At 37.8% G+C, this 72,089-nt stretch overlaps 1 protein-coding gene across 1 annotated transcript; it reads right to left on the bottom strand.

The window, feature by feature from the left end:
- Positions 1-16,891: 16,891 nt before the first annotated feature.
- On the bottom strand, positions 16,892-44,510 carry LOC128859846 (radial spoke head protein 3 homolog). The gene is made up of 5 exons (XM_054096961.1): positions 43,549-44,510; positions 42,621-43,075; positions 25,827-25,911; positions 19,479-19,891; positions 16,892-19,416 (listed from the first exon to the last, which is right to left on the bottom strand). Exons 1-5 carry the CDS (start codon positions 44,203-44,205, stop codon positions 18,909-18,911), a joined length of 2,118 nt encoding a protein of 705 aa, XP_053952936.1. The 5' UTR covers positions 44,206-44,510; the 3' UTR covers positions 16,892-18,908.
- Between the last annotated feature and the right edge of the window lie 27,579 nt (positions 44,511-72,089).

The raw sequence follows: 72,089 nt of genomic DNA, 5'->3' as shown, positions 1-72,089 counted from the left end.
CCTAGTTAATTTGGCATTGTATGCATAATTAATGCCAATGTTTGTGGTGAATTGCATTTCATAGCTTCCAATCTTTCCTTCCTCATTCAGTACAGCGCTGGGCACACAGCCCTGCTCCAGGATATGAATGAAACGGGTGTGTTTTAAAGTCAATAACATTTTCGATCATTTCTAATAAAATATAAGAAATTGTAAGAATTTATTTCTAAAACAATATGACTTAAAGCACTTGGGGGATAGCTTTTGGTGTTTGAATTATGTAAGAAATCAACCGCCTAAATGAAGTGATTCGATTCCTTTGCTGAAACGCCAACTATATACTTACGATTGAAGAATTGAAAGCCAACATTTGACGCATTATTGCATAATGCGTTATGAATAGTTATGCCGGAAAAATTAGCACACAATGTCACCAATAGGATGGTTCTGATTCGACGCAGTCAATTGAGCCATAAATATGCCCAAAATGATTTATAAAAAGTAAATGTCATCAAAATTTAAAGCTAATATATTGTAATAAAGTCAAAATATCGACCTTTGCATTATTTTTTTGGGTTTTATTTAGGAGAAAATTCTGTACGTCTAGAAAAACTACCCCATATAGGTATATATATGTACACAGGGACTTTAAAGTTCGAGTTTTCTAACATAGTTTTATTTTGGAAGCTGCCACAGATCGATGACGTCTCTTCAGACAGATATTAAGTATAAAATCTACAAATAACTAAAATTAATTGAAGCTCGCTCGAAAAACAATAATTAAAATCTCCGAAAACTACATTTGATTTTACTGGCTCGGGCAAGACATATATATATACATATATATATATATACATATGTACATCTGTTTTTGGGTGTTTGGCCGAGTTCCTCCTCCTATTCATGGTGTGCGTCTTGATGTTGTTCCACAAATTGAGGGACCTACAGAAATACACTCGGAGGCTTGCTATTGCCTGCCGAGGGGCAACCGCTATTAGATTATTGTTTTAAGACATATTCATGCCGATAATTCAACTGAGGATAACGCTGCTGTCAATTTGACGGCCTTCACAGCAATTGGTATATACGATGCATATTAGCAGCGCCTGGATATTGACGTAAAGTGGCATAGCTGTATTCAGTTGAAACAGTCAATTTACTTCAAAGGGCATTACCGTCATTGTCGATCGATTTAAGAAATTTAATAAAATATTTGAAGCATAAAAATCGGTGAGACATTGTTGAGCTCTAATTATGTCTAAATACCAAGAGGATCGATATCTGTCAGAGTGCATATGGAGAGCATTTGCAAAATATCATTTATTATAAATAAATTAGGCAACTATCATAAATACGTCGACGAACCGACATTGAATTCTCGTTCAAAATATTTATTTAAATTATAGATATTGAAAAACAAATCGAACTTGAAGGACCCTGTACAAGTAGAATGTATGTATGTACTACACTGCAATAAAAATTATACTAATACAACTAATCTAGTGAAAAACTAAAGCAAAACCGAGGCAGCTGACAAGCCGAACTGTGATTGCACAAAATCGATATTCTCACGAATGAGTAAGTAAAGAGTAGGGTGAATATAGTACAAGTTGAAAGCATTCACTGGAGGCCAAACGCGAACTCGTACGTGGCAAAAGGTGTGACGTCAAACTGGTGCAATTGTGTGAGAAAAATGTGGAAATGCGGAACAAGAAATTATAAAAACGACACACGAATAAATTGCACAAGTGGGATTTCACGTACACAGCGATTCTGTCAAATTCACTGGGAGCGGAATAGCGCTAGGAAATCGGCGGCACCTTTATATTCTGTGCATCGTGGTCCAAAACGACTAACAAAATATGATATTTTTAAACGTGATCCACGCGTGATCAAAGAAGACATAGCAGGATTTCTTTCAACTAAACCAAAAAAGACAATAGAAAATCGTTTTTCGCATAATAAGAACACATTAATTTTTATTGTCTTATTTTTATAAGCATTTAGTTTGTAAGTTTTTTTATAAAGATTTTAATTTAACTTCTCTAAACGCCGTTTTAATTTTTGCCGAATAGAGCCGAAAGCTCCCTGTAGGGCTCCTGCGTTACAAAAAATATGAGGATAATTAACAAAATACTTAATATATTATGTTTCAAAAATTGCAAAACAAATGATAACGGAATATATCGTACTCTTTTAATTTAATTTAACTAGTCCGTTTTGAACGAGTCGTCTCATATGCCTTTTAAATTTCTATTCTTATATTATTTCACCTTTCTCAAACATTTAATTTTACTTCTCTTCACTATTACTAACTTACAATAAATTGTAGTCAGTAGGATTAAATAAAAATAACAATTATTTCCTTATTTCCCCAAAGGAACCTCCCAAAAAATGAAAAGGAATCACTTATAACTTTATCAAAGAATACTTTAGATTCATGAGGAAATCTGCAGCCAGAGAAAACCAAAATATTCTTAGGGAGCATTTGTTTGCCGGAGCTTCTATAGAGATAATTCTAATTGCGTTTAATACGGGAGAGCTTGAAACATTATCAACCTGGTATTGATTACTTTGCTTACAAGATGTATTTTATGTATTAGGTATGGGAATAAGTTTCCGTCCTTTCTTAGCTAAAGTTTTGCGATGCTCTCGTAGGAAGTGAAATAACTACATTAATTCATTATATTCAAATATATTAGGTAAAATTAGTAAACTTTCAAATTAATTTGCAATTCATTGGCAACCTTACCGAGAAGAGAGAGAGAGAGAACAATTGCTAATTAGCCAGAGTGGTCTGACAAGAAAAAATCAACTTGCCACACGAAATGTGTCTTCGTTGATGAGTTTACATTTACACTTCGCTCTGCTAGCGTAGGGCAACAACAGCATCTATGGGATAACTATCTTTAGTGTAAAATGTGCATTTACTACCTCTTGTTGGCAGGTTTGCCACTGGGCTCACCACTTAGCTTACCACTAGTTCTCGCTGACTAAAATTTTTAAACTAGATTTATTATATACATATATATTTAATATTGTGTTTCCTAATCTTTTTTGAACTCGTATTAAATATTCTATTTTATGTCTTTTAACATGGCACAATTTGATAATGGCCAAGGTTACAGGGCCATGAGAAAGTGCTAGTCAAAATGGGTATCTTGCAACTGGTCGTACTACAGGGCTCTTATAGCCTTTGTATGTATGTATAACAAATCTTGCAGCGATACCCTCTGATATCCTCCCAAGAAATGTGATAACGTGACAGTTCTCGTCAGTACATTTCGCACGGTAATCTTCTAAAAATTATGTTTTTCTCGAATCGTTCCAATTCCAGATTATTAGCTATCTGTATCTTTCTGATAGAAAATAGTTTACATTTAGTCAATGTATTTTATTTTTGGGAAATTTTCATGTCTACTAAAATAGCCAGTAGTAGAGAGAAAGAAGTCTATTATAAAACTTCAGTTGTTCCCTACAGGGAGAGGTACTCATATAATACATTTTCACACAACTCAATAGCCTGTTGTGCATTGTGTTACAATTGGTATATACATATGTATGTATGTTTACAAGTACTCGTACGTATACATATACATGCATGCAGATTTTGCGGTCGAGGCAATCAAAGCTGGTGGTTAAATGTACATAATTATTTTCTTATTCTTCTAACACTGAACTGAGAGTAAATGAAAGTAATCTCGTACTTGAATAAAATGGCGTATTTCACATTTTTTATGCTAGAAAACCACAGATTTTCAATCCACTGGCAAACAAGAGAATATCCTTCTGATTTAGACAAAAATAAATCCTTGTATATTTAAGCGTGTGCATTGTGCCTTTCAATTATATTAAAGTGTATTGGTAAACGAAATCTATTTTATTTATCTACAGTATATTTAATTTAATTCAATATGTGATATGTGATATGAAAGACTATTTTGTTTTGATAATAATAGAGATTTTATAGTTAATGTTAAATTTTCAGGTCATCAAGTTGGAGAGGAAACTGTTTGCGATGATGCTGGTGCTTCTGTTATTGAAGGGCTCTTCAGCCATACGTACGAGTATATTGCCAACTGCTCTGCTGGAACCTTTTTTCCATCCAACTTTACATGTTGCGTGTATGCTCAGTAGTGGAATTCACTAACATATTTTAACGATATCCGCATTGCTATCGATTTTGCTATTTGGCAACCCATTACATAACGAAAATCGATGAGACAAACTCAGCTGTTGTGGTTAACAAGTCGATTATCGCAAGCTAATCGAAAACATAAATAAGAATTGCTGGGTTAATATAAACCGGTGAAATTACATTATTACAATATTATTAGGTATTTGGCTTATTATTTATCGGTTAGAAAGGTCCTCAATCTGTAGATCGACGTTTACTCCGAGATGTGTAAAATACTATCAATTTGACTGCAGGAGAGTTCCAAAAACTATTCCGGTTAACTCCAGACTGGCCTCAGGACCTCATGTATCAGCTTTACAGTCAACTTAGAAATTCCAGTGATTTTGTCTAAAAAAACAGGTAGCATATTGGCTGAAAACCCCGGGCTTAACAAAGAAACCACGTTTTTTTTCAAAATTAGGTTTATTCGTCAACGTAATTTCCATCAAGAACAACGCAATTATCAATCCAGCGTCGCTCTAAAATTTCAATTCCACTTTTGTAGAACGACTTACCTTTTTCCTCAAAATAGATCACTTCATTCGACAGAAAACTCTTACTGGTGACCATTTTTTGTAGATCTGTGTGTAGTCGTTGAGAGCAAAATCTGGCGAATACGACGGATCTGGGAGCAATTCGATGTTCAACTAACTTGTGGCAGGGTGCGTTGTCTTGATAGAACAAAAAGCCATATAAAGTCAACACGTTCTTCTATTATCTTTACGGTGTCAGCTAACTCACTAAATTTCACTTTTCGATCATTCAAAACGATTTTGTGGATGTTTTTGATGTTTTCTGGTGTTAGCGCCTCATTTGGATGTCCACTGGGACACAGGTGCAAATAACACTTGCATATATTAAAGTGATTGATGCTGCAGAGACAAGGAGACAAATGGAAACATTTCATTAATCTTAGCGGTCTATACATATAAATACGAGCCTACTACGTTGACCCCCCGCTGAACGAATTACAAAGAGATGTGGTGCAACGATGACGCAGGAAGCCGTTAATAGATGTTTCCCCCCTAACAATTATCTGATACAATAAACACTTTCTTCATGCAACTTTTTTGAATTTTTTCAATTAAATTTCAATCAAATTACTCATCTCATGTTTTCAGCTCTAAGCATCACACTCTTGTTCATGGTGGCAGCGGCAAGCTCCACAGCAGTCTTACTTTCAAGTCCAAAGTGATGAAGTTTTTTCCACTCTTTAGAAACTGTTCTTCCCAAAACGCACACATAAATACCTATTCCGGCCATTCCGCTCGACGGAGGATGGATAACCACATTGGCAACTGAGGCATTTATTCAGTGGATTAGTGCTTCACAAACACATGCACGTATCTCAGAGTCGGCCTGGTCGTTAACAGTCCTTGTGCCAACCTGCAATTCGTTATGTCGATATGACGTCATAGATTCCAAAAGAAGCTTTAGTTATCAATCAGTCGTAAAGTGATCGTTAGAGTGATTTGTTGATCTAAATATCAAATCGTGCAAAAAATATTTAGAAGCAAGCTGGCGTCAAAGTCTGCAAGTGCAAGATCACGGAAAATATCTGAACACGTCGAACTTATTTTGTTGAGAATAAATCATGGTAGTGAGTTTAGAGATGAGTGTGCGGTCGGAGTTTCTCATGAAACAGCTCACCAAGTTTTGCAAACATATTGCAAATGTACTTTACGAATCGCTCGAAAGAAGCCTCTGCGCTCTAAACAGCATACTGAGAGGCGGTTGTCGCTAGAGCGTACCTAGTTCAACCAGATAGCTACTGGGATGATGTGATATTCTGCGATGAGCCTAAAATCAGTCTGTATTACAACGATAGACACAATTTAAAAGCACTGGAAAGGCGGCAGCTATTTAAAGCACTGGATAGGCGGAAAACTATACTGACAGTGGAATTTGGCAAACATTCAGTCAGGAAATGGGTGGTTTGCTCTTTATAGATGAAATGGATGCGCGACAAGATTTGAATATTCTACAAGCCATTTGACAAACAGTGCAATAAGGTTTGGCTTCATTGTAGACAACGAACCTCAGGACAATGATTCAAAATTTAATACTCATATGGTGGAATGTGGTTTTTTTATTGCAACAAAATGTTGGATACACCAGCCCTAACCAATAGAAAATTTGTGGGCATATTTAAAGAAAAAGTTGCAAAAAACACTCAAAAGACATAAACTATAATGTTCAAAAATGTATTCATTTTATTAGAAGCAGACTAAAAGTTGCTATAGATGCTCGTAGTAGTCATACATAGTAAAGTATACAAAGTCGACTTAAAGTTATTAACTGCAAATATAAAAATACTTTCTTGGCAGTCGGGTCTGAATTGCTGAGTTTTTATTTTTGTGTTATTTTTAAACGGAATAACGTTATTTTCTTCTACGGACTTATAAATAATTTACAGGGTCCGGCACTCGAGTGTAACCAATTAAAAATACCATAAATTTAGTTTCGAAAATTACTTATATTCAATAAAAAGTAAAAAATGTGTGATAATAATACAAAATTAAGAATCAATTTACATTTGCTCGATATGACCACCTTTTGCCTTGACTATGGCCTTAAGACAGTCCAGAAACGAATCGCAAGCTGCCCGAATGTGATTTGCAGGTATTTTGACCCACTCGCGGACAATGGCTTTTTTCAGCGGCTCGAGACTGGTGAATCTTTTAGTTCAGATCTTGCTCTCCAAAATGGTCCAAAATTTAGTCATTTTTCATTCACCCGAGCTTTGTGAGACGATGCCGAGCCCTGTTGAAACGTCCATGGTCTGCCACCGAAATTTTTGTCTGTTCGCGGCTTCAAAGCAATCTCTAGAGTACTTTCCCGATAATATTTCGCATTTGCCTTGAGGCCAGGCTCGACGAAAACGATTGGAGAGCGCCCATCTGCGGTTATAGCAGCCCAAACCATTATCTGTGACGGGTGCTGCATCCTGGTGGCCAATCGATGACTCAAATTCTCGTATGACAAGTTGGTCAAATAAACTCTATCGTTTTGGGAATTTACGAATTGCTCAGAAAACACAATGTTCGGGAATTGACCGCTTTCGGCCAAGCGAAGCAACTCTTTCGCTCTCTCAAGTCTGACTTGTTGCTGCTTTGGTGTGAGATCATGCGCCATTTGGCAAAATGCTTCCGCGCACTATTAAACAATACTCTGGACTGTCATTTAGCCAACTAACAGACAGCTGATGCATGTGCAAGATTTCTTTACTGTGTTACATACAACCGTTATTTCGACAAAATTATAATATCCTTGTACACAGGTGCGCGCCTTATATGTAAGTATAATAATAGTTAAATTTCGTGTCCGCCAATGAATAAATAGGCGCGTACACTTATGTTATGGTAAGTGTTTGGCCGAACCTCTCCTCTTATTTGTGATGTGCGTCTTGATGTTGTTCCACAATTGTTTCGCCAATAGCAACAGGAAACATTTCTTCCAGCTAAATGAGCGTGTATCGCATTGAAATAACGGTATAAGAAATGTTCTTAGCGAACGATGCCGAAAATAGAAGTGTATGTACATATGTACATATATAAAAACTATTTCTTGACAACTGAGAGAAGCATTTGTTTTGTTTTCATATTTTGTCTTGCTTGCTTTGGTGAATTCAAAAATATTACCGTTACGAAGTGCTCATAACCATGTTAGTTATTGAAATAATTTCGAAAGGCTCTCCAAATGCAATAAGATTTAGGAGTAATGGTTAAAAAAGTGAAAAAATATGTATGTTTTAGTATGTCAAAATTAACCAATATGAACCATTCTGGTTCAGGTCATGTTTTCGACCGGGCTGAGATCTTCTACATTATTGAAAATGTCTCTACGATAAATGTGTCTGGATAGAGCAGGGCAGTTGTACAGAAGGTGTAAAATCATCTCTTTTTCATCAAGACCACTTCTGCAGAAGCATGTATTCTCACACCCACCCTCTCAACCTGTTTATTAACCAGGAGGTCGATTCCATCGTTGTCTGTAGGTTTAATTTAATTCAAAATATTGATTGTACATTTATCTTACAACACAATAATTTTCTTATTCCTAAGATGACTTTACGAAGCTCTTACTCCTTTTATCTCAAAAAGAATTTCGCGTCCAATGCACTTATTGTACGGGCTCTTCACGAATTTAATGAGATATTGATTACCATTTCGTTTTCCTTTTCAGTTATCAAAAATTAATTCTTTTTTATTGAATGCATAATTTCAGTTGCTAATATATTTATAATTTTTTTGATCGAGTTGTAATTTATTTTTTGTTTCTTTGGAACTGTAAGAATTTCTTTAACAAAATGTTCGCTGGCTTTACGGTGAAATATTGTCAATTCTCTACATACTCAATTGGAATTTCACGGTAAAGCGCCATCAACAGAAATGTAATCAAATGGACACCATCCAATGTTATCCATTACCCTGCCTAATACTCACATCGAAATCAAAAATTCTCGAACTGAACAATAATCACGATCTTTTGTGAAATTCAATATCAAATGAAACATCAAAATAATATCTACGATGCATGCGACCTGTCTGTGTATCTTAAGTATTTAAAATGCATGAAATACCTAACAACAGGGGATAAAAAATGCAATCTACCGAAGGTGGTGTGTAGCAGAACAACATCTACTCAGGTCTATTAGAATTAATATAAAGTTTGACACATGCCAAATTATTGTACTAAAGTCAAAAAAACCTATCGAACTTGATGACCCCGCATGTTATACAATTAAAATTCCACCTCACCTTTTTATCACAGTTGGGACCAGTTTTTTAGTACTAATTTAACTGGATAATTTTTAGACTCAGTTGAGCGTTCTAACTTAGTTTAACTGGAAAGCATAGTTAAATTTACACCGAAAATTTGTGTTGAACAGAGGTAACTTTACACACATATAGCTTCGACACACCCGCTATAAATCCCTCAGGTGTTATTGAGCGCCATCCACTTTCTTATAAAACTCCTTTCATTGATCAATTTTGAAGTACACATTGAAAGTACACATTGTTGGTCTGGCTTTTGCTAGCCTTTTCTCCGTATATAGTAGGAACATGTTTGTACCGTAGAAAACCTGTTATGTGTCCTGAGACTTTCATCCATCCAGATTTGTATAGCGTCGACTCTGGCGGAAGCGAACAGTACATATCATAACGAGGGTAAGTACATATTTAATTTACTGATAAGAAAACAACATCCAAGTCTCATCTTTTGATGGTAATAACTGGGGTTTTGTTAAATGTCATCGTAGATTTTGGCCATATACGAGCTGTGTTAAAAAAATGAGGTGAATTTTCAAATTTCGCGGTTTACGTGATGGTTCCATGTGTAGAAGTCCACGCAAGTGGGGAAAGTTACTGACCGCCATTCACTTGGGAGTGGCCAGGACGATTCTTCTGCATATGGTTAAAGCAGCTCACAACGTCCGGGATTAGCCCACGTATCCTCTGGGTAGCTTCCAAACACCCGTTCGGGAGTGAGCTAACGTGAGAAGGCGAAACATTCCAGGATAGCTTGTTGTGCGCTGGGTTTGGGACACGCCACTTAAAAAGCCCCCCCAATGAAAACAGTAACAATGCATGCACCCAGAATGCCCGGACCCTTAATGGGGAAGGTACCTCTGCCCGGCTGGTTGATGTCCTCGTGAGAGTAAAGGCTGAAATTTCTGCCATCCAAGAGATGCGATGGACGGGACAGGCAAGAAAACGATTGGACCTTCCGACGTCTACCCTAGCTGTCATGTAAAGGAGCGTAAATTCGGTGTCGGATTTGTTGTGGGAGAGAGACTTCGCCGCCAAGTACTGTCATTGACTCCGGTGGACGAGCGTCTCGCAATAATCCGCATCAAAGCGCGATTTTTTAACATCTCGCTAATTTGCGCCCACGCCCCGATGGAAGAGAAGGACGATGCGACCAACGATTCTTTCTATGAGCGCTTGGAACGTTCCTATGAGCGCTGCCCCGCCACGACATAAAAATCGTGCTTGGTGACTTCAACGACAGGGTGGGCAATGAGGGAATTTTTAGTCCCACAGTCGGAAAATTCAGCCTACACAACGAAACATCCAGTAACGGACAGAGGCTGATCGACTGCGCCGGGGCCCGATACATGGTAGTATTCAGCACCAGATTCCAGCATAAAAAGATTCACCAAGCTACCTGGCTGTCCCCTGATCGAAAAACGTGAAACCAGATCGATCATGTTTTGATAGATGGAAGACTCGCTTCTAGTGTATTAGATATACGTACGATCCGAGCACCCAACATCGACTCGGATCGTTACCCACTGATAAGGTTCAATCAGTTTGGTGATGGTGCTTCAGCCTTTCACACAATATGCTCGCTAGAACCTTATAGGCGATATTTAGAAGACTAATCCCGCGGTAATTGACACAGATTTCAGGATCAACTTTCTTATGGACTAGGCAGAGCACACTTCAATTCCAATCGACAGGCATGCTTTCATCCGACTATATTTCGCGTAAAAGCTCATGCATGCACCTTACCAGCTCCTCGCCGCCATGTTTGAATAGCTCAGCCAGCAGTCCGTCGGCGCCCGCGGCTTGTTGTTCTTTAGCCGCGTTATCGCTATTCTCACCTCGTCATGGACGGGTAGCGGAACGACAATTCCGTCGGCAACGATTGGGGTATCGGGATCTTTACATTCTCTGTGCAATGCGCAACTATCACTATTTAATAGGTTCAAGAAGTGTTCCCTCCATAATTTAAGATTGTTCTGGATGTGAATCACCAGATCGCCACCTTTGTTCTTACAGGAAAATGCCCCGGTCTTAAAACCTTCTGTAAGCCGCCGAACTTTCTGGTACAATTTTCGACCGTTGCTCCTATTGGCCAGCATCTAAAACTCCTCGCACTCACGTATTTCGATCTCTCGTTTCTTCTTTCGGATAATACGTCCCTCTTCTTTTCTTAGCTCTCGGTAGCGAGCCCACATGGCTCGCGTTCCGCCCGATTTTCTGCGGCACCATGACATTCCGCGACGTACCAACCGCAGGAGTGAGAGTCGAGTGGCGAATCTTCTGGCTGTCTGTTGTAATTGCAGCTTTTCGTTTAACAGACAGCCAGGTAACTTGGTGTATCGTATTATGCTGGAATCTGGTGCTGCGACTACCATGTTTCAGGCCTCGGCGAAGTCGATCAGCCTCTGTCCGTTTCCGAATGTTTGCCTCCCTTGTCCACCCTGGCGTTGAAGTAACCGTAACTTAATATCTAGTAATGAGCAAATTAGCCTCATTAAAGAAAACGTTAGCTCGCTCTTTGAGCGTTTTCTACCATTTGTACACAAACCAGCCAATGATAAAAACCGGCCATGGTAAGAACCGACCATCCTTCTCCTTCTTTTATTTGTATTGTTTATTGATGATTTGTTTAGTGTGATTAAATATAGTGATGTCCATGTACTTATATGCCGATGACATTCAATTATATGTTAGTTGTCCCATTAGCTGCATTGGTATTTGCATCAGTAATTTGAATTCTGACTTGAGACTCACAAGCAAGTGGGCTTCTGACAACGGATTAATTCTTAATCCTGATAAGTCCCAATGTATCGTTATATACAATAAATATCTCAAGCTCGATAGGTATATAGAAGTCACACTAAATGACGCTGTGATTAAATATGGGGACATTGTTAAAAAATTAGGAGTTACATTTAATAGAACTTTGACATGGAGCAACCACATCTTTATTGCCATAGGCAAATCGACTGCTACCAGCTAAAACATATTTGTTACCAACGTTACTGTATGGTTGTGAGATATATATATAGTGTGTGCCGTAGTAAGCTTAATGTTTTATATAACAACATTACAAGATACGTTTACCGTGAAAAACGTTATGACCACATTTCTGTTTTTGCGAAAAATTGCTTCCGTATCTTTTGACGATTTGCTTAGGTTTAAATGTTTGGATTTACTCCAGAAGATTATAAATACTTAAGAACCCAGATACCTTAAAGAACGACTTATGTTTTCAAAGTCTTGCCGTTCGTTAAACTTGCAGTCGTTAATGCAGTTGTTTGATGTCTGAACTTCAATACTTTGTGTTTGGAATACGTAAGGTATTATACGTATCATAAAATTAAACGTATCAAAGAAAACTCGTGCTTCAAACATAAATTGCTTCGCTACCTTGCCGAAAATTGCTGAATATACTCAAATGATTTCTCATTATTTCAATCTATTCCAATTAATCCCAACTCCTACTACTACTATTTTTACCTGGCTTCCTTTTTTAATACCTTCTCAAACTTCAACTTCTTTACCACTAGCTGTAACTTTAATTTTAATTTTGATTTTACTGTTAATCTTTTAACCTACGATTTAATTATGGAAACTATTCTAAAGTCAATAATTGTAAACATAACCCATGGTTGTGTGTTTGACTTTAATAGTAAATAACTAAATAAGTAAAATATTAATATTAATGTGGGAGCACTAATATACCAAGTGTTTCAAATCTAGATGGCGCCATTGCCAGTATGCTACAATACATTAGCTAAGACAAAGTTTTATAAATTCTTAGGTTTCAACCTACCATTGGAGTTCCCCGTACCACCTCTGGCGGCATCTGTCGGGGGTTCGTTGTAACAGAGCAGAGAATGTTAATGAAATGAGAAAACCAGAGCAGATAATGTTAATGAAATCATAAAAAACAATAACTATTCGCTGCGATCGCGTTCTCCCTGTCCTTCAATGAAAAGACTGGATATTGTACATGTAAGTGAATATACACATATATTCCACAATTACGCAAGAAATCCAGCGTACATTCATATGAACATCATTGTGCCGGATATTATATATTGTACATCAAAAACAATTTTTATAATTTACTTAGACAATTTTTAGGTCTTTAGTAAGAATTACAACATAATTAGTTGGTATTTGAATTGTTATATTAAAAACGAAATATTTGCATTAACCCTAGATCACTAAACTTAGATCATTCTGTCACTAAACATTTGTCTCACCAATTACAAATTAAAAACAACCATATTTTTATATTTCTTTCTTTTATTTCAGACAAATGATTGTAAAGCAAGATAAATGTTATATTATTTATTTGTACTTAACGATATGAATGACAAAAAATATTGTGTAGCTGTATACCTGGACCTTGCAAAAGCCTGTGATAAAGTTTGGCTTAAAGGACTTTTGCATAAGCTCAAACGAATCTTTCCACAAAACTACTAAGATACATACATACATATGAAGGCGAATATTCCGATATCCTACCAATTACAGCTGGAGTACCGCAAGGCAGTGTATTAGATCCTCTTTTATATCCAATATACACCGCAGATGTGCCAACTCCGACAACAGACAATGCGATGATAGCAACGTTCGCGGATGATACTGTATTAATGGCATCAAGCAATGACGAAAGACTGGCGACCTTTACACTTCAAAAATTAATAAACAATACAGTAAACTGGTTTGACGAATGGGGTATAGAAGTTAATAAAGACAAAACTATACAAGTTATATTTACAAACAAAAAGACATCAAAATATAATATTTCTTTAAAAAACAACAAAATAAAAATCTGCCTAGCAGCAAAATATCTTGGAATAACTATTGATGAAAAACTAACATGGAAACAGCATATCATTAACAAAAGGAATTAAATTAAGAATAAGTACCGGCAATTAAATTGGCTAATCGGACGAGCATCAAAAATTTCACTTTATAAACTATCACTTACGAGTATACCATACAATCCTATCTGGAAATACAGAATAAAAATATAGGGAACGGCTAAAAACACAAATCTTCAGCTCATACACGAAATATAAGAAATGCTGGTTGGTTTATTTCCAATTACTTAAAGGTAGACACAATCCAAGAAACAAACACAAAATGTAGCACTAAGCATATACAGCGATTGTCAGTCTACCAAAACGAACAAATACGTAAAATAGTACCGGCAGAATTTATCAAACGAAGATTAAAGCGACCTACACCGACTGATCTAACTATAATATTTACAGTGTAATTAAAAAAACAAAAAAAATAATAATGACAGATTCTTCTTACATTGGTAACAGAACATGATAGACAATAATTGTACAAAAATTACATATGTTAATATATAACAGACTGTAAATAATTATTTTCCCATTAAGATGGGAATATATTGAATTCGCAAAACTACAGGGGTACGTAGTCTATTGGATGAATATTTAGTGGTTCAGAGGTTCATACATATTTGAAATAAAAAGTCCATATTGATTAAAACAGTTTAGTGTAACAATTTGCGGATTTGGTCCCTGTTTTTAAGAACAACAACTCACACAAGTTGCACTTATCTTTCAGAGTAAATTTTTTATTTTTTATTAATTTAATATTTGGTATTATAACTGTTTATTTTAATAAAATTTTGCAGGCGCTTTTTCATGGAATGTATCAATTACGTTCGGTATATTCGGCCATCATTGCCGCTTTTAATGCTGCTGCATTCTTTGGATGTCTTTTATGATGTTTTTCTTCAAAAAGGCGCAGAAATTTTCAATCACATTTATGTCGGGAATCTGAGCTTGTGTATTTATAACACATTATGCTCCTTATGCTTTGATCCGTTATCTTGGTAAACTTTAAAATTTGGTTTATTCTCAGTGATAAACCTTACTTTTTTAGCAATGCCGACTTATTTTTTTTTTAATATATTTAAATATTATTTGGCGTTCATTGTGCCGTCAATAAACTTAAAGTCTCCTCCTCGTTTACTTGAAGTGCACCCCCAAACGATAACTTTAATTTTTCCAAGATTAACCGTGTAAATTAGGGCGGGTCAACTTAAAAACCGCTCATTGCTCTGTGAAAATCGTATTCTAGGGATCAAAATAAGAAACATTGCCGAAGGAACCATACCTCTAAAACGAATTCTGATGCCCCCCAATTTGGGTCGAACGAAAAATCCCACTTTGACCCATTTAGAGTGCTCCAATCGAGTCCAAATGTATGACCGACCCCCACTAACTTTGGACGGCCGATCCGACCCATGCCAGTGGCACACCCTTTGGAACTCCCCTAGGGGGTTCCCCATACAATCATTTCAAAATATCACCATTTTTGGCCTTTACATGAGGAAAGAAACTAAAAAGTTCGACCCAAATTAGGGGACATCAGAATTCGTTTTAGAGGTATGGTTCCTTCGGCAAAGTTTCTTATTTTGATCCCTAGAATATGATTTTCAGAGCAATGGGCGATTTTTTTGCCTCCCCACAAATCCACCCGGCCTAGTGTGAATTATATTTCGATTCTGTTAAGCTGTCAAAGGCTTGCGCCACACTCTAGTCGGTCCATCGTTGTAATACAGGATTATCTTTTTCTCGTCGCAAAATATAACGTCGTTCCAATAATCTCTGGTTCGGAAATGTGATTCAAAGCAAAAGACATGCGTTTTTCTATATTTTCTGCAGACAGCAATGGTTTCTTGCGTACTAATCTCGATGAATATTTGTGGTGCAGTATGGCTTAACGCACTGCATTCTGCTTTCGTTGTTGTTTTTCCAAAGAATTTGAAGTTTTTTTTTATTAATTCACTTTAAATGCAGTGAATAAATATAAATCAGTACAAAAAAAGTCAAAGATAAATAAAGAGAGCTATTTCTTACAAATGAAGTCGAAAAATTGTTAATAATAATTAAACAAATAAAAAATACTAAACTATTCCACCAAATTTATTTCTATGAAGAAAAACCTTTCAAAACAGTATTGACTGCTGATGGTCAATTTTGTAGATAACCTGCCATATGTGAACGATTAGATTAATTTTTCTGGATTTATTGCTTATCCCTCGCGTACAATTGTTGGCGTATGCCGATGATATTGACATCGTCGGCCTTAACAACCGCGCTGTTAGTTCTGCCTTCTACAATCTGGATAAAGAGGCAAAGCGAATGGGTTTGGTGGTGAACGAGCACAAAACGAAGTACCTCCTGTCTTCAAACAAACAGTCAGCGCACTCGCGTATCGGCACCCACGTCACTTTAGACAGTTATAATTTCGAGGTTGTAAAAGACTTCGTTTATTTAGGGACCAGCATTAACACCTATAACAATGTCAGCCTAGAAATCCAACATAGAATCTCTCTTGCCAACAAGTGCTACTTTGGACTAAGTAGGCAACTGAGCAGTCCTCTCTCGACGAACAAAAGTAAAACTCTACAAGGCTCTCATAATGCCCGTCCTAACGTATGGCGCAGAAGCTTGGACGATGACAACATCTGATGAAGCAACGCTTGAAGTGTTTGAGAGAAAGATTCTGCGGAAGATTTTTGGACCTTTGCGCGTTGGCGACGGCGAATATCGCAAACGATGGAACGATGAGCTGTATGCGCTTTGCGACGACATAGACATAGCGCAGCGAATAAATATCCAGCGGCTACGTTGGCTGGGTCATGTCGTCCGAATGGATACAAACGCTCCGACTCTGAAAGTATTCGATGCGGTACTAGCTGGTGGTAGCAGAGGAAGAGGGCGGCCTCCTCTGCGTTGGAAAGATCAGGAGGAGAAGGACTTGGTTAGCACGAGAAAGAAGCGACTGGCGCTCTTTGTTAAACTCCGCCAAAATCGCGAAAGCGGTTATCGCGCCAATTAATAAGAGAAGAAGTCTAGAGTAATCACTCATACATATTTCCCATTGCGCTGGTTGATTTTAATGATTCGATATGCCCATAAACAACAACTACAAAATGTGTATAATAATATTTATTCGTAATATTGGTATGATAATATATTGTAACATAGAAAATTAACCATAATTTTTTTACTATAGAATTTCTCCATTTAGTTTAAAAAACATCAGTAAAATTAATTTTAATTCCAAATCATCAACTTCAATCTCAATTAGACTGAGACCCCCGTAAAAATTCATTCCGATCGACCAACAAAGTAAAAAGTTTTTCTTCAGTTTATAAGCTTTGACCGTGCATATGTATTTATATGTAAGTATATTCACATCCTCTATAATCCTCGCTATAAGCACGACGTACAGAATGCAGTTGTTAACCAGCTCTCAATGAATCAGCTGATTTGGTTACGACATGTGGGTTGTGACGGAGGGACGGTGGTGTTTACCAAAGATCTGAAATTTTGTTGGTGATTTACGAAAAAAATCAACTTAGTCTCCGCGCTTGTTACTTTGTTACCGTCTGAACCATAGATCATAGATAATAAGATGCGAAACTCTCACATTTTGTGGGAGAGCGAACCCAGAACCTCGTTTTAAGGCTTAGCAGCGTTACCACTCATGGGCTGATAAACAGCTGATAAACGAATTGGCGGGCTGCCAGAAGTAAGGCACCAAAAGTAATTCCCCCAAAATAGTTCGTTTTTCATTTGAATTTGAGTTGTGATCAACTAAGTTTGGGATATTTTGCAAACCTACTTTTGTTGACTATTTTTTAAACTATAAAAAATTAAAGGTTATCTTCGTTAATTGTTAATCGTTAGTTTTACTTTCATTTTGCTTTTACTTATTGTTATTGTTGTTTCACAAATTTGTTTTTGTTGTCCAATTTTTATTTTATATTCAAATTTTATGTAATTCTTTATAATTATGTTTTTGTCTTTATTATTTTTATGTTTCCATTATGGATGATTTCATTTAAATCTTAATTTTTGATTTTTTTTTTATTGCTTATTTATGTATTTTATACTAATTTTGTTTATTTTTATTGTATATATATATACATGTGGGTGATACAGGCTTACTTCGAAACCAAAGCACCCAACACTAAATTCGGTGACTCAGAACACAAAAAGAGTTTCGCATCTAGTCATCTATGGTCTGAACCAGGACTGATTGGACGAGTGTGAAATGAGAGCGGAGGATTCTATTGCCGTTACCCCAGCGAAATGAATAAGTTTCCATTCAAAATAAGAACTAATTGAGATCTCGTTTATTTGAAGAAATATATGTATGTATGTATATGCACAAATTCCAAGTGCAAAGAGATCAATAGACAGTGCTACTGACTTTTGGTTCATTCGTTCATATTTATACTAAGTAGGAATTGGTTAATTAGTACTTAAAAAAAACCATGTAATTTTCGATTGAATTCTGAGTGTACCCAGGCCGTGCAACATTTAATTACAATATATACTAATATATAAGCGGGAAGATAACCAGATTTTCGGTGCTTGTAAGCGGGATATACTTATAAGCAGGACGCTTATATCTTGCTTTTTAGTTTATTTAAATAGGTGAAATTTTCTTAAACTTTGTCTAATCCTTATAAGCGGGAAATGCTTATAACCGTGTTTTAAGCGAGAAATAATGTATTTGTGAATATACTCAGCCCAGCCACTGAATGATATCTGGGATTGATACTGTGAGTGCTATTTGTGGATTGAAACAGAGTAAATTTTACTTTGTTGGTCGATCATAATGCATATTTACGGTGGGCTTTTGGACTAAATCATGTCTATTTAATAAATAATATTACAATGCAATATCAATAGCTTAGTTTTCATGTTGATGATTGCCTGAGATATCTGACACGCGTGCATAATTTAATCAATGGAAATTTTTTATTAACAATTTTTTAAGATACCTGAAAACATATCTTACGTATCCACTGGTGGTATTAGCTTGTAAGATTACATGCGTAGGTTTACAGAAAAGTTGTTTCATGAAGATTACTAATTTCGTTTGTACAAAGATCGAGGATTAAGTAATTGAGCCTCATAGAAATAAACTTATTCTGATAATCACACCTTCTTCGACGAGTCATCACATTTAGTGCTCAAATCGCTCGATTCACAAGTGCACTGCTCGTCTTTCATCTCCTCTTCTATCACGTCTTCGCCACGCTCTATTAGTGTTTCCAGTGGCATTTCCTCCTTGTAACCAGCATACGCAGTAGCACGCTGCTTAATAATCTCTTGTATGATGACTGTCAGAATCTCACGCGAGTCTACGATATGTCCAACTTCTTCTGCTACTTCGACAGTCAGCCATGGAGCGACGGTCTTCATGAGATGTTCTTTCTTTGCAGCATCAGTAGCCGGTTCAAGATTGTCCAATACTTCTGGTAGTAAACCAGCAATATGGCCTTGCAATAATTTGGCAGCAGTTACGCTCTTCTGCATTTCTTCATCTAATCCCTTGGTGATAGCATCTTGTTGTAGACGGCGCACCTTTTCAGCCTGTAAGCGTAGCTCCTCAGCTTCAAGGCGGCGTAGTTCTGCTAATTCGGCTTCACGTTGGGCAAGGAATCTGCAACGAAAGCATAAATATTTATAAGGATACTCAAATGTGAAATTATCAGTTAGAAATACTCGGCTTGCTTCTGCCGAAGAGCTGTAATATCCTGTTCGTGCGCCACCTCCAAAATTCCTTGCTCAATGCAAGCATCCACTAGTATGTCGATTATAGGCTGTGCCTCAGCATCGAAGTGGAAGAGTTCGCCATCGTCAATTTCAGTGGCTGCATCAACACCAACTTTAGCCGGAACATAAGGAGGCTCTGGTGGTTTCTCGAGGAATAAATCGGTTTGTGTATCCACCGAGAACTCAGGAGGACGTTGCACCAACTCTTCCAAATATTTTTCAGTTTGAATAACTTCATGCCGACGGCCGTTGACTGGTGGAGGTGTACCAAGAACATTACGTTGATTTCGGCAAACTTTCTGCTTCCGAATGGCGTGGCGTCGACGAATCTCAGCTGCTTTATCGAAGGGATCAGAATTTTCCTTAAAGGGATAGAATAAAGAAACGAAAAGTTAACTATGTAACAGATTTGGAAAAAATATAAGGGGAAGTCGGGAAAGAATATACGTTTATATTTACACCCGTATGGCGATTCAGATACAGTAATACATATCGGAATCCGTTCGCTTGGTCAACGTTGTCATGACTTACATATGTCGTTTAAACACATATTGATCGATTCTCATCTTTTATATTTTTATATCACAAATTTTCCAATTTGGAACTTCATTCCATTTCTCATACTTTTTGACACTTGAAATGTGCTTAAATTAATATAGGTCGAAATAACTCTTAATTGCTAATTTATTTTATACTTTCAATGTGTTTATGTACATTTTTTATCATAATTTTTTTAGTACGGAATGGAATTAAGTATGCATTGTAGTAGGGGTGTGCGAATATTCGAAATTTCGAACTATTCGAAGCGAATCGAATCCTAGGATTCGATTCGATATTCGAGTCGAATATCGAATAGTTCGAAATATTCGAATGGTTTGAACTATTCGAATAGTTCGAACTATTCGAATTATTCGAATGGTTAAAATAGTTCGAACTATTCGAATAATTCGAATAGTTTAAATAATTCAGATAATTCGAATATTTAACTGAGTGCATGCTTTTTTTTATTTTTTTAAACGATTTTTCTGAAGATTTCAGGTCTAATAAAAGCAAAATTAACATGGCTTAAAGTTCATTGTTTAATCTTTGGTTAGGATATCATTATTTTTATAGAATTAGTAGTTTTAAATAACTTGATATAGGTTTTTAAATGATATCGATTCTTCTAATCGTACGTATCGATCGACACATGAAATGATTTCTATCTTAGATGAATGGTTAATCACTAATCTCTTATGCATATTACAATTCTCCACTACAGTATTGTTCTTAAACCTGTTTTCTAATTTTAATGAGTGTACATTCAAGTTTATACTTGGAAGCTACATATATCTGCTTAGGAAAGGAAAAAATAATACTAAAGTTCATGAATAAAATACCATTAATTTCATATCAAAAAAATGCCGAATGCAATTGGCTTTTCCAAACATATAGTATTATTTTACATGACAAGTGCATCTACAGCCACTATCAACGAACTATTTGGTGGTTGATGGCAACTATACTTGGAGTCCTAACTTTGTCCCGGAATCCAAGGACTAGAATTATCAAGTCTGTGAATAGTATTTTAATACTGTTTTTGAAAACGAACATGAAACTGTTGCTGAACCTCCTGTAATCAAACCCACCAAGTTTTGGGACTTCATGAAACAGCGACGAGCTAATAGAGAAGAAACAGTAACCTTGCGCCTTGAGAAAGACATTGATCAAGAACTTATTCAATATTTGTATTCAGCAGATATTGATCCTTGGGATGATCCTATTCATTGGTGGAAAAAAGAATCAGTTAAATATCCTCTCTTATCAATGCTGGCTCGACGTTATTTGCCAATTCCATCTACGTCTGTTGAGAGTGAGAGGCTGTTTTCTACTGCTGGAGACATTGTGACTGAAAAGCGCAATTCATTATCACCTGATAATGTTGCTCGGTTGTTATTTTTAAATAAAAATATAACTCGTTATGTTTGATTGAATATTATATCGAAATTTTAAATAAAATAACGCTATTCTATTTAGACACGCGAGCAAACGTATTCTTAGAAAGAAATTTTTAATTAGAAAAGTGTATTAGCTTATAATTATTTATATTGTTCAAAATGTTATTGATAAATGTTATATTCAACGATAATTAAATGATAGAAAATTTATTTTATTTTTATTATGTAGAATTACTATAATAGAATAACCTGTTTAGGATTTTATTTCTTCGGATAATTCAAATCGTTCGAATTATTCGAATATTTCAAACTATTCGGAAATTCCGAACTATTCGAATATTTCGAATTATTCGAGTATTTCGAACTATTCGAATATTTCGAATTATTCGAATATTTCGAACTATTCGATATTCGACTCGAATATCGAATCGAATCCTAGGATTCGATTCGATTCGAATCGAATGGGATTCGCACACCCCTACATTGTAGTCATATGGAATACTGAAAATTCTGTTTACTTAAATCGAGATATTACTGTAATGCTTTTTATTTCAAAGGCCTTATTTAGTTTTAAACACATATACATACAAGATGGCTGATTTACATATATAATTGATGATACGAGTACATATGTACTTTCTAACAAACAAATTACACTAACAAATTACACTACATTTTATTTATACACCCGCGTACACCCTTTTTGGGTGTTTGGCCGAGCTACTCCTCCTATTTGTGGTGTGCGTCCTGATGTTGTTCCACAAAATGGAGGGACGTACAGTTTCAAGCCGACTCCGAACGGCAGATATTTTTATGAGGAGCTTTTTCATGGCAGAAATACACTCGGAGGTTTGCCATTGCCTGCCGAGGGGCGACCGGAGGGCGAGATTCGAACCTACGTTCTCTTCTGTCTACATGTCTACATTTTATTTACATATTTTTATGTTGAAATTGTTTCTAGTCTGCGGAGTAAATATTAATACGAAAAAGAGTTACTCTAATAGGAGTCGCTCCTTGGAAATTTTCCATGTTAATAAAGTTGTAAGTAACATTTATACTATTTTACGCGGCCTACTATTTTCAGGGGTGTTTACAGCATTAAAGGCTAGAGGAAAGCTAGCTAAATATAACAGTATTTGGGTGTTTGGCCGAACTCTTCTTCCTATTTGTGGCGTGCGTCTTAATGTTGTTACACAAATGTATACCTAATATATACTAGGTTGTTCAATAAGTTTTGCGATTCGATAAGAAAAACACAATTTTATAGTTTGAAATGCACTTTATTATTCAGTACAGTCTCTCTGAGGATCAGTACACTTGTTCCAACGCGACTCTTATTTATGAATTCCATACCTGAAGTGAGAACCTGGAAGAGATGTAAAATACGCTTCACAGCTAATATCACCTCATCATTTGATGGAAACCGCTTTCAACGCATGAACTTTTTTAAGTCTGGGAAGTCGCTAGGGGCTATATCTGGTGAATACGGTGGATACTCCAACAATTCGAACTTTAATTCATTGATTTTAGCCATTGTCAAAATGATCTTGTGATGCGGTGCATTGTACTGATAAAAAATATTTTTTTTCTTTTGCAAACTGGGAATTTTTTCACGAATTTTGTCCTTTAGGTAGTCTAAAAAGTTACAATAATATTCAGAATTTATTGTTTAAGAGTTTGCAAGTAATCCACAAACAAAATCCCTTTCGCATCCCAAAAAACTGTTGTTAACCACTTCTTGGCCAATTTCAGGATACGAACTCATTTCGGAGCGGAAGAACGATTCTTTACCCTCCTGTTTTGATTTAGGATCATGGTGATAGACCCAAGTCTCATCCATAGTAATGAATCCACGCATAAAATCAACTTTATCCTTGCGAAAACGCTCAAAATGTTGCTGAGAAAGTCGCATTCGAATATGTTGTTGTTCCATTGTTAGCAAATGCGGCGCCCGTTGTGCATACAGCTTTCTGAAACCCAATACTTCATTCAAAATATTGCTTATACTGCCCAATGAGATCTCTTTCAGTCACTTGACGATTTTTCAATATGGCATCTAGTATAATATTTTTTTCTAGGATTTCTGGCGTTGTTGCTGTTTTTGGACGTCCTTGTCGTGGATCGTCTTCAATGCTTGTATGATCACGTTTAAATTGTACTAATTGATGGCGAAAAGTTCTTATACACTTTCAACATTCGTATATAAATTTCCGTTGCTTTTAGACCTTCCAAAAAAAATTCAATCCACGCACTATACGTGAATTTTCCCTTTGTAGAAAATACTGTGGCACGTCGGTACTAAATGACTTGCAATAAAAAAATGAATTGGCGATTGAAATGAAACTTCACATATGTACGTTCATATGAGGGATGTACAAACATAACAAAATTGAGTAGCAATGCCCTCTTCTATCGAACCGCAAACCTTATAGAACAACTTGGTACATATATATTATATTTTAATTATACATACATATATAGTTAAATTTTTTAGTTATTTTTTCTACATTTTTAGTTCTAAGTTTGCATTGTATAAAAATAATTGATTATGAACTTTGAAACTTTCAACGTTGATCTATTGTAACAGACTAAGAAGCCTTAATGATACAGCCTCATTTAATAATAAATAAATAACTACAAACAGAACCTCATAGGAATGAAAACTAATAATATATGAAAAGATATTGGTGACAGCTACATTTGATGCAACTAGCTGAACGTCCAACTAGTAGTAGCCAATTTAGTAGTTAAATAAGTGAAGAAGGATGCACCAACAAACAAATTATTTTATATTTTTCAGTCACGGATAAAATGGCAGAAATACACTTGTTAAAATTTAAGTATGCACCATTAAGTTTCTCTGCTTATAAAACATTTTTTTTTTCAGAAAAACGACAACGCATTTCCAGCAATAACATGGAAAAACTTCTACTAATTTATGGGGTTAGGGGTAATCAGAATTTTCAAAAAATGTTGTTTTTTTTTGCATTTTCTTAAAGTATAATATCTTAAAAATATTGTGTGAAAATTCGAAGTGAATCCGACTAATTTTTCTTTTCATACTGATTTTAGATGAAACTCCAAGGACTTGTGATGATCACCGCAAGGGACTTCTGGAGAAACGGGCTCCTCTCAAATAGCGATAACTTTTGCAATTATTAATTTTTATTTTTTAATTTTACTAAAGTCAAATCAAAACATGGTGTATTTACTATTTATTTGTTTTTGTAAAATAAAGCAGTTGACTATTAAAAAAATAATTGGAAATCATCATTTTTTCGGGCCTCTGACTATACAGGGTTTGATTGAAAATTAATGAGCCTTCCCGCGCGGAGCGTCTGCCAAGCGATCAACCGAATCGGCTGGTGGGAGAAAATGGTCGTTGGCCTTCCCCTTCCACTAGAAACCGGTCCCAGTTCGCTGGCAACAGCGGTGCAGTCAACATCGCTCCGCGCGTGAAAGCTGTTTTAAAAGTGTGTTAGGATTTTGCAGTGGCGAAAATGCAGCGATCGTTGGAGCAACGTTACTCGATCAAATTTTGCGTAAAGCTAAACAGTTTGTACCCCCAGGAAGCACTGTAAACGCGGCATTTTACAAAGAAGTGCTCCTTCGGCTGAAAACCCGCGTCGTCCGGGTTCGGCCCGACCTCGTCAACAATTGGACCCTTCATCACGACAATGCGCCGGCGCACACCGCCTTCCTCTGCACCTCTGCATTGGCCAAGATTGGGGTTCCGGTGCTTCCCCACCCTCCCTACAGCCCAGACCTGTCCCCTCCGGACTTCTTCTTGTTCCCGCGCCTGAAAGAAAGCTGAAGGGGAGGCGTTTCGGCTCCACCGAGGCGATCCAAAAAACTGTGACAGCCGAATTGAACGCGATTCCGGCGGATGAGTTTAAAAAATGTTTCCCGTAGTGGAAGGACCGCTACCAGCGGTGAATTCACGCTCAAGGGTCCTATTTTGAAGAATATTAGTTGAATAAGCCAAAAGGTTTAATAAAACTGATTAATAAAATAAAGGTCATTACTTTTCAATCAAACCCTGTATATACCAAAAATTAGCAAATTCGGTTTTAAAAAATATTGCATATAAACCGATCTCTGTTACTACGATTACCGGATTTCGGAATGCAGTTTGAATTTTGACATAACTGAAGTAAAAATCGAAAAATTAAAATATCGGAGAATAATCTCATATAATATTTTTTTACTTTTGTGCCTTTGATTATACAACCATTAAAAAGAGGTTTCCATACAAAATATTTCTTTATCTTACATTGGAGCCTTTAATCTTGGGTAGAATATTGCAGTTAAAGGATTTGAGATGGAATGTATAGCAAATGATATCAGAATTTGTGCTTACCAAAAGCTGTTGAGTACCAAATACGGATCCACGTATCACACGGCGGTCGTACATGACATTGCGGTAGGGTTGAGGCGCAGTATCTCTGTAAAAAAATAGCTTGGTTAAGTGGTTGCAAATTTTATATACAAATAGTTAGCTTCGGAAATTGTTAGTTTAGAAATATGAAAAGGCATAACTAGACTCTAAATCGATGAGTTCCAAAGGCTGTCTATTTACCATGCTGCGCATTCTTAGCAAATAAGGCATTCATTTCAAGACAACTTACGTGCGCATTCAACTTAACTTTAAGTTTACGAATTCCAATATATATCGGCTGCATGAGAACTTTCGATATCGATAACTATGATTTCACAGCTGAGAATGGCAAACTGTGTTGACATTTCTGTTCAATATGATTTAGCAAGTTAAGTCGTTTAACGCCAGAGCAACACTTCCAAAATTGAGGAAAAAATAAATATGTTCGCGCGGTTCGTAGAACACTGGCGGCATCATCGGTCTTTATTTCTTTCGAGATGATGTTATAGTAAATGGAGAATGTTATCGAGCCATGCTGGCCAACTATTTGCTTCCAAAAATTAATCCAGCAAAGCATTCCAACAAAACGGAACAACTTGCCATACAGCGCGCTTAACAATCGATTTATTGCAATATTCAAGCCACCACTGGCACTATAAGGCCAAAATTGGACTGATCGAATGGAATATTTAACTCGTTGCCGCGACGAACACATACAGGATATCATATTCAAAAAATAAATGCTTAAAATAATCTACCAAATTATGATGGTGGTGATGTTGCTGAAGAGCGAGAGTGCGAAGAGCTTGAGATGCTGGCCAACAGGAAGAACGCCCGAAAATTCTACCAGAAAGTTCGGCGGCTTACAGAAGGTTTTAAGACCGGGGCGTTTTCCTGTAAGAACAAAGACGGCGAACTGGTGACTGACGTACAGAGCAATCTTAAATTATGGAGGGAACACTTCTCGAACATATTAAACAGTGACAGCTGCGCATGTCACCGAGAAAGTGAAGATCCCGATACCCCAATCGTTGACGACGGAATTGTCGTTCCGCTACCCGATCATGACGAGGTGAGAATAGCGATAACGCGGCTAAAGAACAACAAAGCCGCGGGCACCGACGGACTGCCGGGTGAGCTATTCAAACATGGCGGCGAGGAGCTGGTAAGGTGCATGCATCAGCTTCTATGCAAAATATGGTCGGATGAAAGAATGCCTGCCGATTGGAATTTAAGTGTGCTCTGCCCAATCCATAAGAAGGACGATCCTGCAATTTGTGCCAACTACCGCTGGATTAGTCTTCTAAATATCGCCTATAAGGTTCTAGCGAGCGTATTGTGTGAAAGGCTGAAGCCCACCGTCAACCAACTGATTGGACCTTATCAGTGTGGCTTCAGACCTGGAAAGTCTACCATCGACCAAATATTCACAATACGCCAAATCTTGGAAAAGACCCATGAAAGGAGAATCGACACACACCATCTTTTCGTCGACTTCAAAGCTGCATTCGACAGTACGGAAAGGAGTTACCTGTATGCCGCGATGTCTGAATTTGGTATCCCCGCAAAACTAATACGGCTAAGTAAGATGACGTTGCTCAACACCAGCAGCGCCGTCAGAATTGGGAAGGACCTCTCCGAGCCGTTTGATACCAAACGAGGTTTCAGACAGGGTGACTCGCTGTCGTGTGACTTCTTTAACCTGATGTTGGAGAGCATCGTACGAGCCGCAGAACTTAATCGCTCAGGCACAATTTTTTATAAGAGCGTACAATTGCTGCCGTATGCCGATGATATTGACATCATCGGCCTTAACAACCGCGCTGTTAGTTCTGCCTTCTCCAAACTGGACAAAGAGGCAAAGCGAATGGGTCTGGTGGTGAACGAGGACAAAACGAAGTACCTCCTGTCTTCAAACAAACAGTCGGCGCACTCGCGTATCGGCACCCACGTCACTGTAGACAGCTATAATTTCGAGGTTGTAAAAGACTTCGTCTATTTAGGAACCAGCATTAACACCGATAACAATGTCAGCCTTGAAATCCAACGTAGAATATCTCTTGCCAACAAGTGCTACTTTGGACTAAGTAGGCAACTGAGCAGTAAAGTCCTCTCTCGACGAACAAAACTAACACTCTACAAGACTCTCAACATGCCCGTCCTGACATATGGCGCAGAAGCTTGGACGATGACAACATCCGATGAAGCGACGCTTGGAGTGTTCGAGAGAAAGATTCTGCGTAAGATTTTTGGACCTTTGCACGTTGGCAATGGCGAATATCGCAGACGATGGAACGATGAGCTGTATGAGCTTTACGACGACATAGACATAGCGCAGCGAATAAAGATCCAGCGGCTACGTTGGCTGGGTCATGTCGTCCGAATGGATACAAACGCTCCGGCTTTGAAAGTATTCGATGCGGTACCAGCTGGTGCTAGCAGAGGAAGAGGGCGGCCTCCTCTGCGTTGGAAAGATCAGGTGGAGAAGGACTTGGCTTCACTTGGTGTGTCCAACTGGCGCCGGTTAGCACGAGAAAGAAACGACTGGCGCGCTTTGCTAAACTCGGCCAAAATCGCGTAAGCGGTTATAGCGCCAATTAAGAAGAAGAGAAGATGTTGCTGTTTATATTTATGCTGTTATGTTTTAAATTGTTTCTTGACGTCGTTGTCGTTATGTATATAGTATATTAATAGGACTATGAATAAGTTCGTGCGGTTTTACAACAGATGGCGTAACTTGATTATTATTCCATCGATCCACATTTCCAAACATTCATTGGAGAGCTACTGTCGTAAGGCACAAACGTCAGTATAAGTTTTTTATTTGAAGCGTAAACAACAATATTTTTACCACACTTGAAAATGTCGAATTTCGTGCCAAATAATGTGTTTTTGCGGGGAATTCTTCTTCATTATTTTAATATGAAGAAAAAAGCAGCCGAAAGTCATCGTATCTTGGTGGAAGTTTATGGTGAGCATGCTCTATCTGAGCGAACGTGCCAGAAGTGGTTTGCACGCTTTAAAAGTGGTGATTTTGGCTTGGAAGACGAAGAACGCGAGGGTGCGCCGCCAAAGTTCATGGATACCGAATTGGAGGAATTGCTCGATCAAGATCCGGCTCAAACGCAAGAAGAGGTTGCAAAAACTTTGGGAGTTGATCAATCAACCATTTCCAAACGTTTAAAAGCCATGGGAATGATCCGAAAGGTAGGCCATTGGGTGCCGTATGAATTGAAGCCAAGAGACGTTGAACGCCGTTTTATGGCATGCGAACAACTGCTTCAACGGCACAAAAGAAAGGGTTTTTTGCATCGAATTGTGACTGGCGATGAAAAGTGGGTCCATTACGACAATCCAAAACGTCGGGCAACGTATGGATACCCTGGCCATGCTTCAACATCGACGTCGGCGCAGAATATTCATGGCCTGAAGGTTATGCTGTGTATCTGGTGGGACCAGCTGGGTGTTGTGTATTATGAGCTACTGAAACCGAATGAAACGATTACGGGGGATGCATTCCCATGGCAGCCGGTTCTACGTTACCGGAATGACTCGGGTTTTTATTCCCGACCAAGGGCTGCCGCCCCAGTACACTAGCCCTGTCTAGTGCACCGTATTTTACCCAAAACCTTTCGTCACAGGAGCAACTCATTGCAGCCAGTTTGCTCCAAATACTTCTCTTCCGGGCTGGCGTCGAACCCAACCCCGGACCTGAAGTATTTTACTGCTGCATTTGCCACAAACGGCTCCACCCGAACTCCACCTCGGTTAGGTGTAACCAGTGCAACGGGTGGTGCCATCTTAAGACCTGTTCAGGCCTTAAGACTCACAGGGAGTGGTCCACAAGGTATGTGGCCACGTGTTGCTCCCGCCCACAGGCGGTCACCGCCTCTACGGCGACACTGCCCTCAGTGCCGGCACATCACACTGCCGCCACTAACAACACCTCAACGGCCAGGAGCCCCCAAGAGCAACACGACTCCCTCTCCAACCCACAACCCTCCTGCCCCAGTGCGGGGACAAACCAGCAGCTCTTGGTCCCCCGCACAGTCTGCTCCGTGTGCCAGACCGTAGTACCTCGGAACCTGACAACTGTCCAATGCAGTTCTTGCAGTGGCTGGTGTCACTTTCGGAGGTGCTCCGGCCTGCACACCACCCGTGAGTGGACACGCGACTACGTTGCCCCCTGCTGCAGAGCTCTGCACCCGCAACCGCCCCCCGTGGCGCGGCCACCCGACAACATCAGGCCACTCCCCATTTTGCGGAACGCACAGCAGGACCAACGCAGACAACATCACGCATCCCTCACCCCCCGAATTACGACGACCCTCCCGCGAAGCTTCAAGCTTTTGCAACTAAACTGCAACGGACTAACGAGTAAGATTGACGAGATAGTCGACTTCATGAGTCGGTTCGGAATTAAGATAGCTGCGGTCCAAGAGACAAAACTGCACGCTAGCTCCCCCCTGATTACCAGGGACGGCTATAACGTGCACCGAAAGGACCGCGAGCGAGACAACGGTGGTGGCCTAGCGTTCATAGTACACCATTCAGTGCAGTATCGTCTTATTGATGAAGGCATCGACCGCAGGGACAGCACCTTAGAACGTCAAGGTATAGCTGTCCGGTCAGGCGATGCCGAGCTCGAAATTTACAATATTTATATACCCCCTGTCACCTGCTGCCCGGCAGGATATCTCCCCGATATTGGTGCGCTCATCAAGGGAGAAAACCGATTGGTAGTAGGTGACTTTAACGCGCATCACGATCTTTGGCATTCAAGCCTGCCAAATGATCGTAGGGGACAGCTATTGGCAGAGCAGATAGACGATTCGACGTTCAGCACTGTAAACGACGACGCCCCCACTAGGGTAGTGGGCAATTGTAGCAGCTCGCCTGACATAACAATTGCTAGCGCTGGACTGATAAATAGCATAACCTGGCGACCTATGCTATCGCTTGCATCAGACCACTTGCCCATTATCATCTCGATCGAGAGACCCGCCGATTTTGTTTCCGCGGATCACCGGTCATATATCAACCTTAACAAAGCTGATTGGACCAGATTCGCGGAATTTACTGAGAACATCTTCGCAGCCCTACCCACTCCCACCGATGTGCGCGCAGGCGAACGCGCACTCCGCAAGGCGATTACAGCCGCCGCGGCTCGCTTCATACCTGCTGGACGGATCCGGGAATTACGTCCCAATTTCCCAGCCGAAGCAGCCGTTATGGCAAACGAGCGTGACCGTCTACGCCAGGCCGATCCCGGGGATCCTCGTATAAAGGATCTCAATTTGGAGATCCGGCAACTGGTCACCCAACATAAGCGGACCAAATGGGTAGAGCATCTGAAGTCCTGTAACTTCACCTCTGGTGTGAGCAAGCTCTGGTCCACCGTAAGGTCCCTGTCGAACCCGACGAAGCACAACGACAAGGTGGATATCACCTTCAACGGTCGTACTTCGTCGGACCCGAAGAGATGCGCGAGCTATTTTAGCCGGCAATTTATATTGCATCCTCCGGTCGACAGATCCAAACGTTGTGCCACCAGACGGCTGCACAAACTGCCCTACAACAGTGCACCGCTTACTTTCACCAGCGACGAGGTTCAGGGGGCCATCAAACACATGAAACCATCAAAAGCCATTGGCCCCGACGGACTAAACATGCTGATGCTGAAAAAGCTGGGTCCATTGGGAGTAGAATATCTCACAAAGGTCTTCAACCTGTCTATGGCCACTCTCATCATTCCTGATAAGTGGAAATTAGGGAGAGTGGTCCCACTGCTGAAGCCTGGGAAACCCGCCAACCAAGGGGAGTCTTATCGTCCGATAACTCTCCTTTCCCCAGTAGTGAAGACACTTGAGGCCCTTCTACTCCCACTCCTCACTCAACACCTGACTCCAGCCCCACACCAGCATGGTTTCCGTAGAGTGCACAGTACCACCACGGCACTCACCGTCATAAACACCCAGGTAAACCGCGGCCTTAACCAAAACCGCCCCTGCGAGAGGACTGTCCTAGTAGCGTTGGACCTACAAAAGGCTTTCGACACAGTCAGCCACGCCACGCTACTAGATGACATTTTACAGTCGACACTCCCGCCAGGGCTGAAGAGGTGGACCGCGAACTACCTGAGTGGTCGTCACTCGTCGGTAGTATTTCGAGACCAAACCTCAAAACAGAGAAAAATAAAGCAAGGAGTACCGCAGGGTGGTGTCCTTTCACCCTTGCTTTTTAATTTCTATATTTCGAAACTCCCCCAGCCACCAGAGGGAGTCTCACTGGTCTCATATGCCGACGACTGCACGATAATGGCGTCGGGCAATGACATTGATGGCCTATGCTCAAAAGTAAACGACTACCTCGCCAGCCTTTCTCGCTTCTTCACTGCGAGAAACTTAAAACTTTCTCCCACTAAATCCACGGCGACCCTATTTACCGCCTGGACAAAGGAGGTCAAGCTGCCACTTCAGGTACACGTCGACGATACCCCAATTCCGACGATAAACAACCCCAAAATTTTGGGAGTCACCTTTGACAGCTTGCTCTCCTTTTCGGCGCACACAACCGCTATTGCAACGAGAGTACAGAATCGCAACAAGGTCCTCAAGTCGCTTGCCGGCAGCACTTGGGGCAAAGACAAAGAAATGTTGCTGTCGACTTTCAAAGCAATAGGCCGACCGGTTCTGAACTATGCCGCGCCTGTCTGGTCGCCTGGAACCAGTGATACGCAGTGGACGAAGCTTCAGACCTGCCAGAATACTGCCATCAGGACCGCGACAGGATGTCTCCTGATGTCCCCTATCTACCATTTACATGACGAGGCGCACATGCTCCCGGTTAAGGAGCATAACAAAATGCTCGGCAAGCAGTTTCTGCTTGGGTGTCACCGTAGGCCTCACCCATGCAGACACCTGCTCGAGCCTGAGCCACCTCCCAGGCACATCAGGAGACACTTCCTCAACTACGTGGACGAGATCCAGGACAAAACGGACAGACCTCTCCAGGATCGGACAGTATACAGACAGGCTATGAACGACATTCATCGGGAGACACTTACCACCTTCCTAAGCTCCCGACCCCCGAATGCCGTTATCGGAGTCCAACCACCACCCATCGCAGACGAAGAGCTCCAGCTTCCTCGAGAGTCCCGCGTAATCTTGGCACAACTACGTTCTGGATACTGTAGCAGGTTAAACTCCTACCTATCCAGAATCGACCCCGACATACTAAACATATGTCCTGCATGTGAAGGTACCCCGCACGACACTAACCACCTCTTCACATGCCCCATCAAACCCACTCATCTAACACCTCTCTCCCTCTGGACCCAACCCGTCGAAACTGCCAGTTTCCTGGGCCTACCGTTAGATGAGCTAGACGAAGACGACCGGTAATTTACACTACACTGACAGGGCGAAGATACTGCTACAACAACAACAACATTACGGGGGATGTCTACCGACGACAATTGATGCGTTTGAGCCGAGCACTGCGAGAAAAACGGCCGCAATACGCCGATAGACACGACAAAGTTATTTTGCAACATGACAATGCTCGGCCACATGTTGCACAAGTGGTCAAAACATACTTAGAAACGCTCAAATGGGATGTCCTACCCCACCCGCCGTATAGTCCAGACCTTGCGCCATCCGATTACTATCTCTTCCGATCGATGCAACATGGCCTGGCTGACCAGCACTTCCGGAATTACGATGAAGTCAAAAAATGGATCGATTCGTGGATTGCGGCAAAACCGACCGAATTTTTCACAAAGGGAATCCGTGAATTGCCAGAAAGATGGGAAAAAGTAGTAGTAAGCGATGGACAATATTTTGAATATTAAATTTGTAACCATTTTACGTCAATAAAGTTTCAAATTTCGAAAAAACCCGCACGAACTTATTCATAGCCCTATTATATAGGCTTAATTGTTATGTTAACTTTTCCGATTTCATAAAATTGAATTCTTAAAATATTGTAATAACAGGAGACTTTAAAAGCAACTTGCTCGTAGATAGTGATCTAAGATTGAGTATGGAATCCTTAGGCCTACAATCGACTAATATTTCCAGGCCGACGCATTTTACACACATTAGCATCAATCTTTTCGAAATGAGTAACTTTCAAGACCCAGTTTACTACAACCAAGACTAGTTACCAGGCATCTCAAAGCATAACCCAATATTCTTAACTAATGATTTCCAAACATCGACACACCAAATTATTTTTCACACCGAGACTTTAGAAACATTGACTTTAATTTGCTTACAGTAAATCAATTGACGAGCAGACCCGATTATTGCAGGCACATATTAATTTCCTTTTTGGCAAATTTCTTCCACTTAAATATAAAATTGTACCAAACCACTTTTATCGACATTCATTCTGTCAATAAAACTGAAATTAATTGTTAAATCATCAAAATTTATTTTTTCGCCAACGATTAGTCCAGGCATCAAAGCACATTTTAAACGCGTTTGAAGAGATCTTCTTCAGCTCAGAAAAGGAAAAAGTTACAGGGGGCTGAATCCGGTGGTTGTGGCGTTATCATGGTGCAAGATCCATGAGTTTTCTTTCCACACATTGGGCCGTTTCCTACGCACATTCTCTTTCAAACGTCGCATAACTTCCAAATAATATTATTTACCTATTTACCGTAGAACCATTTGAAACGAATTCCAAGTACACTACACCATGATAATAAAAGAAAACGAGTAGCTTGACTTTCACTTTTGGCCGACTTTGACGTGGTTTTTTGAGTTTCCGCTCATGTGGATAACTGCAGTCAACCGCCTGTTGACTGGTTTGCATGTCAAACTCATATACACACGTCTAATCACCTGTTATGATGCGCTGGATGAACGTTGGGTCCGAATTCACTTGCTCAACCATGCCTTCAGTCACCTCCTTCCGATGAATTGTTTGAAAGAAATTCAACTCCCTTGAAAATGTCGCGGTTTTGAATTTGACACTCTAAAAATCGGGTTTATTTCAGTTTTTTAATCGAAAAATACGAAATAATTGAAATAATAATATTATTCTTGCACAGGCGATAGCCATTGATATTGTGACCAACATATTAAAATTTCAGACGGTTAGGTAGGACGAAAAAAGTAGTTTTGAGATAATTGAGTTTAATGTTTGGAGAGTGAAAAACGCGATCATTGATGCCGCCGCGTGACGAATCTGACTCTACCTGCTAAAACGGCTGTAGAATCGAAAATGCAGGGAATATCCTTCCAAAAATTTGACAGTATATTCGAAATATAAAAAAAAAAATCGATTTTTGAAAACTCTAGACCACTGGGACCCCTTAAATGCCAAAAACAAGCTAATTGACAGATCACGCTCAAACTCTCCGACACTATAGAGGATAGTTGCACCAGCACTCCAGCACAAAAAAAGTAGACACATGTGTAGCGAGCGCTTTTGAAATGAACAATTCCCAATATTTTTTGACAGAATTATTTGAATGCTTATTTTATTTTATACTATCTGTACCCGGCGCGCGTTGCTACGCCAACAACTAAAATAAATTTAAGAAAAATAACTTTAAAGAAAAATCAGTACACAAATATTCAATTCATTCTAAACCACTGCTATTCTGCAGCGCCACCTGGTGGCGAGTGGCATCAATGAGCATATTCTACAAACCTTCTCCGTGGAAGAATACATATATGTATATACCAATTTTTATAATAATCGGTCCAGTAATTTTTGAGTTCATCGACGACATACAGACAAACATTCGTTTTTATATATAAGAAAAAGAAAATTTATTTGTGAAGTTTAAAGTGGCAGTTTTTTTTTCTACTATCACAATTCCATAAAATACTACTTTTATATGTTATAACTTCTAGCTGACTAGAAACTTCAACATTTCGTTTAGTCAGAGAGCGTTGATTCGATAGAGAAGGTTCAGTCGTGGCCCGTTCGTCATTTGGGGGTAACAGAACCAGTAATATCCCTCAAAATAGTTTGTAAAATGTTCACTACAATTTAAGAGGAAAACATGGAAAATAACAGGGTGAAAGCTGAAATTAAATGTACTTGAGTATGCTTACATTTGATGTTACATATGAGTCTGTTCTAATTTTAAGCTTTTTTTAATATCTACTACTTTTACGCATTCAATAATATTTCATTTTGTCTCTTTATTTTCCTCCTAAATTTATATCATTATTCAGAATTTATTCAATAAAATTAAAAGCGAATAATATTTTTAATTCAAGACTAGTTACCAATTTCGATAAAAATTATTTAGACATGCATTCGTTACAATATCTTTAAATTCCTTCAACCAAATCATATGCATAGGTGAACATATAGTATATGACATATCTACATACAAATATGGTATGGATCTTATATACAAATGTATGCATGCGGCGGTGCAATTGCCGTAGCAAAAATATTTGTAACACATGCGCTGAGAGTTCCTGGGCTTAACACATACCATAGATGGTACCAGTTTTATTGCACTCACTCATTTTCAGTTAGTTCTTACCTTAAAAAATCAACTGTTAAAATTTCATGATATTCTATTCATTAGTTCATTATTGTGCTAAGAGTGACGATACTTTTGTTTTTTCCAAAATAATGGATCAAAAAGAAATTCGTGCTTTAATTTTGCACTGCTTCTTGATGAAAAAAATTGCGTTCAAACGAAGCAATGGCTTGAAAAGTATTATGAGGACTCCGCTGCATCAGAAGCAATAATAAAACGACGGTTTGCTGACTTCAAACGTGGCCGTAAACGTAAACCAAAAAACATAAAAAAAAATCACAAAATGGTTTTGAATGGGCGAAAAGTGAAGTTGCGTGAGTTAGCTGACATCGTAAAGATATAATATATATAATATGTTAAAGAACTGTTGGTTTCATATTGCATGAGCATTTTACTATGAAAAAGCATTGTTCAAAGAGGGTGCCGCGCTTGCCATGGTTTTGTTTCATCAAGACAAAACAATGGCAAAACTATATGAATTGAACTTAGAATTGCTCCCATATCCACCGTATTCGCCAAGTTTGGTTCCCAGCGACTACTGGCTGTTCACAAACCTTAAAAATGCTCGCCGGTAAGAAATTTCGCTCGAATGAAGAGGTTATCGCTGAAACTGAGGCCTATTTTGAGGCAGAACATAAATCGTTCTATAAAAGTAATATTGAAATGATAGAGTGGAGCTGGAATGATTGCGTTTTTCTTGATGGAAATTATGTTGATGAATAAAGCTAATTTTGAACGAAAAAAGAGGTTGTCTGTAAAGTCGGTTCACTGACGATAGTTTAACTTGACAACGTCATAAGAAAATACTGATGTAATGGTTGCAATTTTCAAAACAATGCAATGACGAAACATTTATCAATACACTTTACACTCGAAACACCCCCTTTCATTTCCTACTTTTCCTATCATCTCCTATTCTCAACAGAGAAATGTAATGAACCATTGCACACAGGAAGAAGGCATATGCAAATAAAAATATGTGAATTTATATATATATGCACATATACATACATATATATGCTCACTCAAGTAGGAGAGAGCCAGATGTCGAACGTTGCCGAATGCGGGGGCTTATTGTGCTCTGTCGTTTGTTCCGCGCTCTCGCTTGCAGCTCAAGCAAGGTAACGACGCATGAGCAAGATAACGACGCATGAGCAAGATAACCACGCATGAGCAAGATAACGACGATTGGGCAAGATAACGACGAATGAGCAAGATAACGACGATTGAGCAAAATAACGACGCATTTTTTCGTGCGTGCAGCCAGCTAAATCGAATTATAAGACGTTATCACGTCAAAAAAATATATACATGATTCAATTATAAAAGGATAGGTAAGTAATGGCAAGGGAATTTTGACATTCTCTTATAAAAATTTGCTTTTACTCCCTTCCTGCTTAAGGGAGTGAAAGAGTACGCAAAGGCTAATTAATACTGTAATAAAAATTAAAAGAAAAATTAAGCATATTGCTAAAAACGAAGCAGCAGAAAAATTATCGTTTTCTTTTAATTCAAATGTAGTATTTATTTAAAAATACATTTGATACATATCTCATAATACACAATGCACGATATTTTATATACTTCGTGCTGTCATAAGTTCTGTTACAAGTTAGGTCCGTTATAAATATGAAATTATAATACTTTTTTTTTTAATGAAGTTAGTTTTATTTAATCATGTAAGTATTAAAAAATAAAATTTTAAGTTTTCATTCGAAATGGTTATCATTTGCTTTTACACAAGCCTTCAAACGATTACGCCATTCAGCTATTGCAGCACGCACGGTTTCCATGGATATTGCGTCGGTGCTCGAGCCACAAAGATTGTTTGAGACTCTCCAAATTTCTGTGAGATCCTCGACAGGCCATTTTCTCCAATTCTGACCACAAAATGTAGTCCAATCGATTCAGATCTGGACTTCCAGACGGCCAAACTACTGCGGCTATGAACCCAGGAATATTGTTTTTTAGTCACTGCTGGTTGGTTTTTGCCTTATGGGCTGGAGCGAAGTTTTGCTGGAACGTTTTGCCAACGCTCTCCATTGAAAAGAGTACTACTCAACTACTTCACCACGACTTCTAGGACATCCTCCTGGTACACTTTTTCCTCGGGTTTAACCCCTTTTTCGCGGAAATGGAGAGATGTAACGCCTTTATAACACACTCCTCACCACACCATTACGGAGCGTTGCGTCTTTAGAAGTTTTCGCATAGATTTTGCCGTTTTGCTTAATAAACACTTCTTCAACAGTGAACATTTTCTCATCTGTGAAAAGAATATTTTCATGGCCTTTAACCGCGTGCCACCGAAGAAGCTGCTTGTATCTATCGAATCTAATTCTTTTCAAGCGCGTGGTCAAAAGATGACCAGTTGAACGACGGAGCGCTATCACGTGGAGATCATATATAATTAGTCTTGACATGGATTTGGTCGATACATTCATTTCCCTGGACATGATTTTTTGCTTTCTAAGAGGATTTCTACGAATTTTTTCCCGAACGGATTTATAGCTGTACTGGTTCGAACCACGCAAGGACGACTTCTGTTTCAGTCTGTCACTTCAGACGTTTCGGAAAAACGATTGATCGTGCGGTAAACAAACGTTCGCGAAATATTAAGTTTTTTCAGCAGTTTGTAAAACTTATTTGCACTTTTACCACCCTTAAGTAATGCAATCACTGCAATGCGTTCTCTTTTTATACCTTACTCATATACTTATATACATAGGTACATACATATATTAAGTCGAAATTTCCGTTTGGTGGTCAGATGTCCCATGCAATTACATAAGGGTTTTCCAATAAGAGGTGTTATTTTGGTATTCAAAGAAAAATGCTATTTTTTAATAGAAATGATCGAATGTTTATTTCATTATAAAGAGGAAGGTATGCCATTAATTGTGGAAAATAACATCAGGCAAATGACCACCACGACCACGCTTACAGGACAATATCCTTTTCATGAAATTTTCCATAACCGAATTGCAAAGTGGCTGCCCTATGGCCTCGATAGCCTCACGAATTCCATCTTTGAGGTCTTGAATCGACCCTAGGCTATTGGCGTAGACCTTCTCTTTTACGTGGCTCCAAAGAAAAAAGTCAAAAGGTGGTAAATCTCAAGATCTCGGTGGCCAATTGTGATCACCTCTTCGAGAGATAACACGGTCCGGAAACTTTTCCCGTAAAGGATCAATGGGTGGCACATAGCGCCGTCTTGTTGAAAATAAACGTTGTCCAGATCAATACCACCCAATTCCGCCATAAAAAATCGTTAATCATCTCTCGATAACGCAATCCATTCAACTGTAACACTTGTTATTGGAAAACCCTGTATATAATTGGAGCTTACACCCTTTACCGAAAAATAATTTTAAATGAATCGATTTCCGAAAAGCTGGCCACCATGGTATGTAAAACACAACTAGAAGCATTTAAGTGGGCTATGCTAAGAAATGGATTTTCATGAGTATTCGAAATTCGAATTCGTCCATTCCCTGATAAAGTTAGGCTTACCTTTTTGTGTATGTGTTGAAATTTTTGTTGCTAAAACTCACCACGTTAGTGTTTCTGACCCAGAGTTCCTATATGCAGCCAAGGGTCATTCCTTTGCTCAGGAATGCCACTAAGTTAGCTGAAGCATATTTCGAAAGCTTCAAGTTAATCTAAACTACTTTCAGAATCTTCTTGGGAATTTTCCACCGATCCCATTTTCCCCAACAGATTATTGACATCGTTTATTTCGTCTAGGTCTTCGTCTGGATTGGTCGTTTTAAATATCTTCAGCTGGGCTTTCGTTAGGTCAAACCTTAGCTTTTTGTCAGCTTCTAGTACCGGTAGGCAAACGACGTTGAGCTGCCACACAAATGTCATGTTGCTCTACCTTGATTACTGTCTTTTTCGAAGTGCATTAAGAGCCCTGCATCTCTGCGCTCCATTACTGGCGACCAAATAAAAGCACGAGGCGGGAAAGTGATGTCCTTTCCATTTCTATGAGACATTCCTTGACCAGTCGCCACAGATCGAATAATACCACGTCCACTATTAATATGTTAAGACTAAATTTCCGTCCGACCGTCTATAGCTCTTATTATCTATGAGTTTATTTTATTTCAAAAATTAACAACCAGTCCTGATTAAATTTTAATAAAATATGCCCGGGGATAAAAGCTTCGGTCCGAACCGAATTTAGTTCTTCCTTACTTGTTATTTATTATTATTGTCATACAAGGTAATGTTCTTTAAATGAACACAATTGTGTATTTCAAAGCCACGGGAGCCGACGGACTGCCTGCTGAGCTATTCAAACATGGCGGCGAGGAGCTGGTAAGGTGCATGCCTCAGCTTCTATGCAAAGTATGGTCGGATGAAAGCATGCCTGCCAATTGGAATTTAAGTGTGCTCTGCCAAATCTATAAAAATGGTGATCCTGTAATCTGTACCGCCTATAAGGTTCTAACGAGTGTATTGTGTGAAATGCTGAAGCCAACCAGCAACCAACTGATTGGACCTTATCAGTTTGGCTTTAGACCTGGAAAGTCTACCATCAACCAAATATTTGCAATACGCCAATCTTGGAAAAGACCCATGAAAGAAGAATCGACACACACATTTTAAGAAAAAAGCAATTTCGCAAGGAAATAAAATTGCCAAATAACAGCGAAACTGCCCTAAATATATTTAAATGCCCATATTAAAAAACACATGAAATGTTCGACAAGTAAAGGCGAAAATTAAACAGATTATTACAGGTACCGGATGTACTCGAAGTGTAACCAACTGCAGACCGCTCGCGCAGCTGATGCACGGCCATCAGCTGTCCGTTAGTTGGCTAAATGATAGTTCAGAGTATAATTTACAGGCGGAAGGAAGCGTTTTGCCGAGTGTAAGCGCGAAAAAAGACAATCAGTAATGGATTTCAAACGTAATAGTGTGATTGGTCACGTGAAATGGTTCAAAAAGTGAAAAAGTGAAATGGTTCAAAAAGTGAAGAAGCGACTTGAGTGAAATCCCCGACGAAATGCCAACCAAATGGCGAAAGAGCTGAAAAATGATTTCAAAACAAGCCTTACAAGATCAAAAAGGCACATGATCTCTCACCGAAGCAGCAAAAAGTCTGACTTGAGAGAGCGAAAGAGTTGCTTCGCCTGGGCGAAAGCGATAATTTGCGTACATTGTGTTCTCTGACGAGAAAAATATTTCAAATTGAGCAATTCGTAAACTCCCAAAACGATAGGGTTTATTTGACCGTTCTTCCACAATTTGAGTCATCGCACAGGCAATATAACCGCAGATGGGCGCTCTCCAATCGTTTTCATCTAGCCTGGCGTCAAGGTAAATGCGAAATATTATCGGGAAAGTATTTTGAAGGTTACTTTGAAACCGTGGGCAGACAAACATTTCGGTGGCAGACCATGGACCTTTCAACAGGACACGGCACCGTCTCACAAAGCTCGTTTCTGGACTGTATCTAGGCCATAGTCAAGTCAAGAGGTGTTATATCAAGCCAAAGTAAATTGATTCTTAATTTTGTATTGTTTTCACACATTTTTTACTTTGAATTGAATAAAAGTAATTTTCCAAACTAAATTTAAGGCCTTTTTAATTGGTTACACTTCGGGAGCCGGACCCTGTATTTCACCTTTATTATTCCTCCATTATTGTATACATAGACTAGGATATACAATATGAAGATAACAATTCTTATAGTGCAATATTATGTATGAGTTAATGAAATTATTAAAACAGAACATTTCTATTTGTTTCCATTTAATCATGGATTGAAAATTAAGAAAGGTCGAATGGAAATTTCAGCCAATAATTGTATCGAAATAGCCAAAGCGACAAACAAAATTAATTAAGAAAATTCTACCAGCAACAATGCCTGTTTTTAGTGGATTCTACTATAAGTCAAGACACATTGAACAAGTAGCAACAGTAGAGCAAAAACAATAATATTAATTACTTTTAATCCTCATAATGTCAAATTCTATAAGCTAAGATTGAAGATTTAGAGTATTTTTTTTAAATAAATGTGAAAATTTAGAGACCAAATAAATAGAAGAAAATCAAATCAACTGCTCTGCTGCTACTACCTGTTCAATGTGCCCTGCTTTAAGCACATTCGAGACCTTTTTGTTTCTTTCATAATGCTAATGACACGTATGAGTATACAAGGAAGAGAGAAATTTCAACTAAAATTCAGTGTGGCGAAATACTGTGCTCAAATATATGTAAATTTGGTTGCCTGGGTCGATGATTACCTTTTTGCGCGACGTTGCTGAATTTGTTCCTTAAATTGTTGTTTAGTTAGCTGTACACCACCCGTTAAAGAGTACCGAAATGGAGGAGGCGACAGACCGCCCCGCGTACCATTTAAAGTCGCAGCGCTCGAAGCCGAAGTCGCAGTCACATTTCCATATAGTTTCGAATTCGGATGAACATTATTCAACGTAGGGCGCTTTAACTTTGTCATGGACACCTTATCGCCTGTAGCTATCGTTGTTGACGCTACCGAGCCGTTATGAAGTTTGCCCTTGCCAGTGACGGGAGCGACGACACCGCTACTAGTTAACACCATCGGGTGCGAGGAATATGCATAGATGTGTGGTTTTAGAAACCATGGTATGGGTGGCTCTTTGGGGGGCGGTAAAAACACACCAGAGGGTACTGTAGTGATGAAGAGAGGACGTTTGACAACTTGGTCTTGTGGACTTGCCTAGGAATGTATGTGAATTAGGTGAAAGTATAAATCATATTTTTGGAACCATTTAAACTCGAGAGGAATATTTGAGAAGTGCCATATACCTTTAATTTGTTCATAAATCTATAAAGGGAGCTGCATTTCTTATTTGCAAATTTTTTGTACGGTTTGGTTTTTTTGAATTTTTATTTATTTTGTGAAAGAAAGGTTTGCGCTGATAACTCAGGAACAACTAAAAAACGAAATTCGTAGTAGAATTGATAAAATTGAGTTATCACTAAGCCCTTTATCAAATATATAACCTCCCTGCCTGAACTCTTTACTATTGTAGAAACTTCAGAACATTTGAAATAAATATTTCAATGATTTACTAAGATTCTATGCTTAAAGAATAAAACTCTGAGTGTCGGAGTATATGTCGTTGTTAGGAGTATATGACATTTCTCTTTAATAATATTTCTCAATGTTTACATAGGAAAGTTCCCTACATTTGAAGAATGTCTAGACTTGGTCCACACATCTGCAGCTGTTGTATAATGCAGATTACGTAGTTTCCGATTCAATTCATCTCTCAACTGTTCAACATCTTCGTCGCTTGTCCTCCCCGGGGACGAGTGGGTCATTTTCTTCGAGGAGAAGGAGGAGGAGAAATAATTTTTTTGATAATGTGATTGCTGCTGTGACAATGGTGTATTTTCGTCAGTTGCCTCATTCTGGCGAGTATGCCGCGCCAATTCTGGCTTCTCGAAGCGACGTATTGGGCGCACAATTGCGTTGGGCTTACCACTATCAAACTGGTTCGACGGATCGTCGTTGTTGAGGACGGTAAAGGCTGTGATTGGTTTATAAGGATATATATTTATGGGTTGGGAGCAATCGATACGATTATCAAAGGTGTTGGTATGTAGCGGAGGTCGGTAGGTGGTAGCGAAAGAGAAATTTTGGGTGCGCACAGTAGGGATTGTGCTGCTGTTCAACTCCGGTATTGCGACAATTGTAGGGGCCTCATTGGTTACATCATTGACCACGGTGGTGTTGGTACTGCTATTGCTTCCAGCGTTGGGAGTGGGGTGAGTTTCTGTTACAGAAGAATTTGAAGGGAAGTGCTCAGGATTTGTGACATGAGATTGTCTCTCAAATTTCATAATTTTTTGGCAGCTCTTAACAATATCGGCTTCAAAACTTTGAGAATGCAGTTATCACTATTTCAACATTGAGACGATTGGAAAAATAACACACTTCAACTTGACTCTTTTGTTGTCCGAGAAATTATACACACTTTCACAAAAGGTCTTAGGTCACTTCGTTGTGCCAGCAAATCGATAATCAAGCTTTTACTTAGCTAAACGAATAAAATAATTTCAACGACACAGCGGCGAAATACATGTGCGTACCGATTATTTACAACGTTCCCGTTGCCACTAGTACACGTTTAAATACGGGCGTACGCCACGGCCCTCGGCGACCAAATGACCAAAACACATGCCGCGCAGTGGCAGTACTCGAATAGACTAGAACTAGGCATTCGGAAAATAACGATGGTCAATTGCTCTTCAAGAGAAGACTGGGTGAAATGGAGCAGTTTGGGTGAAGGGTCAAGAGACCAACTCGCACACGCAACCTGCTGCCATTTTCCTCAGTTGGTCAACAGCTGAGTGAAATATTTAAATAAATGGGTTGTTGTGGGTAGGATGGGACTAACAAAAATAGTATGAAAATACTCGGAAAATACATGCATGTGTGTGTGTATACTTTCATTGTTAATTCATTTTTATGTAAAGCAATGTATGTATGTATATACTTTACTTTACTCTGCATAGTTAAAGGTTATGTGGTAAAAAAGAGTGAAGTTGTATGTACATTTGCGAGATGACTACAATTAATTCTATACGTTTGTTAAAATAATAATTTGCAGGCACATTTTGCATATATAATCTAAAATATTGAATAAGCACTGTAAGGTCTCGTTTAATGCAAATAATTTTTATGCGATTTTGAAGTTGTGCGGCTTGTATCCCAAAAACACTGAAAGCTCATACCATTCATCCATTTTCTACCTTTATTGCCTTTACCGCAAAGATCTATTGCAGAGACAGTATCTTGTGATTATGAAGGTGATTTGGAACCACTTCGCAAACAGTGCAAACCATTATCAGATAGTGATAATGATTAAAAAATTTAAAACTATATTACTTTTCAATAAAACAAAATAAATTAAGTTTGAGTACCAGTTTATTTCAAGCTGTCATATGAATTTCTTTCAGACATTCGAAATAATTTATTAAGCAGCCTATTTCGTTCAATTTCTGCAAACTTTTTTAAGTGGTTTTAAGTTAATTTTAACTCGATGTTTTAGCTTTATGCGATTTTAGAAAATTACGGAACGAATCCCTACTTTTTCAAGGCAAGTAAAGTCATTTTTAATGCGAATGAAACAAGACCTTACAGTATATGGTGTATATATTTTAATATTAATTTCAAAATAACATTTATCTCAATATAAATTTTTATTCGAAATTAACGAAATAATCTATTTTCACTTTCAAAATAATAAATTAGTAAGTAATATTATTCTTGGTCAAAAATTTGACAAAAAACAATTCTCGTCGTAAGTAGTAGGTTTTATCCAATTTCAATTGAACTGTACAAAGTAACTGTATAATCATAATGTACTTGATGAACCCATCATGTAATATTAATCTCCAAGGCTGTCATTTGTTTAAATTTTTGGGAATAAGTAATTTTCCTAGATTTTAAATATGGAAAACTGTTTTACATACTATTATATATATATGTATATAAATAATAAATGTATAAAGTTTTTGGGTGTTTGGCCGAGCTCCTCCTCCTATTTTTGGTGTGCGTCTTGATGTTGTTCCACAAATAGAGGGACCTACAGTTTCAAGCCGACTCCGAACGGCAATATTTTTAAGAGGAGCTTTTTTCATGGCAGAAATACACTCGGAGGTTTGCCATTACCTACCGAGGGGTGAAAACATAAAAATGTTTTTTTTAATTTTGGTGTTTCACCGAGATTCGAACTTATGTTCTCCCTGTGAATTCCGAATGGCAGTCACGCACAAACCCATTTGTCTACGGCGGCCGCCGTATTATTATATGTAACAAATACTAAGAAACTCTGTGCAGAAAGAGTTTGTTTGGAATTCCTCACCTTCAAATACATTTTTTTAATTTGTCCTGTGATAAAATATGTAATTTTCGTCCTCAAGCCTTGGTAGCCATCCATAAAAAAAGATTTTAAAATCATTATTTTGTATATACGACAAAATATTTAAGTTTGTATGGGAGATGCCATGTCCCCTTTTCCAAGTTTCTATTTCAGGTTTTCACATTTTAGTCTATATGTCAGATGCTACGCCCCTTATACCATATGTCGGAGTTAACATTTCTTTCCTTCAAATCGAGCGCACGGAAAGATGTTTAAATATTTTAGTGTGGCGTATTGATTACCTAGAAATTAATTATTACATTATCAATTATGAAATCCGAGGCGATGAAATATTTGCTCAGTAACTAAACAATTATTTTTAATTATGTGAAATTTGACCTTGAGACGGTCCAGAAACGAATCGCAAGTTACCCGAATGTGACTTGCAGGTATTTTGGTCCACTCGCGGACAATGGCTTTATTCAGCGCCTGAAGATTGGTGAATCTTTTAATTCGGACCTTTCTCTCCTTCTGTTGAAACGTCCATGGTCTGCCCACGGCTTCAAAGCGTACCAGAGTACTTTCCCGATAATATTTCGCATTTACCTTGTTGCCAGGCTCGATGGAAACGATTGGAGAGCGCCCATCTGCGGTTACAGCGGCCTAAATCATTACCTGTCGTTCTGCCTCCTGGTGGGAGTTTACGAATTTTTGAATTTGAAAAATTGTCTCGTCAGAAAACACAATGTTCGGAAATTGACCGCTTTCGGCCAAGCGAAGCAACTCCTTCACTCTCTCAAGTCTGACTTGTTGCTGAGATCATGTGGATTCTTTTGTCATTTGATTGGCCTTCCGTCTAGGATTTTGCTCAAGTCACTTCTTCACTTTTTGAACCATTTTACGTGGCGTTGCAGTCTTTTGATGGCCACCTCCATGACGTTTCGCGATGCTCCCAGTATCATTGTAGTATCATTTAGCCAACTAACAGACAACTGATGCCCATGCAACTGCGCGAGCGGTCTGAAAATGGTTACTCTTCGACTGCCGGACCCTGTACTTCAGATTTTAACAACTACATACTAAAGAAAAATTGCTCAAATTTGTTGCGTTTCCACAGCAGCTTACTTTTGGGTTTGCTGCAGCCAGCGTGTTTAAACGCAACCACCAGCTGAAACGCTTGTCAAATCCCACACAAATATTATAACCTAAATCTATCTGTCACAACGTGTTTGTGCTGGATTTGCTTGCATTTTTTTTTTAATTAAATGGTGGCAATAGTGTCCATTTACAAAATTTGTCTTCTTTGGTCATTGCCTTATTATCGAAACATGGCAACAATGTTTTGAATTTCATTGCCGGCCGGCGTTTAAAATTTAGATATATGTAAACAAACGAATCGCACTTTAAACACAAGCACGCAGTGAAAACCCAATATATGCAAATCCAGGGTTATTTTTCATGCCCACTTTTAAACAAATTTATGGGGATATACAACGGCAACTATTTTAAAGAAAGTAATATAGTTCTGCTATTTAAGATTTGTATTAACAAGCATGGCATCACCCACTAAAAAAGAAATGTAAAAAGAAACTGCTAGGAAAAACTGTGGTATACATATCTACTAATAAAATAACAATGCTTCATTTTATTCAGAATTCAAGGACACAAGAATACAAATGTATTCGTATTCCAAGATAAACCGGAATCCTAAAAAAGAGCTAGCCAATGGCGCTATCTGAAGTATATGTGTATGTGCCTTTGTGCGTTCAAAATTTCGTAAACTAGTAGCAAAGTTATTACATCTAAAGTGGTAGAGGTTTTATTGGTAAAAATTCCATGCCTGTTCGAGCCACCCTTCATATAATTGGATTTATTCGGCTCGGTTAAATGCGTTCGTTTGGTGGCTATACAGACTTTTATAGCTTAATGCCTTGCTCCTTTAAGCCTAACTGTGCGAATATATGTATGTAGATTATTCTTAACAATTTTGTTTACTCATTGCTTTATTTTGGAGGCGTCAGAAAGAAAGAAAGTAAGAAATCGATAAAAAGGTAACAGGAAATAAATATTAAACGGGAAAGCACGAATACAATGTGTTTGTATGTGGTTTTGACCATTTTCTGAAAAGGTACGTGGTGAGATACCAGTTCATGACATTTGCCCTTGAACAAGGTAAAAAATACTAGTTAAATGTGCGTCATGCCACTTGTTTACAGCGCTAAAGCTCTTACTTTTGTTATAAATAGAAATGAGATTTTCTCGTAAATTTCTTTATTACTCAGGTACTTCTTATATTTGTTAATTAGAGCTTATTATGCAACCGGACAACCCTTCACACCTCTGTATGAAAATTAGCATTTGAAATTATATTTCAGATTTCCAATGCTTCTAACCGCTTTCGTCACACTTCAGTGCGAATTAAAATATAATATAATATTATAAATTGTTTGCAGCCGATTCTGCATACACTCTGGGGACACTATTGAGAAGTAATCACTTAACTATATGGGCCGTACGCTTGGGCCATTGTCTTGTTGAAAGCAGTATTCATTTCATAGCCCCAGCATCACAGCGCCGTAGTTTAAATTTTATTTTAAAATATCCACATAAGCAAATGTATCCATTGTTGGATCAACAAACTGCAATTTTCCCACCCCAGCAGCTGCCATACGCCCCACCACCGCTATATTTTAGTGTTGATAATCATATTCTTTATTCAGCGCTGTACTAGATTTTCTCCATAGATTTTTTTTATTTTTCATTTGTTACCAAAAGTGCAAAACTTGAGTTCATCCGAAAGAATAACCTTCTCATTTCCAAAAATAATGTTGTTTGCCTATTTATTAGGAAAATAAATGGCTTCTTCCTCACAACTCCTCCTCAAATAAGTTGGTTGCCAGCTCGCCTTTCCTAGTTTGATGATAGATAAAAACTACCTTCAAGCAGGTATTTCATGTTTTGATCCGCGACTGGTATTTTATGTCCCACTTATCCTGCAGACGTGACCGATGGGAGACAGGTTGAAGGGATAGTATATATACCAAGATTTAGGCAATATCTTGTAATCCTACTTACGAGAGGAACTTTAGTGTGGACTGTAAGTCCTTGAAATTCATTGATCCGTTAATTATTAAATGGTGACCGAGTATATAAGTAGGCCAATGTTCAAGAATGCAAAATTTGCAGATTTTTCAGTTCCTTCAGATTTAGTGACAACTGTCGTGACAACTTTCTCGTTGTTCTGATACAAGTTCATAAAATTTTTAAAATGTTTTCGATTGTAGGAGCCCACAAATACTCTGGAGTGTTTCAAACTTTGTTGATTGCCTTTATTGATTGCCCGAGAGCTCCTTCCCCTTCTTTATCGGGGTGAACAATAACCCCTTGCCCAAGCCGCAGAAGGGCTCCGGGCCTACCGCGTAACTAGACATTTGGGAGGCAAGAACTGCCCCGTCAAAAGACAAGCTGATCTTTCTGTCTCCGTCACCCCATGTGACACACGAAGTCCAGAAGAAGTAACATCCAAAACAAGGTCGGCAGCATCAGACCACATAGTTCAGCCTATGGTTTCTGGTGCTCGTCTTACTGACACTATCACTAGCCCGGGTAGTAGCCACCCGAAAGGATATACATACATAACTGCTTCAGAAAGATGTTAACTGAAGAACACTCAGACTCCAGGGTGTGGGCTGAAGCCTTCATCACCGAACACTGGGAGAATGCCAAAATAGACTACGCAAACGATTGAGTGAAGAGGCATTGATAGTCAAAAAACAAAGGCCACGATCCAGATAACCAATGTTGCGACAAAGAAGTATTTTGTGGAAACAGCAAAGTAATGTTGTATAAGAGCGGTGATTGGTCGCAGTTCACATGATTGTGCGATCTTGCAAGAAAACTAGGACCTGATAAACAGGAGTCTTTGCAGGGTTTACAGGGATATCCTGAAAGAAAATCCCGTATCAAATTAATAAGATGCCCCTTAAATAGAGTCTCTTTTATTTAAATTTAGAAAAACATATATATATTCAAATTCGGTTTGGATTTTTTTATTGCAGTCCTACTCAACGACATTGCATCAGAGCAAGTACACAAATTTCTCTCTTAAGGAGTGAAATCATCCTCTAACTACCTAAAAACTTAAAAACTAATATTTTTCATGGAGCTACCTAGAATATTCGCCGAAAAATTTTTGAATAAATTGAAACATACGGTTTTGAGGTTGCTGAATCCGAATTTATTGGCCCTTTTCCCCCCTGCGGAGCCAAATTGAAGATCAGTTCAAGGTCAAACATAGAATACTTGAAATTTTGATTAAATAAAATCTCTTCCAAAATCATTTACGAGCATTTAAAAAAATTATTAAAATCGGTCGAAAATTACCTTCTGTGGGATTTTTGAATCCTTACTGTGCGCCGATTCTTATCGTTACGGCTATACACCGAAGATATTTAGTTCCAACGAGGCGGCGCAACTTCCCATACAAGCGATTTATTGCAATATTTAAGCCACCATTGACGCCATACGGACAGTTTTATTAGAAAAAGTAGTCAAAATTTGGACAGATAGAATGGTCGGATACCATATTCCAAAAATAAATGCCATGAAGTTATCTACCAAGTTATAAAAAAAAATTATTACTGCAATATTTCTGTTCCTATTGTCATTTTAAGTTCTCAAGATCTTAAAAAAACACCCGATACATATATACGAACGACTTCGTTCCAATGGAAAATGTTCACCAAAAAAAAATAAACACCGAATGCCGTAGAAAAAATAAAATTTTATTTAAAGTACTTGTTGCAAAGTAAATTTTGTGTGCATTATGTTTGGTCCGAGTTTGCTGTCTAGTCACCAGTTAAAGACCATGAAACCTTTCAGTTGTTTCGGAGATAAATGAGTTCAAATAGATAGGCAAAAATTGTAAAACTGGTCCCGTGTCATTTTTTGATTTTTTAATTTTCAATGCACAGACACAATGCTATAATGTTTTATTATAGTAATAGGACTATGAATAAGTTCGTGCGGTTTTTTTCGAAATTTGAAACTTTATTGACGTAAAATGGTTACAAATTTAATATTCAAAATATTGTCCATCGCTTACTACTACTTTTTCCCATCTTTCTGGCAATTCACGGATTCCCTTTGTGAAAAATTCGGTCGGTTTTGCCGCAATCCACGAATCGATCCATTTTTTGACTTCATCGTAATTCCGGAAGTGCTGGTCAGCCAGGCCATGTTGCATCGATCGGAAGAGATAGTAATCGGATGGCGCAAGGTCTGGACTATACGGCGGGTGGGGTAGGACATCCCATTTGAGCGTTTCTAAGTATGTTTTGACCACTTGTGCAACATGTGGCCGAGCATTGTCATGTTGCAAAATAACTTTGTCGTGTCTATCGGCGTATTGCGGCCGTTTTTCTCGCAGTGCTCGGCTCAAACGCATCAATTGTCGTCGGTAGACATCCCCCGTAATCGTTTCATTCGGTTTCAGTAGCTCATAATACACAACACCCAGCTGGTCCCACCAGATACACAGCATAACCTTCAGGCCATGAATATTCTGCGCCGACGTCGATGTTGAAGCATGGCCAGGGTATCCATACGTTGCCCGACGTTTTGGATTGTCGTAATGGACCCACTTTTCATCGCCAGTCACAATTCGATGCAAAAAACCCTTTCTTTTGTGCCGTTGAAGCAGTTGTTCGCATGCCATAAAACGGCGTTCAACGTCTCTTGGCTTCAATTCATACGGCACCCAATGGCCTACCTTTCGGATCATTCCCATGGCTTTTAAACGTTTGGAAATGGTTGATTGATCAACTCCCAAAGTTTTTGCAACCTCTTCTTGCGTTTGAGCCGGATCTTGATCGAGCAATTCCTCCAATTCGGTATCCATGAACTTTGGCGGCGCACCCTCGCGTTCTTCGTCTTCCAAGCCAAAATCACCACTTTTAAAGCGTGCAAACCACTTCTGGCACGTTCGCTCAGATAGAGCATGCTCACCATAAACTTCCACCAAGATACGATGACTTTCGGCTGCTTTTTTCTTCATATTAAAATAATGAAGAAGAATTCCCCGCAAAAACACATTATTTGGCACGAAATTCGACATTTTCAAGTGTGGTAAAAATATTGTTGTTTACGCTTCAAATAAAAAACTTATACTGACGTTTGTGCCTTACGACAGTAGCTCTCCAATGAATGTTTGGAAATGTGGATCGATGGAATAATAATCAAGTTACGCCATCTGTTGTAAAACCGCACGAACTTATTCATAGTCCTATTAGTTATAGTTATAGTTATAGTATAGTTTACGTATGTAGGTATGTGACGAATAAAATGCAGATTGGGCTTTAAAAAGGCACAATTTTAGAAGCCCTCCACTATTAGAACTTAATTAAAATCGAAAAAATGCCAAATGACAACGATTTCACCCTTTCTTATGAAATTTTCTTTTCCTATAATAGATTCTCAGATTTGCAAAATATTTATAATACGAGTACCTAAGTATATGTATATTAAGCAATGAGATCTCTAATTATTTTTAACAAATTAAAGATATCTGTGGAGAACATCTCGTGCCGGGATAGAAATTGTAAGCAAGGAGGAATATATTGCTTATCTGGCTGACGTAGACGAATGAATTGGTGTGTGACAGCCATTCAATAGTGTTGCGGTTCGAGACCCCGGATATGAGTCAACAAATGATAGAAAAAGTTTTTAAACGAGTATTTTTGCCATGAAAAAGCTCCTCATAAAAAACTATCTGCCGCGCAGAGGCGACGTAAAACTGAGAGTCCTGTATTTGTGGGAAAACAGCAAGACCAGAACCAATGATGTAAGCGCCAATTTTATATATTTATATGCAGATAAGGAGTTTATATTTTATATATATAAGAAGACATTTGTATGAACAATATTTGCTAAGAAAATTTGCTATAATCGAAAAATATATATTTCTTCTGATGACCTAGTACATTTTTAAAAATGATTCAACTTTATAAAGGGAAATTTTGTTCTATTGGCTTAATTTTTTTTTTTTTAGCAAGAACTGAATTACAAACATTTATTTACAAAAACGAATGTAAAATAATTTAGGGTTATCTAATAAGAGGTGTTATTTTGATATTCAAGGAAAAATGCTATTTTTTAATATAAATGGTCGGATGTTTATTTCATTATAAAGAGTAAGGAATGCCATTAATAGTGAAAAATAACATCTGGCAAATGACCATCACGACCACGCTTACAGGAAAATATCCTTTTCATGAAATTTTCCATAACCGAATTGCAAAGTGGCTGCCCTATGGCCTCGATAGCCTCACGAATTCCATCTTTGAGATCTTGAATCGACCCTAGGCTGTTGGCGTAGACCTTCTCTTTCACGTGGCTCCAAAAAAAAAATCACAAGATCTCGGTGACCAACTGTGATCACCTCTTCGCAAAAGATCAGTGGTTTCGTTGCTTGTGTGATGTGTAGCGCCGTCTTGTTGAAAATTAACGTTGCCCAGATCAATACCATCTAATTCCGGCCATAAAAACGGTTACTCATCTCTCGATTTGCATTACATTGCCCTGAAACCGGATTGCTCCTTTATGAAAATATTATTGGACTCAATATAGAGTATTAATTGGTTTTTAACCACCGTTTCTAATATGTTTTCCAAATTAGGGAGGCCGTTTATAGGTCTAAGTTCCTCAGTTTTTTACAGTTTTTTTATATTTTTCACCTTCTTTATTGGTACTATGGTGGAAGTTTTCCATTCCATAGGTACTGGTCTCGATCTAAGACTACTATTTACAAGTATAGCGTAAAAGTGACACATATATTCCACTGAATCCTTAATTACCCCTTGTGATAACAAGTTGTTTCCACCCAATTTTCTCATTGATTTCCTAACAATATAAACGATAGCATCTGTGCTTATTTCTTCAAATTTGAACGTAGTTGATGGTTTTTCCTGCCTTATCAATTCATAATCAACATGTATTCTCTTGCGGTAACAGCTGATGGTAGCAGAGGAAGATGAAGTCCTCCTCTGGGTTGGACAGATCCAGTGGAGTAGGACTTGGCTTCACTTGATGTTTCTAACTGGCGTCGGTTGGCAGGAGAAAAAAACGACTGGCCACTTTATTAAACTCAGTCAAAATCGCTTAAGCGGTTATGGCGCCAATCAAGAAGAAGAAGAACGGAAAACGTTGCGAAAGAAATTCCGAGCTATTCAACAACAAAAACTTCGAATTGGGCAATCCACGCTACACTTGGAAATAAAAATAAAGATCAACGCAATTTTCAAATAAATAAACGGTGTTTTTATAGGAAATGTATTTCCAGTTTGAGCCACCCTTCAAATAATTATAATTGGCCGATTCAGTGAAATTCTCATCGTTCATTTGCTATTCAAACTTTTCCGACTTAATGTCATACATATAAAGGGTTTTTCAATAAGGGCGGGTAGATGTTGAAATGGAATGTCGTGGCGTTTGCTGTGTGGCACGTAGCGCCGTCCTGCTGGAACCACATGCCGTCTAGGTCCATATGGTTTAATATGGGACATAAGAAATTGGAAGGACCACCACATCTACCGAACAATGCGCGCAACGTTTGCGTTAATGAACACTCATTTTGATAATAAAGTTTTGTCATTTGAACGCGCTGTTCAATCGTGTAACTTGCCATGATGATTTGGCATAAACAACTGAATAATAAACAAAAGATTTGACAGATGTCACCAAAACAAAATGGCTGCCACAGGGCGCCAAAATCGACCCGCGCCAATTGAAAAACGTTTGCGTTAATGAACACTCATTTTGATAATGAAGTTTTACCATTTGAACGTGCTGTTCAGTCGTGTAACTTGCCATGATGATTTGTAATAAACAACTGAATAATAAACAAAAGATTTGACAGATGTCACCAAAATAAAATGGCTGCCAAAGGGCGCCAAAATTGACCCGCGCCAATTGAAAACGCCTTTACCTTGGAGTCTATTCGAAATGATACAAAAACAAAAGTACCATTTTCGGTACGGACCCAATTTTATATTCCAGCGCGCGTTTTAGTAAAATTTAATTTGGTCTGGCTGTTGTAGTCCAATAACAGGTGATGATTAACGATGAGATATGATTAACGATTTTTTATGGCCGGAATTGGATGGTATTGATCTGGACAACGTTTATTTTCAACAAGACGGCGCTACGTGCCACAAAAGCAACGAAACCATTGATATTTTACGGGAAAAGTTTCCGGACCGTGTTATCTCTCGAAGAGGTGATCACAATTGTCCACCGAGATCTTGTGATTTAACACCTTGTGACTTTTTTCTTTGGAGCCACGTAAAAGAGAAGGTCTACGCCAACAGCCCAGGGTCGATTCAAGACCTCAAAGATGGAATTCGTGAGGCTATCGACGCCAGAGGGCAGCCACTTTGCAATTCGGTTATGGAAAATTTCATGAAAAGGATATTTTCCTGTAAGCGTGGTCGTGGTGGTCATTTGTCTGATGTTATTTTCCACTATTAATGGCATTCCTTACTCTTTATAATGAAATAAACATTCGATCATTTCTATTAAAAAATAGCATTTTTCTTTGAATATCAAAATAGCACCTCTTATTGGGAAAACCCTTATGTAATTGCATGGGACATCAGACCACCAAACGGAAATTTCGACTTAATATATGTATGTACTATGCATGTAAGTATATGAGTAAGGTATAAAAAGAGAACGTGGTTCTTGTTCTGTTAATGAACACTCATTTTGATAATAAAGTTTTATCATTTGCTCTTTTTGTTTTATTTTTTTTATTTTTTTGGGCTCTTCATTTTTAACAAAATTTCAATAATTTTGCTTCATTTATAACAGTGATCTCACTTTTTTCTTTCTTGAAAATTTCCTTCATATGGAAATGGATGGTTTTGACTGATTTCGCACATTTTCAATACCAACCCACCTTGGAAAAGAATAATATGTGGGCCAAGTTTCATTTAAATATGTTATATGTATATGTGTGTCTATATCTATTTCGATTCCCTTCCTGTTGCATACAACCGTTGAACAAAGAGAGTTATACCTGTAGTACCCTTGCTCAGAAGGGCTTGCGGGTATAATTAAAGGAGAAAACATGAGCACAATAATGTACGTGCGGATTGGAATATTTAAAAAAAAATAATTGCCCTTGAATAAGGCAAAAATACTAGTTAAATCTTCGTCACTCCACTTACTCAAAGTAAGAAGCTTTGGAACATTCACAGAAATTGATTTTTGTCGAAATACGCACACAAGTTTTAGTTTACAGCCATAATATGAATTCACAAATTAATAAGAAGTGTGCAAGCACTGTGATGGACATATTACTAGGCATAGTCGTGCTATTACTAGGTATATCATTTATTTACAAATTTATATTTAATAAGCAAAACTAACATAAAGTCGGTATTTGTTTGCTTCGGATTAGTTTAGAACGCATTATGGTAGATTCATACAGGCTAGTCCATATACTGTTTTTTTACTGTTTTTTGACAGTCACAGTGGAAATCTTGACAGAATGTCAGTATTATATCCCCTCGAAACGAAATTGGCCGCTTTACGATTGATAAACGTTGGAAAAAATTGCACTTATTTACAAAATATTTTTCTCGATAATATTATCAATAATTTTGACTTAAATTGAATTTGACTAAAAACTCTTTCATTTCAATTGGATCGGCACTAGGGAATTATTCATTATTTTTTGTATCAGCTTTTCAAATTGCATAGAAGCAGAGTCTGAACATTACACAGGATATCTTTCGCATACCACTTAATATTTCAACTTATTTTCTCTTTTTATTTTTTGGATATCTTTAAAAGATTATACAACTTCATTATCTTCCATATTTTTTGTTCTATGTTGTGTCTATGGCATGTGATGTTATTGAGTGTCAGTTAGGTAGCGCACACCAGATTTACTTACCAATATGTATGTTGTTAGCTGTTTAGATACCGCAACGAGATTGCACTCGTATGGAATCTATGACATGTAAAAATGGGTATTTTGTGCTTTTTTAGTACATTTTGGATCAAAAATTTATAACTTTTTAGTGCATTTGTACTCGATGTAATATCTATAACTTTCACTGTATTGAAGGTTATTTATTAAAAATATACTTAGGCACATTCAATAAACTAAATATTGAAATGCAATGTGAAAATATGGATATTTTTATCCCAAGGCTATTCTGTGTTTAAAAAAATGCTTCAGTGGATATTTTTTCATTTGAAATTATACTATTAATTAGCAAGAACTTTACTAAATTTGCGCTTAAAAGTCAATTTTAGGGATGATGTTTCAAACTGGCTGCCTAAGCTTATTTTAGAAAATGCCATAAACGTCAAAACAAGCACCGAACTTGCTGTTGTCCATCAACTTTTTTGTCACGCAACGTTTTCACACGCATTTGTCATTAAGTTCATTGGCTCTTCGGTATGTTTCACTAACGATTACATTAACAATCTGGAGTCATTATTGGTTTAAAAATGGCCACAGTACCAACTAGATATATGCAACGCCTATTAAGGAGTACTATATGTTCTGGAATACGTCCAACAGTGCGGATGGCTTCAATAAATCGGTTTTTTCCATCTCGTGACATTTAAAATCTACCCCTTGAATTTGAATAATATCAACTCTTCTTCACCAAATTCAATGGGAATGTCAGTTTGAACACCGAGTTCTGATGCATTTTCGTTTGGAAAAAAATCATCCAAATCATCATTAATACTATCACTTAGTTCATCTTCTTTTTTCATTTGATCAGTATCTGTAGTGTGCCCAATGGCCGAAACTTCGCCCCTTCTTCTTCATCACTGTTACACCTAATATGGACAAATTTACAAACAACCTCTTCCTGTTTTGACTTATACGCTCCCATCCCTTTGAAACCGTTTTTGTTTAGCCAGACGACATAATTCTAAGAAACTTTTTGTTAGACGTTATTATAGTCCAGTCAAAAGAGACAAAAAAAATAGCCAACTAAGTAATTTTAGGAGTATGCGAGTTTATGGTTTTATTATGTAAAACCCATCACTGTCAACTTAAGTTTGAGTTTTCGGGGTCGGGGGTTGTGTCCCGCGGCCGCCATCTTGGAAATAAGGGTGCAACTGGTCTTTGCGATTATCTCGTGAATTTCGAAAGTTACGAAAATTTTGTAAAATACTTTTTTGTAGATAATAATATTATCTACAACTTTCATTCAAAACTTTTTATTGTATTGTAAAATTAATAATAAAAAAGTTATAAGCAAAATTACGCGAAAAATTAAGGGATGAATTGTTTTAAAGCGTAATAACTTTTTTTTTATTGATTTTATGGAAAATATACATCAGAGCTTTTTTATAGAGCATTCTTTTGTGAACATTTTTGTTGTATAAGTTTTTTCCGCTATCTTCATTTAGTCGTATGATTTTGAGCTGCTAAGCGGAGCAACCAATACATTAGCGAAGCGCGTACATGATTACACAGGCCGACAAAATTTAACCAACATTCAGACCCAGACACCAGACTATATATTTCCGAAGGTTTATGATGCGCTGAATCCAAATCTGGCCTCAGAATTGCTCTATCAGCTCTGGTTTTCGAGATATCCTAACCTAAAAGTGCAAAAAACACCATTTTTGCCCATATTTGAGGTTATGTAGCCTTGCAGATGTTTTCTTTCACCAAAATTAAAGGATGGCATCTTTAAATACAAGCCTTCTTTTTCCAATGGCGTTTTGTTTGCTCAAATATCATTTTTTTCGCAAAGATATCGCATTTTGAAATTTTCATGTTTCGAAATTTTCCTACACCTGAAAATCGATTAAGATAACATAGACATGATATAGTCGATTACTAATTTTCTTGGGTTTGAGGGCCTGAAATATATGGATTAATAGTATGTAAATTTGGAGTTTATGGGTAAGCCTGCTTGCGATTAAGTGGGTTAGCTTGCTCGCGGTATGATAGGGGTGGTTTCTAGGGTTTAGGGCTGTGTGTGACTCGGTACCCAAAGGTTAGATAGTGTAGGGGTGTGGTGAGTCAGCACACTTATGGTGTGAGACAAAATTTTAAGAAAAATAAGACTCAATTCAAGAAAATTAGTAATCGACTATATCATGTGACGATATAATCGCAAAAACCAGTTGCACCCTTATTTCCAAGATGGCGGCCGCGGGACACAACCCCCGACCCCGAAAACTCAAACTTAAGTTGACAGTGATGGGCTTTACATAATAAAACCATAAACTCGCATACTCCTAAAATTACTAAGTTAAATCTTCTTTTGACTGGACTATTAATTATGCACTCATACTACAAAAAAAGCGTAAAATGTGATATCAAATTTTCCAAGCCATAATTTTTTACAATCTTAGTAGACGTGGTTTACCGATTTCATCCAATTGTCTATCACTAGCAGCAAATTGCGCAATTAAATTAACTATTGCTTCTCTTTGCCTTTTCTTAATATCGTAAATAATAATTAAACGAACCGAAAACACTTAAATATTCTATTAAACCAATTTCTACAATATGTACAAAAACCTTTCAAAACAGTATTGACAGCTGACTGTCAATCGGAGCTAATCCGCTATACCTAAACGGGTAAATTAATTTTTGTGGATTTATTGGTAGTCACTACATACGTGAACGTACTTTTTATATATATATTTACATATAAATATATTATATAGAGTAATACATATGTATATTTAAATAAAATTGGTGTCTGAACGCTCCAGATGACACCTAAGCAAATTTGGAATTAAAAGAATTTAAGCGTAGCTTGTGGTGTTTTCTTTCCTCGCAATAATGCCGCATTCACTCCGACCTGCGCGAGAGCAGTCAAATTTTCATCTTCTTTGCTCAAATTGTTATACTCTGGCCAGACGAATGTGTGACATTTTGTACCCACTGCAAAAAGTAAGGGTGAGTGTTGTGCAGCTGATTTTGTTTATCTGTTTATAACGTTTTCCAAATACTTGTACGAAAATATTAGTTTCTTTCTAATTCAATATAAAATTTATATATACGTTGGATTTTTTCTTAAAGTATTCTATTCTCATATGAAATACGAAACATTTTCACTGGGTGTATGGCAATGCTTCGTAAAATCGACTTTTAAAGAGGTGACAATTTTTCCGACAAAAGAAAGCATTTTTAATAATGAGAGATATATTGCACTTTTCAATATGAAAACGTCAGATAGAACATTATGTGCATCAAACTACATCAAATAGTTCAAATTAAAGATATTATTTAACTGACTAAGTACTCCTTAAAATGTTAATATTATTATATTTAAATGGATCTAATTATGCGAACACAACTGTGTATATGTACGTATATAATACGTGATTTCCTTTCTACATATATGCAAATATATGTATACATAGTATGTATGTACATATGTTATAATACTATGTTCTAACACATTCTAAGTAGTTAGTTTAGGGAAGGTCAAGCGGTCATTAATTATGTTTGAGGTTAACGATTTTGCAAAAAAAGGAAAGATTGACGAATATTTCTTAGAAGAATGCCAAAGAAAGTGAAATACTCTTATGTATGCATGTAAGTACACCCATAGTTAAAACAATACCTATGGGGCTATTCCAAGGAAAATATATAACACAAGATTGCGCCATCCGAGGCCCGTGACGTTAGCACAGTAAATAAGCAAACGAAAATAAAATGAAGGATGAGCAAAAGTAAGTGTAGGTATATCAAAGAGTGATAGATACTACATATTGGTAGAAATCAAGGAAAAAAATGCATTTGGCACGAGGCACTTAATTTTTATTATTTTGTATTATTTAAAAATTTAAAATACTCATTAACTGGTTAATATATTAGGTGAGCTCAATTCTTGGGATACAGGCCGTGGCTTAAGTTTGAACCAACGTAAAGCAGAACTCATGATTTTAGATATAAGATACCCAATTTTAACCTACCACTAATTTATGGACAAACTCTTCCAATTTCACCCAGCGCAAAGTACTTAGGAGTAATCTTGAACTCCAAACTTAGATGGAAACTGTACAGTGAAGAGCAGGTAAGGAAAGCAGAAATTGTTCTGTATGCCTGCAAACGTATGCTCGGATTAAGATGGGGTCTTCAACCTATATACTTGTATATTTCATGGTTGCACCCTATGATCTGAAAGTACCAGGAATGTTTAAATAAATCAAAACAGAGTTAAATTTCAGGAAAATTTACATATGTGCCAACGTTTGACCCAGTCGTCCATGCACCCCTGGTAAGCCAACGAAGGGATGGCCTTCAGCTCCTTCGTCGCATTCTCTTTGATCTCCTCTATCGACTGAAATCTACTTCCACGAAGTGGTAACTTCAACTTGGGAAACAAAAAGAAGTCGCACGGGGCCATATCAGGTGAATACGGTGCTTGCACGATGGTATTTACTTGGTGTTTGGTGTTTGTCAATTAGATCATGTCCCGGGGGGTTCTCAATGCACTGACACATGTTACCTTGGTAGGTCTCCATGTTAAGAAGATGGCAGCCATGAGTGCATTTAGGTAAAATGAAGCAGGTCGCTGTCTACTATTACGATAAACTCAGTTCACCTCGGGGAGAACTGATTACATGGTCCCCACGATGACTTTCAACACGCTCTTTCCATCTTGGGAGAAATGGAGCATGGAACTGCTATTGAACAATTTCGACACTACAATCGACAGATGGCAGTAAAATGGATTGTGGAGTTGGAGCTGGTATATATTCTCATAAACGCAGAATTGAAAAGTCTGTGATTCTTCCTAATACTTGCAGTGTCTTCCAGGCGGAAGTATTGGCAACGGGGAAGCTTGTAGGCTACTAATCGTAGACTTCTCTTTTAAGAGCGATATTGCTGCTGCAATCCAGACATTGGATGCGGCTACAACAACCTCTAAACTGGTGGGACAAAGCAGAAATAGACTTGAGTGTAAACCATAACATTACCTTAATCTGGGTCCGAACGAACTGGTAGGACGGGAGATCTACCATGAATAAAATTCTTGCAGAATCGATATTCACACCACTCCTCAAAATATCTACTAATCGCGAATTGTAAAAGTCGATGGAGAGACCAGACAACATGCAAAGTTAGCAGAACGTAATGCCCCACCTATAACCACAAACAAACGTCAACATTTACAGATATGAAATGAACGGATGCATGCAGACTCACGGCAGTGAGAACTGGCTTCTAGCCCATAGGAGAGTAGGCAGCCAAAATATATAGTTATAACCAACCGGAAAAAAGGAAACTATTTTTCACTTCCTCTGTGAATGCCCTGCCCTATGGAAGCCGAGGATGTTAACCCTTGGCAAACTACTTTCGACGTAAACAAACCGGTATAGACGTAAACAACATTATGAATCTTCTCAATCGCAAAGACTGGATATAGTCGTGGAGGAATAACCGTAGAACTTGGTGGTAGCGAGGATGTGGCAGCAAAATGGTGCGGAAGCGCTAATTGCATTCCTTTTGTATCCCCACTTCAAGCAACAAACCAATAACGGGTTCAATATGATTTCCATCGAGCCCACTTCAAAGAGAAACAAAAGCAATGTGGCTGATGATATTATATGTATTTTGCATCTAAGAAAACCCCGAAGTTGAATTTGACGCAGAAATCCATAACGAAGCATTGAGTTTGCTAGAGTACTTATGCTTAATGATATTCGCTAAGATGTTAACACAAACAAATGTTCCATTTTTGAATAAGCAACAGGAGTGTACGTACGATACATCGATACATACGGTCAACGGTTTCAGAGGAATTATCTTAATCGATGCTCCGGGCGGAGTAGGTAAATCTTACTGTTTCCATGGTCAGTTATGCAAGGCGGGCTCCAGAGTCAATAAAACAGGCTCTTTTTGTTCTTTCTCGCGACGGAAAAGCAAAAAGTATAGTTTGTCATCAAGAGTTATAATGAAAATGTTAGAAACATCAATAAATATTCGGGAATCCTTCCTTAGATTCAATGTTATAACTTGCAAAAGCATGAACAGCTAGTAACAAATAAATCACAGTTGGGCAGCTACATACTCGTATTTATATGCCCACAAGTCTACACTTACTAGATACGGAGTTCTACCATGAATACGAATATGTAAGTAAATATATCTAGATCTGAATTTCATGCAAAAAAAGAAATCGCGGCAAATATCGCCAAATACATGATTTCCTAGGCTGAACATTCATCGAACGCGTTATTACTGGAGACGAGGCGTAGGCTTATGAGTGCGGCACGCAATCCAGACATCAGGCGAGTGGGTAGAGCGATCCGAATGAACCAAAATCAAAAAAGCACCTCGTTTTCAGTAAAAACCAAAGCGATGCTCACAGTGTTAAATTAGTACAATGTTATTGTACATCACGTATTTTTGTTAGAAGGTCAGGATATTATTTGGGCGTTAAGGGACGTTTACGTGAAGCAATTCGCCAAAAAAGAAAGGATTTGTCAGGAAATAACTCATGGATTTTGCACCTTCACACAGTGCCATCACTATTCGTGATCCCAGCAGCCATAGGATTCACGTGATATGGCTCCCTGCGATTTTTCTGGTTGATCGAGTCAAGAAAATAGACTTGCAGAAATGTTTCGAGAGCTGCATCAAACGCTGGCATAAGCGGGTTGCAGATGATGTTGGTGCTGCAGACTTTGAAGACGATAATATCACTTCTGTGGGATAAGCTCGTAACCTGAATTTTCTGAATATATTATATTTCGGGAACATTTTGATCAAAGTGGTTCGTATTCATTTAAAGTATAAAACCAATTTCCACAATTTTGAAGTTGTTGTAAAGCCCATTAGAAGCTTGATAAAGGAGTGTATATCAAATGAAAGGAATTTTCAGCATCGGTGGAGTTTTTTGTAAATCGGTTGATATATAGCCAATTCTATTTTTCAGCATTGACACCTTATATAGCAAGTAATTTTTAATTGCATAAACAAATTTTTAATAACCTTCAAATTAAAATATGTGGTCGCAGTCCTCTCAGCAAGTTATAAATCTCAAATAAATTGCTTTTGCATGGAAATGCAAGGGCGAAACCGCTAATGCAGATGCATTTTTCCGCTGCACTACCAAACAAAAGCCTTACCGTTAGATATTTTGAAATGTCTATTAAAATCACATCTACGCTCTACCACAATCTGCGTAATCCACAACGCCCACACAATCAGCCCAACTGCCACCACCAACTTCGAAAAAGTCTTAAAATTTAACAAAAAAAAATATTATTTTTACAAAAATAACTTTTAGAGGTAAACTACCTGCTGCTTTGAATATTCTAAAGTTAATTCCATTACTAACTATGGAAAGTAACTATCGACAGTTTTTAAAAACCTTCGATAGTGTTGGAAAAATAAAACTATCGATAGTACCATCTATAGTTTTACAGCTCTAGTACCTATACTTATCCACCTACATATGAAATTCGGAAAGCCTAAAACGGTCGTAGATTTATACCAATGCATGGCTAACTGTCAGCTGTTAGTAAAATTCTCAAAATGTGGCAGAGCAGTTTTGGCTTCGAACAGAATTATTTATTGTTAATTTCATGTGTCATTGACCTCCAAACGTCAACACAGCAACAGTTTTTGAAGGAAACAACGAAAATGGTCAGGGCTTATACATTTATTCACCTTTCCCTAGATCAAATATAAAATACATATGTACATAAATACATATCTTTGTAAGTGAATTGTTACTTTTATTGTTTGTTATTGATGAAATTTGGTTTTGGTTAGATAGTTTGAGAAGTCGTTGGCCTATTGGTGTTATATTAAGTAAACTGTTTATGCTGGCATCGTACTTACTTTTGCGCTTTGTTTGTCTTTTTGCCCATTGGCTTCGGCGGTGATGACCACCAGAACGAATATTTGCACGGCGGTGCTGGGCAACATTGCATACCGGCACTCCATGTAAGTTCCATTTCCTTCACTTCGGGCCGTAAAGGTGCTTTAGGCGCTCTGGCTTCCAGTTCCAATATATTCGCCATGCGAGCAACCTCCGTTTCGGAGCCACCTTTAGCTCGTACAAAATGGCGAGTTGGTATTGTTGGCATTCTAACGGATTTTTAGTCTTTTTGCTTCTTCAATTATATCACTATTTACGATACACCGGCACGCACACCAACTGAAACTAGGTGTGTGGAAAGTGCGTTTAAAAAATTATATGCTTAATTTTTTATTTGATGTGTAAATTATACTTGTTAAATATGATAAAAATATGAAGATAGTTAAAATTTTGATTGTTTGATTGTTTGTTTTTTTCTTTTTGACTAATAGAGTTGAGCAATTTCTCCATTGTGGTGCGTTAAATATTTTATACGTTTCATATTGTTTATAAAAGGTGGGAACTGTTGAGTTGTTTTACGGTGAAATAACTATAAATAAAGACTTGCTGTATGTAAATAAACCACTGTTACTATGGCAAATTGACGGTGCCACATATCTAAAATTAATTCTAATACCTTCCATTTATTTACTAAATGTGTAAATAAGTTTGCCTAGCCACTACTTTAAATCCATCAACATAACCTATGTATGTACATATGTGAAAGAATTTAAATTAAATTTTGTCCGCAAACTACAATTTGAGGGTCGTGCTAGGGCAACATTTCCAAATAGGCAGGATTAGATCTAGGAAAAATCTGCACCGAAGCTTGCACCTCTGTTTTCACTGATGGTTCCAAGATGGAGTCTGGAGTCGGAGCAGGGGTTTTCTCTGAATCAGCCAATTTTTCTATATCCTTTAAACTGCCGAATACTACAAGTGTTTTTCAAGCAGATGTCTTTGCGATCCTGCAGGCCTGCAAAATGCTTAGGGAACGCGGGAGCGAGGGAGATGGCTGGCTGTAAATGTCTGCCTGTTGGACGTCTCATAATGGTATCGAAACGACGCTTTAGTCCTACTTAAGGAGTGCCAGACTGGCACTTCAACCATTTCATTTGCCTAGTAATAGAAGCTGCTAGTCGGTTGATATTTCCCTTTACTTAAAACCAGTCTTGGTAACATGTGTTACAAAACGTGTAATGAGTTGGGTTCAGTATAATGTAACATGGGCAATTTTAGGTAAATAGGTCAATGGGTATAATTAAAGTGGGGATAAACCCCTCTATCCCCCCTTTACAACTTTTTTTCAAAGCATGTTACATTATACAGGGTGGGCCATGTAAAATTTGTTTTTTGAATAGGCTATAAAAAAAACTAATCAATATTTTTTCAAACTTTTTTTTATTTTATCGTTCAAATGACTGCCACGACTGGCTTTACATTAGGCCATTCGATTAACCCGATTTTTAAGCACATTTTCGATTGTTTGGGCTCCAATTTCATGAATGGCAACTTCGATTTCGTGTTTTAAAGCATCAATCGTCTCAGGTTGGTTCGCATAGCATTTGTCCTTAACGGCACCCCACAAAAAATAGTCCAACGGGCTTAAATCACAGCTTCGAGCAATGACCTATTTCATTGCGATTCCATTTACCTCCTTCTCTATATCCATACAAAATATCTATCAAACAAATAAAATTAAAATTTTGTTTTGAAAATTGCAACCGTTGCATCAGTATTTTCTGATGACGTTGTCACGTTAAACTATCGTCAGTAAACCGACTTTACAGACAACCTCTTTTTGTTACAAGCGAACTTTTCTACGTATCGGAAGTACAGTTAATTAATAGTAACAGCGGTTAATCGAAAGACATTTACCTGAAAACACGAAATAATAATACGTTCACATATGCATTAATCACCTATAAATCCACCAAATTAATCTACCCGTTCACATATGGCAAATTACCTGCAAAATTGACAATCAGCTGTCAATACTGCCTTAAGAGTTTTTTCTTCATAGAAATTATTTTGGTGGAATATTTCGTTTTTTTTTTTTTGGTTTCTTTAATTATTATTAACGATATGAAGAAAATACAAGGAGAAGGAATAGCTAGTTTAATTGCGCAATTGGCTGCTTATAATAAACAGTTGGAGGAAATCGTATGCGACGTTTACTGAGGTTGCAAAAAATTATGGCAACAATGCGCATGGGATGTTCTATATTACATTTTATAATAAGTAATAAGAGGACAAAACGTTTATGGACACACTCTTTTTTCTGTAAAATGGATCCATAATTAAACATTTTTTTATATTTATGTTTACAGACCTGTTTTCTTCGCCGACATCCATTTCATTTAGTTTTTATTTTGATATTTCTCCTTATATAAGTATATACATTAGGGTGGTCCAAAAAAAATTTGTATGCTGCCGCCCCCCAAAATAGTAAAGAATGAAAAATAAAATGACCCGTATTTTTTTTTTTTTAATCAGACCATATTTAATGGTGCCGCCGGGGCTTTGAAATATCCCATGTATTTTGCATGGGAAAAAAATACTTTTTCGTAGATTTCATGTAAAAACCTGGAAAATGAATATATTTTAACCGGATAACTCAGTTTCTCTTCATAATTGGTCAGGGAATAACAACCAATTATGAAATAATTAATTTTTTTTGTATTAACTATTTTTTATAGAACCCCAAAAAGCCCCCATAAAACGAAAATCTAAGAAAAAATCGAAAAACAATATTTTATATTACTTTTATGATATTTTTTTGTGAGATTGGTTGTTATTCCCTGACCAATTATGAAGAGAAACTGAGGTATCCGGTTAAAATATATTCATTTTCCAGGTTTTTACATGAAATCTACGAAAAAGTATTTTTTTCCCATGCAAAATACATGGGATATTTCAAAGCCCCGGCGGCACCATTAAATATGGTCTGATTAAAAAAAAAAAAAATACGGGTCTTTTTATTTTTCATTCTTTACCATTATGGGGGGCGGCAGCATAAAAATTTTAATATAAATTTTTTCCCATGCATTTTTGGACCACCCTAATATACATATATATATAATTGGCGCGTACACCCTTTTTGGGTGTTTGGCCGAGCTCCTCGAGAAAACACAGGGTTGTATGTCAAAAAGTATCGTTATTATCTAGGATTATTTTAATATATAATCTCAGATTTTGGGAGAGAAATTTTGTATGGGAAATCGCGCTTTTTAATTACGGATTTTGAGTTAAGCGCAAAAAAGTAGATCATCTACTTATATGTGAACGTATTATTACTCTTAAATAGTTCTAGGTTGAGATGAATTGGGTTTCCGTGCTTCGTCAAATGTGATATAGTGAGGATATTGCCACAAATTTCTTCAATCAAAGGTAAATTAAATTTGTTTTGCAGGATATATGATGTGTGCTATTTTGATTAACATTAATTTATACAATTCAAAGGTTTAAAATGAAATATGAGTAAATATATTGTTTCCAATATAATATTATTTCAAATTATTTTGAAATGTAAGTGCAGTTGGTATGACTCTCAAAATCTTTCTCAGTGAGGCCACAAGGAATTATTTATTATAAATTTATAGAGATATTGAAAATTCTCAGTCAAAACGTTTCAAAAAACGGTTTCCATATGTTTTCGAAAGAATATCCTTGAAAAAAAATAACATTATAGATTTTTTTTTGTTTTTAGAATACGGTGCCCATAAGCCTCTATCAATTCATTTAAAGATTTATAATGATTTGTTACATCTTGAAACTTCAAGCAGTCAACTTCGTTTCTCTTGACTGTGTAAACCGATTTACAGCCAATCGCCTGCTGGCCTTTGAGTAAGTCTTTCAGCATCCACATACCATTCGCCACCAGCACCTCATATTCTGCGTTCATAGCTGCCTGCCAATATAAACCGTGGTTGCTTCTACATGCCTCAACAATTGTTTGCGGCAACTGTATCCGAATATACGCATATTCTGTACATTGGACTTTCTGCCATTCCATGCATCGAACGGTGTCATACCAACGGAGGCTGTAGTTGGCGATCTGTTTCGGACCGCTCTGTGTACTGCCCCTGCCCACAGAAACTTGGACATGTTAGAATGAAGTTAATATTTTAATTGAATTGAGGAGTTTTTTCGGTACTACAAAAAGTCAAAATGCTAGCCGACGTTGAATGATCGTGTTGTTTGACTTGGTCGTACAAACATTTGTTTGTCTTTACTCAAATAGTAATAAATGTATAGTATATGTTCAATTACTTCGTCATACAATGTATTCCAGATCGACAAAGGGCTCAAACACATATGCGTCGACTACAATGAAGTGTCTGCACTAAGATCCGGAGATCTGCTCATCAAAACCCTAAACTTAAAGGCAGCTCAAAAGTTTCAGAAAGCAACTTTTATAGGAATAATTCCGGTAAAGATTGATTCACATAAAGGACTTAATACCTCACAAGGAAGAATCTTCTCCAGGAATATCATCAACCTCCTAGAAGAAGAATTAGTTCAAGGACTAGCTAGCCAAAAAGTGATTGAGGTTAAGAAAATCATGAAGAAGTATGGAGATAAACTAATACCAACCGGAGCAGCAGTAGTTACTTTCGATCTGGCGTAGGCCGGACACAATCAAGCTTGGATGGGAAAGAGTTCGCGTACAAGAATATATTCCAAACCCAATGAGATGTAGAAACTGCCAGAGACTTGGACACACCAAAAATAGATGCCGGAACATGGAACTTTGCAAAGAGTGCGCAACGCCCCCTTCACATGAAAAATGCACCGGAAAATATTGTATAAACTGTGACAGCACCACACACTCATCCTATGATTCGGCCTGCCTCAGCTTCCTAAAACACAAAGCAGTCAACAAAATAAAAATCGAACGTCGCTGCACCGTGCGAGAAGCATGGAAGATATATAACAGTAACCCTTCCGCCTACCAAATCGAGCCTTTCACAAAGCAAACAACAAAACCAACAATGGCACAAATAGTTAAAAACACCAAACCTAATATAACAAAAAACCCAGAGAAACAAAACGAAACAACAAACACAAAAACTAACCAAAACAACCTACCAAACAATAGTTCACAAACAATTAACAGCACACAAAACAATATTGATGTAAACAAAGAAACTAAGGTAACAAATGCAGACACTATCAGATACACACAAACAGAAAATCCAACCAAACAGAATACACAAAAAACAACACGATCACCAGACACAATAACATATCCGCAGAAGATAATAATATGGAAACATCCCCAAGTAGGGAACTACTACTACCTGAGCTAAACGACATCACACCTAATACACACAAAAAGACAAAATACCTACAAGCAAAACAAAATACGCAGAAAACCAGTACAATCACCAGACACAACAACATATGCGCAGAAGATAATAACATGGAAACATCCCCAAGTAGGGAACTAATACTACCTGAGCTAAACGACATCACACCTAATACACACAAAAAGACACCGCCGAAATATACAGAAAAAAACTGATTCATTCTTTTAATACCGTAAATGGATTTCGGCCTAAACCTCTCAATAATTCAATGGAATATTCAGGGATTTATTAATAATAAATTTGGACTGGAACACCTAACTTCCACACATAATCCAGATATCATATTATTACAGGAAACTCATATCATAAACAAAAACCAACAATTACTTCACCTACCAAACTATCAAATATTTCACCACAACAAACATTTAACGTATGCAAAATCAGGAATAGCAATATTAGTTAAAAATACAATAAACGCTTCAAATCATAAAACATCCACTAACCAACTTTTGCATCAAACCATAACCATACACGGACTAAAAGACTTACATATTACAAATATCTACAAAGAAACGGACATAAACTTAACACAACAGCTGGACATCATATAGTCGCAGGGGACCTAAACGCTCAAAATACACTTTGGGGATCTCAATACAACTCAAGAAGCGGAAATATGTGGGAGTCCTTTGCACATGCTCGCAATCTAGTATTTTTAAATAATGGTGCACCAACACTCCTGAACACAAGGAACACACTTACTTCAGTAGATGTATCTATGGCTTCAAGTGATTTGGCAGGTTGCTTGTCCTGGAGCTGTCCATCCCAACCTATCGCAGGCGACCACTTCCCAATTTTTATACAGAATGGAAGCACCAAGATCGAGAAAAAATTTATAGGGAGATTCAAGGAAAACAAAGCAAACTGGGAACTTTTCCGAAATAAAACAGAACTTTTTGACAATCAATTTCTTAAATCAAATAATGTCAACCAAGAAGCTGCCTTACTTAAAAAGATAATTAGAAAATCAGCAAATGAATCCATGCCAACCAGCCGATATCCGAAACAGAAAAACTCCCCAGTATGGTTTAAAGCAGAAATTAACACCCTTATACACGAAAAAAAGAAAGCTTGGAAAAAAGTTAGGGACAGAGAAACTCCAACAAGGATTCTTAACTTCAAAAGATTGTGTGCGCAGGTTAGAAGAGCCTGTAAAAAGGCAAAACAAGAAACGTGGAAATGCTTCGTAAATTCCTTAAGCCCAACGATAGATGCTAAAACATTATGGAGCAAAGTAAGAAAGATTAAATCCAATACCATATCCAGTTTTCCACCAATCTTTACAGAAAACACCGTCATCTCACACCCAGAACAAAAAGCGAATCACCTAGCAAGAGCATGGAGCTCAGTAGGGGCAAACGCCAAATTCGATAGAAGCCTCATACAAGAAAAATTAAATATGAACATTGACAGCTTGGAATGCCCTGGAAACAACCTAAACTTCATTATAGAGACAGTAACACTCTCAGAATTGCATTTTGCACTCCAAAACGCAAAAGGAACATCGCCTGGCAAGGACAAAATTACTTATACCATGATAAAAAATTCGTCAAGTGTCCTCAAAACAAGATTGTGCCAACTTTACAGCAATATTCTTAAAACAGGTATTTATCCAC

This window comes from Anastrepha ludens, chromosome 4, assembly GCF_028408465.1.
Source record: "Anastrepha ludens isolate Willacy chromosome 4, idAnaLude1.1, whole genome shotgun sequence".
NCBI classification, from domain to species: Eukaryota; Metazoa; Arthropoda; class Insecta; order Diptera; family Tephritidae; genus Anastrepha; species Anastrepha ludens.
Note: the sequence above shows the minus strand (reverse complement) of the source record. Positions and strands in the feature narration are given on the sequence as shown.

What these genes read in the sequence shown, in the direction of transcription:
- LOC128859846 (XM_054096961.1), bottom strand. Translation starts at nt 44,205, where the DNA reads ATGAAATTTGAGAGACAATCTCATGTCACAAATCCTGAGCACTTCCCT. An exon ending in CAGCAACGTCGCGCAAAAAG is followed by an intron (nt 25,912 to 42,620) that starts GTAATCATCGAC and finishes ATTTTTTTACAG; the next exon opens with AGATACTGCGCCTCAACCCT. An exon ending in TTGGTACTCAACAGCTTTTG is followed by an intron (nt 19,892 to 25,826) that starts GTAAGCACAAAT and finishes TATCCCTTTAAG; the next exon opens with GAAAATTCTGATCCCTTCGA.